Here is a 61,134-nt window from a genome sequence, read left to right as displayed (position 1 = left end):
TATCATGGTGTATAGAAAAAAAGTATTTACTAAAAAAATTAACAGAAAATACAATCAATGTCGTTAGATACAGAGTTTAAGTTCTATTAATTATCATATAATTAAGAATATCCTGATAAAAATAATTAAAAAGTTAGTAGAAAATATACAAGTATTATTATTTATTTGGAATTTTTTTAAATTTGTTGATCTCTTACAGCCTTAGACAATACAGATGTGTATGAGAGTTGGCAATTGTTAATAAATATTATTAAAAAATTATAAAGAAATTAAAACAATTTATCCTGGCATTACGTACTATCGTAGATGTAATTAAAGAAAAGGGCATACCCCAAGATAGCTTACTAAACAAATTTGTCGAGCTCTACTGTGAATTTTTCTGAGACTGCAAATTTAGTTTTTATCCAAATTTTAAATTTATTGGTTTTTGATTTTTTTTTACCAAAAATTAAATTGAAAGTTCTACAAGGGTGTTTAATTAAATAAAGGCAATTCATTGCACTTTTTTCTCGGGTCTCCCCAAAAATGAATAGTTCAGGAGCTATAATTTGACAAAAACCGTATAATTGAAAAGAAAGAAAGAAAAAAAATGAATATCTCTGAAAGGTTTGAAAATTGGAACTGTGGTTCATACGACCTTTTCTGTCATTCTGGACGTGTGAAATTCACCGGGATAGTTTGTGACGTAGGTAGCCTGACTGTATTTGGAATACTTTGCTCTGGTCTTAACGGCTTCAAGGACTCGTTCCTCGTTGTCCAAATATTTTCAAAAACTACCATGCTTTCAAGATTAAAATGTAATGGTAAAAAAAAAAAAAAAAATCGGATTCAGTATGTTTTACCTTAAAATGATGAGCGCCTTGTCAACACTTAAACTGTAGCGGCCACTGACGTCCCCCCTATTTTTATGTGTAAGTGTATGTGTGTAGATAACATTTTAAAAGATGGTTGAAGGAATATTCGAAGGTAATTAATAAAGAAAATAAATTAAAATGCAAAATTTAATTTTCAATAATTATATGGAATTAAACATTAAATGACGTATTTATAGGAACAGTAACTGAATAATAAATAACTAAAACAACAGGACTTAAAATCCTCCTTCTGTACACTTATAAATGTACGAAAAGAAAAAAAAAAATGAAAGAAATAAAATAACATTTTATGTTTAATTAAAAAAGCACAATAATTGTGACGATTAAAATAATTATTTAAGCAACTGTCAATAAAAAAATAAAGCATTTGTAACATTAATACACAAATTTATGAAAAGTACTTCAAGTTTCCAATTACACAGCCATTCATTCTTTGGAAGGTCGAAATACATCGTCCTTTGAAGTTTCGAAACTTCCTTCAGGCAGGATGGAATTTTCGAAATAGTTGGTCGGATCGTTTCCTTCAAATTTGATGTTGTGCTCTTTACAGCCGTCGCGCGTCCATTGGGTGATTTTAACCTTGTACTTGTCGAACATGTCCCGGGCCGCTTGGTTGGCGTCTTCCGGCCAGACTGTATCGCCATTTTTCCTGTTGAGACTCACCTCTACACATTGGGGCGGTACGTTGACCAATTCCTTGGGAAGCTGGCGGACATCTGTGACGTCCAAGGTGTTACCGTAATCGACGAATAAGACTTTCTGAATTGGTTCCACTTCAATAACGCGGCTCCTGTACCATACACCGTCTTCAGGGAAATTCGCCGCTATCAAATCGCCTATTTTTATAACGTTCTGCTCTTCCAATTCCCTCGAATTAAGAATATCAGACATCCTGTCGATTTCGTCAGTATTTTCTTGTATGAAAAACTTGTTTAAAGTTTCAAAATACGAGACAAACCCTTCGACGACTCTCACATTCTTTATGTCTGTTTGTTTATTTTGATCATTAATTTTATCTTCATTTATGAACTTTTCCCCTCCTGTGTATAGTTGGATTATTTTTTTATCGTGAGACTCCCCGATGATTGTGTATTCTATTTTTTCTAGATCACCGGCTAGTTGGACTAGTCTTTCTCCTAACTCCCCTTCTAAAGTCTTATCGTTGAAATTTAGAGAGCAGTGGAGAGCGAGCGGAGGAAGATTCTTTATATCGTCTGGCATTTTAAAAGCCTTCTCTACTATATCTATATTTCCGCAATCTACGCTGTACACTTTTAATGGATTCACATCTAAAACCTTCGCCCTGTAAAAACTTTCAGGTTCTTCAAAAGGGCAAACTATGAAGTCGCCTATTTTAACGTCCTTCAAATCAATCGGCGTAAGCTGGTTTTGCATAGCGGACTCGATTATCATCAACTCAGGACTGTTGATGTTCTGTATGTAAAAGTCGTTTAATGTGTTAAAATGCGTCAGTATGCACTGTTTCAATTCTTGTTGGTTCTGTTCGCAAAGTTTCCCGAGTTCATCAGACAGGCTTTTCCCGCTTACATAAAGATCGACCATTTTCTCATCTCCGTCTTGAAAGACGTAGACGTCGAAATAAATCTCTAGGTTGATCATCGATTTGAATTTATCCACAGCGCTCTCGCTCCACGTTTCGACGCCTTCTGGCTTCACAAGAGAACATTTGTAGACTAGCTGAGGCGAATCCATAGTTTCGGGTAGTTTCTTGAATTCTTCGACTTTGCTTTCATTCCCGTAATCAATGAATAACACCGTGTTCGGCAGTTCTATAACGACGGCCCTGTACCAAGCGTTGTCTTCTGGAAATCGCGCTAACACTTTATCGCCGAGTTTCAAGGGTGAACTTACATCGGGGAAATTATCAGCATCGGCAAGTTTCTCGTTTAGCTCTTCGACTTGAGTCGAGTGCTCAGGAGTTTGGGTGTAAAAAAGAGACGGTGATTTGAAATAAGCGATCAAGCAGGATTTGAAACACTCGAGGTGTTCCGGCTTCTCTGGCGATAGTTTGGATTGTATTTTTGTACTTTCTTCTTTCTCATCATCTAATTTAACGGTTTCCTTAGGCGGACTTAAATTTTCTTGTGATTTCTTTATAATACTGTCGTTTGATGGTAAGATGTCGTTTAAAATGTCATCTCCTTCGAAGTGTTTTAAAGTGACTATATTCGGATCCCCTCTTGTGGTATATACGACTTCAAAAGGCGCATCTCCAGATTTATGGAGTTGGTAGAATTTCTCGTTGAGGTCTTCGGTCTCGTCGATGTTCAGACTGCATGGTATGGCGTACTGGGGCAAACCGAACATCTCTTCGGGTAATTTCCTCACCTCTGATATGTAAGACGTATTGCCATAGTCTACGAAGACAGCTTTCAAAGGGTCTTTCGAAAGAACCCTTGCTCTATACCATAAATCGTCTTCGGGGAATTGAGCGGCGACCAAATCGCCTACTTCAAAATCAGTGAGTTTTTCGAATGTATTCGCTTCTAAAAGGCTGCCTAAAAGATTTTCCAATTCTTTCGACTGGGATTCGTACTGGATTGAAAAATTATTCACAGAATTGAGGTAACAGATGTAAACTTTCTGCACACCTGGTAAATCTGTATTTGGGTTTTGAGGAAGCGGTCTGCTAAAATGCTTATTTTGCGTTACATTGCTTTTGTTCGTAGTTTCTGGCATTGCTTCTGAAACAAACTGCGGAGTATGGTCTGTAAATGTGCCGTGATTTCCTTTTATAAGTAGATCCGAAAGAGAAGTACCCTCACTGATCAGATCGACGACAATTTTATAACTGAGAGATATGATTTTCGCTTCTAACTCTCTTTCGATGAAATCTTCAAATATTTTATTGGCATCTTCAGACCAGTCGTTTCCAATGGGCTTGACACAGAGGAAAAATTGCAGAGCGTAACCACTTTCCGGCTTCATGAATTCTTCAGGGATTGGACGTCTCTCTAGAGCAATGTCTGTATTTCCGTAATCGATAAATCTGACTTCGTCGTTTTTGGTTTTTATAGCTCGATACCATATGCTGTCTTGTTGGTAGAGTGCAGCAAATACTTGCCCTTCCTTGCCCGGTTTCAAAGCGTCGGTGAGAGCTTCTTGCACGGCTTCAATCCTGTCTATGTCCCTCGTCAGCTGGACCCAAAACATTGTAGGGGAATCCACATGCGATACCACAACGCTGAACTTCATCCCGATTCTGAAATCCCAGTCGACGGGAAGGTTTTCAGGAGCGAACAGGGAATTCGGTTTCAATGTCGCTTGTCCGTTATTAACAAGTTTATCGGAGAGCCTCTCTCCTGTGGACATAAACACCAAATCGCCCACCCACTTTCCTAAGTTGTTTTTCAAAAGTGAGACTTTAAATTCGAACATCCCAACCAAATCTTCAAAAGGGACTTCATTCTGTTTCAACTCGACTGGAAGAACGACGGGAAAACAGAATTCTGGATCGTTTGTAAATTTCTTGTCTAATTTCCTTAGCTGGTCGAGACCGACTTTTTCCGTGTTGCCATAATCGATGTACTTGATCATCATATCAGGACCATTGATGACTTTAGCTCTGTACCAATTACCATCGGCGGACTTGGCACAACATAGCATTCCTGGCTCCCAGTCTACTTTTTGGACAGGGGTATTTTCATAAAATTCAAACAGTTCCTCGAGCATCTCACTGTTTTTACCAGCGTCTTTACTTTTCTGCAGATATAAAATAGCACCTTCATAATGACACAAGTAAAAGTAATCCACTCTGTTTACAACAGGAAAAGGACAGACTGGACAAATTGTCAAAGAAATATCACTTCCTTCCCCGCAATCGTCACCATCAAGATTATAAAAGTCGACAAACAACCTAAAAAAAAAAAAAAATTAAAATGTTTAAAAATAAACAAAATATTTTCAAGTTAAAACAGCTCACCTGTCTTCTCCAATTTTCATGACATTAATTATGTGCCTTTCTGGAATTTCTTGAGTTAATTTTTTCCCGGGGAGAACCTCCGCCATCACCTCGACGTTGGCAGCTTCGATGTTCACCAAATAAAGATTTTCTTTGAGCTTCGCTATCTTTTTCGAATATAAGAACTGGTCCAAGAGTAAATCCAATTTCTCGGCCCAAACATCTAAGAAAATCAAACCTAAGATAAACGACATACTTGACCATAAGGTGGTAGAAAATTATACGGCATAGCCAGGTCGGGGATAATCTGTGACGATCGAACTGCGGACAAATTCCATTTACAAATTCTCGACAATTAAAAATTTACTGATATTAAAATGTTACAAAAAGAAACAAAGACACAAATATATCTTAAATTCAATTAAAGACTTACATTCGTGTTATAAACAAAAATTACTTCAGCCGAGGCTCAATTATTCAATTTTACACACACTGAAACTACCAAATAATTTAAAATTATTTTACTTTATCTTCTGTTAACTCGTGCAAAGTTCAACTTGTTACCCAACAAAAGGGTCTTTGGGATTAAGCTTGGAAATAATTAAAAAAAAAAGGTTTTCATTACACATAAGTTCAGGACACGCTTTGTCATTTGTTAAGCCTTCATAGTGATTATTAATAAATAGTAATTAATTGTTTTTGTGTATTAAGAAGCCACTCTTTCATTTAATAAGCTTTCTTATGGTGTCCAAAAAGTCAAGCCTTCAAAGGTAAAATCAACCTGGAATGTTAAAAAAAAGTGGTGCATACATGGAACTTGAAACCACACAGTAGAGAAGTCTGAAATCTGTGCAATTTCAAAAATTTATATTTAATAATATAATGTTATATGTGTATAAGTGTGTATATATTATTTTTTTCCAAGGATTTTTTTTTTAAGACTTTGTTGTTTGTTGAAGGTGGATTTTAATGAAGTTAATTCAAAAACACCGGCACCCCCAAGGGTTCATATAATCTCATAGTTGAAATACCCTCCTAAAAAAATTAAAAAAATAGTAATAATAAAATTATTATGAAATTTTTTTTTCATCTATAAAGACAGGAAGAAGAAGGACAACAATTTTTTTTAAATATATTTTTTTACACTGCATATTACTATTTACGAGTTTTAAAGCTTCAATAAAAACATTGTCTGGCCTTCTCCACATTAAGTGTCTTTTGGGTTTTGTAACTTTTTATATATTTATGCTAATAAGAAAGCTCTAATGTGTAATATTTTTTGACCTAGAGGGGGAGGGAAGGCAAGTCATGTTCCAGCTTTTTCATAACTGCTCTGGCCGCACACTTGTATCCTGCTTCGATAAAACAACCCTCTAGGCTTAACACTATATAGAAAATTGTCAATAACAATGGCCCACCAACCCAAGAACACAAGGGTGGAAAACATTTTATAATTTTTAGAACATCAAGGCTTAACAGTTTCAATTATAATTCGTATTAAAAAATATAAAATACATGCCTGGTACGTGTTCATTTTCTGGTTTTTCAACACTCTGCACATTCTCATTTGGAACACTGGTCTGTTTCACTGGAGAGGCTGAAAATTAGTTGTTTTTCTAACTACTGTCTTGCATTTGTTGTAAATGATAAAACATACCTTCTTCTGAACCTCTTTCAAACTGAGAAACCAGACTCTCGGATGCAATGGCGTTTGCAACCATCTCGCCGTCGACTATTTTCACCTTGGTTATATTAACCGTAATAGGGCCAAAGTTTTCGTACATCGTCTGGTATCGGGTCAGTTCAGAAGGCCAGCCGTTTTCCGGCGGTTTCAGGTTGTTCAGAACAACCCTCAGGGCCTGGATAGGAGTAGAGGCTAACTCTTTTGTGATGGTGAAAATATCAAAAGAGGAAACTGTTGCCAGATTCCCATAATCAACATACATGACACTTACTGGAATAAAAAATTTTAAAAAAATTAATTAATTATTTTTTGTTTAAATACAGAAAATTATCAAAAAACCTTTATCGCTTGGTTTGAATATTTCCCTAACAATGGCCCTATATAGCAAACCGTCGTCGGGATATCTCGCCAAGACTGGCATTGCTCTAACCATGTCAGAACAGGCGATAGACCCCGATGACGAATTGCTATGGGCGCTAATAGCTTCTCTTATTTTCACTAAAGTCGTTTCGCTCTCGGTCAACTGCACGTATATGTCATTGGGGGCGTTCATGAAACAGAAGTGTGCCGTTATCTCCTGGCCCTCAGAGATGTCCAGCTGGCTGAAACTGCTCACTATTTGACTCTGAAACAAACCGATGTTGTAATACTGCAATTTTTTTCCCTCCAAAGGGTTTTCCAAATCGCTTACTGCTGGAACAACACTGGCTTCTTCATCCCAGGATTCATTTTGCAATTCTAAAAATAATTAAATATTTAAAAAAAAATTATATACAGATGGATACATTTACTGGGTGATTCACAGACTATCCACAAAACTAAAGGAGATTATTCTTAAACTTATTTGCAACAAGAAATATTCTATACATTTTTTAAAAATTCTCAATAGTTTCGGAGATATTTATAAATTAATTTCCTTTCTCCAAAACGCTGTTTTTTAGGTTAAAACCGTCATAACTTTTTTGCTTTTGAAGGTATATCAAATGTGATAGCACCATTAGAAAGAGGGATAAATTTTTCATTAGATAGTGATATATCCAAGTAAGAAATATTTCATATAATAAGTTTGAAAACCATGTGCTTTTTCCCTAGGATAAATTATCATTAGTGTAAAACTAGGGTTTAAATAAGAAAATCATGCTCAAAAGTTGGTGAATGCTTTTCTTTTTCTTTATTCATATTGCTAATCAAATAAAAAATAATTACTTATAAAAATAAAATAACGTCCCGTTTTTAAGAAAAAGCAAAATTAGTGGAATCTACTTCGGTAATCATTCACCATGGTTTATACTAACGAGTATGTTGACATATTTGCCGCTCGGGGTAATGCAGCGGTGCAGGAGTACTGAGACCAAGGTGAACGATTACCGAAGTAGAACTTATAAGAACTCTGCTTAGAAGTAAATTATTAGATAGTAACAACTAATGGAAATGATTGTAATAATTATGTAAACAAGTTCTCTTGTGCACACACCAGCCACATCAAATCAGGGGTTTAAAGCGGATTTTCTCATTCTTGTCAATTTTTTCCGCTAATTTTGTATTTTTCTTAAAAACGGGACATTATTTTATTTTTAAAAGTAATTATTTATTTTATTATCAACATGAATAAAGAAAAAGGAAAAGAATCTGCCATCTTTTGAGCACAATTTTCTTATTTAAACCCCGTTTTTCTACTAATGATCGTTCTATCCTAGGAAAAAAGCACATGGTTTTCAAGCCTATTATATGAAAAATTGTTTTTACTTGGGTAGCCCATTGTTGCTTGGGTTTTAATGCAGATTAAAATTCTAGTTGAAATGACAAAAATTGGATTGTTTCATGATTAAATACAAAATGAAATGCTTAAAGGAATCATTTTAAAAACTTATTTATCACTACCTAATTCTATTCGCGCTGTCGGATTTGCTATACCTTAGCGTTTCGGAGAAAATAAATAAATTTATAAATATCTCCGAAACTATTTGGGAATGTTTAAAAAATTTACAGAATATTTTTTGTTGCAAATAAGCTGAAGAATCATCTCCTTGAGTTTCGCGCATAGTTTGTCAATCAACCCTGTATACAGTGCTCTCTCAATAATTCAAACTAATTTTTCTACAGGGGGGGGTGGATATGTTGTGTGGTGTTAAAAAAATACATATGTACAAAAAAACTATTATTACTGCATATAGAAAACCTATTAAAATCATATTTATTCATTTGTATATACATTATATTCATTTTTCTTTAATATTTCATTACATTAAAAAAAATTATGCTTAAAAATAAGCATTTAAAATTTGAAAGGTATTATTGAACGTTGTAGAAACCAACACTTTCGCGATGGATGTTGTGCGCATTGCATAACTGGGATTTACAGGTAGAAATTATGAATGATGGAGTGACTGTGGAGTTCAATTCTTTTTTAAAAAGATGGGATTTATAAGTGTTATTCAGAGGAGGTAAATTTACCTCCAACCAACTTTGTTGGTCTTTCGAAATTTCAATGACAAATATGATGTTTAAATGCCTAAATAATTGTTATCATTTACTAAAAAAATATGTTTAACAAACATATCCCATAACGAGGGATTTCAGAAAAAACAGACCCGTGTTGAATGTGTTTAAGGAGGGAGCACTGTATTTCAAAATAAGTGTAATTACCTTTTACATTTACAACCGGCTCAAAGTTTTTATTGGTTTCTTCTCCAAAACTGGAAAAAAATAATACAATAAATAAAAATGTCACTTGGGTAAATACAGTCGAATCTTGGTAATTCTCTCAACTCAAAAGAACACAAAAATAATTCAAATTATCAAGAGGTAAGAAAAAAAACTTGTTAAGAGTTGATATGCATTTTCTAAGATATTAATTAATTTGTAATTATATAAAACATAGTAAAAATAATGAAAAATGGAAATAGATCAACTGTAAAATTGAACACTGTTATGCATTATTAAAAAAAAAGTTTTTGTTTTAATGTCGCCTTTTTTAAAATGATTTTCTTAAGTGACCAGTGCTAAGAACTCATTAAACAAAACATTGACTGCAGAACATAATAAACTAGAGAATATTCGAAGAAACTTTAGGCTGTAAGAAAGTAAACAATACGTGGAAGTTAGAGGAATATAGAATGTGTGTCGTGTGCAAAGAAAATGTGATAAGTATAAAGATAGGAAGTGGCCCCATTTCAATTAAAAGCATACTTTTTCTCCCGCTGCTATGAAAAATATTTTGTATTTTTGTGTGTATCAAAAATGCACAAAATTTTTTCGATTTACTTAAGTGACCTGCTGAAGAGTTCTTATTACCAAGAATTTCAAATTATCAAGTTTCAAATTAACAAGAGTCGACTGTATATTTCACATAGGATAATAGTAAAAGTATCTTTTATAGGTCAAATTTTTTTTTTACGCATTGGCTAAGATGCACAAAAATGGCCATCCTCATTTTTATAGTAAATATTTGCAACAGTTATAACCTTTATTTTTTGTCGCTTACCGGATATTTTTAAAGAAAAATATAAGTGCTATGGATTATTTTCATACTCCGCCAACAGTGCCATTCTTAATTTAAAAAACATTGTTTGGCAATGCTAGCTGAATCTGAACTCAAATAAATTGTAAACTTAATTTTTTTTTTTTATTCACTAATTTTGTGGTCTACTTGACCAATTAATATATTACAATTAATTAAGGTTTTTAGTTGAGATAAAAAAGTCAATGGCACGAGCGGGATTCGAAACCACGATCTTCGGCTAGATACGCCGCTGCTCTACCACTTGAGCTATCGTGACCTCAATCCACTCGGACACTAACTTCCCATCTCAACCCCACCTTTTGAATTTCCCTCCTTTTTGCCATTTTTCAAATGTCGTGTAATCAGATTGGATTCTCGGTGACAAATTTTTATCTCAACTAAAAACCTTAATTAATTGTAATATATTAATTGGTCAAGCGGACGATACGCCGCTGCTCTACCACTTGAGCTATCGTGACCTCGATCCACTCGGACACCAACTTCCCATCTCAACCGCACCTTTTGAATTTTCCCTCATTTTTGCCATTTCTCTTAATGAATTAATTGTAATATATTAATTGGTCAAGCGGACCACGAAATGAGTGAATTTAATGATTTAAAATGAAGTACACTTCACTAAAGCTCTCCGTGGCCATTTCATTTGTCGTCGAGAATCCAATCCGATTACATGATTTGAAAAATGGCAAAAAGGAGGGAAAATTCAAAAGGTGTGGTTGAGATGGGAAGTTGGTGTCCGAGTGGATCGAGGTCACGATAGCTCAAGTGGTAGAGCAGCGGCGTATCTAGCCGAAGATCGTGGGTTCGAATCCCGCTCGTGCCATTGACTTTTTTATCTCAACTAAAAACCTTAATTAATTGTAATATATTAATTGGTCAAGCGGACCACGAAATTAGTGAATTTAGGGATTTAAAAAATTTATTTACAGAATCCAACTATAAACATAAATGGAATATTTTATCTGTCTTATTTACCTATAATCTTTTAAAACGGACTATAATCAATGGAGGATTGACTAAGAAATAATTAAAAATATTATGGGTGGCCACTTTATTTTATCTCTCAATGTAATATGTTGTACTAAAGGATTAATTATTTTACAGACATAAATAATCAAATAAATGTTTATAAAATTTACCTTTTATTACTTCCGAAGTCTCTGTTGAACCTTGGAGGCCTGTCGTTTTTATCAAACCGCTTCCGTTCTCCACCCTGTTCCCTGTTGAAACTATTGTTTCCATCCCTGTTGAAACTATTATTTCCATCCCTGTTGAACCTATTGTTTCCATCCCTGTTGAATCTGTTGCTCCCGTCCTTGTTGAACCTGTTGTCGCCATCTTTGTTTGTTCTGTCATTTTTATCATATCTGTTACTCCTGTCTGTTTTATCACTGAATTTGTCATTTTCGGAGTAGTCGCTTCTTGCTTTGTTGTTATAACGGTCCCTCCTGTCAGGCCGGTCATCTTGAAAGCTGCGATCACTGTATCGATTCAGCCGGTCTTCCTGTGAACTTCGGTCGTGTCTGTTCGGCCTGTCTTCTTGAAAGTTGCGGTCGTTGAATCTGTTCGACCTGTCTTCTTGAAAGTTTCTGTCGTGGAATCGGTTCGGTCGGTCTTCTTGGAAGCTTCGATCGCTGAACCTGTTTTGCCTGTCTTTATCGCCCTTGTACTTATTATTATCCCTGTCTACAAATTTTTCTCTTCTTTCGCCGAATTTATCTCCTCGGCCTTCTTTAACATTTCCACGTTCTCCGAATCTGTTGTTCTCGTGATCCTCGTACCTGTTTTTCCTATCAAACTTGTTTGAGTCTTTATCAGTCCGGTCAGTGTACTTCCTCTCATAAAAGTTATCCGTTTTCTTATCAGCCTTCCAGCTATTCTCCGAAGATTCTGTTTCTCTCAAGTCATTCCCTACAATAAAATATTTATTATCGGTTATTTATTATAAGATAATTTTGTCAGTTGTATATAAAAACTCTCATACCATCATTCATCTTTGTGAGAACTGATGATTTTGACTTAGGGTCTCCGCCCTCGGCCCTACCCCGATTTTGCTTGTAATCATCGCATCTATCATCATGTTGGTTGTGAGGAGGCCTGATGAATCTGTTGTTTTCAGAGTCTCTGTCGCCACTTGACTTCCTTCCTGCATTCCACCTATTCCCGCCAGAATCACTGAAATGATTTTTTTTTTTTTAATAGTGTACTATAATATTAAGAGTTTAATGGATTAATTTTTTTCTTTTTTTGCTTGTTTTAATTTACCAGAATAGAGGCATGGCCTGCCTTTCAGATCAAGTAATTTTCTTCCTCCATGGAAGAGTCCTTTTTTATTTTTTAAATGGAAGGCATTGGATAAAATAAAATAACTTTTTTGTTTATAAAATGTTATTTAATAAAATCAGAGATGTTAAAAATACAATAAAAACAAATAAATAATTACCCAAGATTGACAGCTTGTGGAGATTGGTATTCCTTTTTGTTCAGGTTTGTTTTTGGTATTGAGATGCTTAATTTTGAGAGCTCTAGTGCTTAAAAATAATTAAAAATGAACGTATTGAAGATTAAAATTGTAAATTAAAGCATGATACCTCTTGCTTCTGCTTTTTCTTCGATCATCTTGTTTATATTCTGCCCTTTATCATTTATAAGCTCTACACTGAGCCTGTTTCCGTTAAGCATGGAACGCAGCTTAAGGGTGAATCTCAGGCCCAAAGTTAGTTCCTCCATTAGACTTGCGAGTATAGGATCAGGTGTGGCGTTTTCGAAACCGCTTAGACAACACTCAACCGCCTGGCTCCTCCACTTCTTCACAAGACTTCGACTTATGTTGCACAGCTGGTTGACGCTGACATTGTCCCGATTGCCGTAGTCAACGAAAAAGACGTTGATTTTATCGCTGTCAACGCCGATGACGAGTCCCCGGTACCAGAGGTTATCCTGGGAGAAAAGACATGCGACCGGGGAACCAATATTTATCGAATCCAAGTTCTGAAACGATACAATTTAACAATTTATAATTTGATTTGTAGAAATTTTATTCAAGTTAGGACCTGTAATCGTGGTTGTGTAGGGCCGTATAATCTCATAGATTCTAGTATTTGCCCGAGCACCGATATCTCACTGGAGTATTGTACAAAAAATTGAGTCGGGCTGTCAACATAACTCACAACAACTGACATCTCTCGACCTCTTTAAGAAAAAACAATATTAATCGAACAAATCAAATTTAAAAACTGGAAAAAATACCTTGGAGGGAATTGATTTGTGTATTCCAAAGGTGAATTCAAGTTCACCAACAATTCTTTGATGTTTTGCCCCTCGAAATGCATGTCACAGTAGTGGTACAACGGACCCTCTCTTTCTGTCACTCTGATGTGTACTTGCCGGTTGAGAAGCTTTGAAAAGAATTCCTTTGAGAGTGTCGTAATGTTCACATCTTCAAGCTCGGCGAGGCAAAAACGCAAAGCTTGCGGAGGCGCAATATCTATAGCCCTGTTTAGCAAATAATAAACAATAAAATATATGCAATAAAAATGTTATAAAAAAAAATTACGCTGTAGGCAGTTGGTAAATTTCTGAATAAGGGAGCTCCTCCAAACTACCGTAATCGATGTAATACACAACACAAGAATTAGTATAAACGTTCATAACAAAACAACGTCTATATTCCAAATCAGTTTTGCTTCTTCCCATAACGGTAGTTCCTGAAACAACAAAAAATATAAAACAACATTCCGTATAAATTTGTATTATAAACAATTAACCTGGTAGTATAGGAGATGATATAAGAGATGGTGTATACTGGTTTAAAACGTTTTTGATATGCGGGAGAACCTCTTCAATAGCAGACTAAAAATATTATTTTTTTTTAAAGTTAAATTGCCCAGAAAAATAAATTATTATTTAAATAGATAACCTTGAGTTGAATTGAGAATGAGTAAGGACCGTCTTCGATATGGCTGATGATTGCGAGATGGGATGATCCGACCGAAAGAGTCGGCGATGTTGTAAACACACGATCTATGAACTGGTTGTTTTTTTCATAAACGGGCGGCGGTGTGCACATCTGCCCCTGGATGTGCTGGTAATTGAGCATGTTCTGCATCTGGGCGTTTTGACCCTGGTTCATCGGGTAATGTTGCGGCGAATAGACGCCCGGCTGGCTCGGTTGTGCCTGCGCCTGTGGGCTCTGGCCGCTGTGACTCTGCTGTTGGTACTTCATAAGCCTTTGCGACACACTGCTCTGCGGCATTGTTTGCCTCCCGACCTGCTGAGGGTGCTCCTCACCCCTGGAACGCATTTATATTTCAACATTCAAAATGTAAAACAGAAATAAAAGGAATTATCCACCACCAATGTTACTGTAAAAATCATGCACACAATATTGTAAGGCTAAATGTTTTTTTCTTATTTGTAAATAAGGAATTTTAATAAAAGTTGCAAAAAAAAAAAAATACAATAGATAAATGAAACTACCGTATCTATCAAGGATTTATTAATTTTAGTTGTATTTTTCACACAACATTTAACACTATCAGTTTAACAGTAGACTATTGATACTATAGTGGCATCCGGTGAGTTAAATGGCCTGCCTACAAAACACCAATTGGTGTCTAATAGTGATAATGATGAGGGAATTGAAGAAAAAGAAGAAAGTACTGACCCAGAGCAAAGTAGATAACTCTGCCTGACCTAAAGCCTAAAAATGACAACTAAAATCAAAGAAACTTTAGACCTATAACGCCACCAGTCCTACCAAGCATACCTAACAAATACCCATCTTGCAGACAACTCTGTTTGGAAGCTAACTCTGACACTTAACAGTTGACAAAATTTAGTGATGAGGCTTCCAGAAGAAGTCGGGCCGGGTAGCCTATTTGTTATTTTTAGTCGCAGATATGTAATTTTGCATGAATCTGTAAATGCATGACAGCGACCCAAATGTAAGACCTTTATCAGCAATAATGTTGCGATTATTATTCTACAATGATAAAAAAAAGTTTTGAATTTAAAGGGATGAATTTGGAATAAAGGTTAGCGACTTGGGGTGGCTCTTGGCAAGCACTAAATAAATAAAATGGGTGGGAATTTGGATGCTAACACAGAGTATGAGCCAGGCGAGTAATAAAAACAATGGGAGAGGTGATTCGGACATCGGGTTGTTGATCCCAATAACAGTAGCATTAAATGTGGAATGTAAAGATTCGAACTGAGTCGTCAATTTACAATTAAACCAAATTCAAAAAAGGACAAGAACTTTCAATGTCGTAATTACCTCGAACCTTATTCTACAAGGTGTACTAACAAAGTTTTGAATTTAGAAAGGGGTAAGTGAATTCGGAGGAAAGATTGGAGACTTAGGGCGAATGTTTGGTGGAAAAAGCTTGAAGAAAATTGTCTTACCCTACCACCAGAGCCATGTGAGAAGGTTAGTGAGAAAAACAATGAAATAAGTGATTTTGATGCTGGAATGCTTAAAGAGAAAAAAAGTAAAATGCCTGCTGACTTGCAGACTGTATTCCAGATACACCAGCTAGTTTTCCACTGTGGATGCGAACAAAGGAAAATTACTCTAAAGAGGATCATTATGGACTGAGGAAAATGTCCCAAACTGTTTTATTAGCCTTATAGTATTTTAATTCAATTACTACTGTCTTTATTCTTTAATATATATGCAAAATTTACAATTCGGCAAAATATATTACAAAACAAGAAAGAGGTTCCTCACGGTTTAAAACCATCTGATGGAGTCTAGCATGTAAACTTAAATAACTAAAATCTCTTTTGAGTATTTACAAGTTATATATAATTAGTATTTACAAAAAGAATATATATACATTCTTCTAAAATTTCAGTCTTGTAATAATAGAACATAATTGAATAATAATAGCTGAAATATAATAGCAAATATATACATCACTTATTTACGATTACCTACAATGCACATAACTCAATCAATAAAATAAACCAAAATAAAGTAAATGTTAATAATAAAAGTAAAAATAAATAATAATGAAGCACATTATATACTACAAGAGATAGTACTAAAAAACAAAACAAATAATAAATGTTTATGGTAATTATTATAATTAGGCTAAAGAAAAAAGGGCAGTGATACTAATGGAACAAAGGTGGCCAGTAAGAACAGATACATTACTACATTTAGATACGACTTAGCTGTCCCCGCCAATGGTTCTTCACAACACATGCAAAATATTTAAGTTGAGGATGAGCTTTTTCTCTATTCAGAGGAATACGCCAAGAGGAGCCACTTCCACCCTCACCAAATGCCCTCTGATTCTGGTTCTAAGAGAATAAGCCTCTTTGCAGAAATTGACTAACACCAATCCTTGCCATTAATATATTCTAATAGAATCTCACTGGACTATAATTCAATTAAAATACCAAGCACACTTCCAAAATATCATCGAACATCATCCTTAAACGAGATTTGCTGACTAGTTTTTCGTGGATGCAAACGAAGGAAAATTACTAGAAAAAGGATTGTAACGGATGGAGGAGAATGTCCTAAACTGTTTTATTAGCCTTACAATATTATAATTCAATTAAAACACCATGCAAACTTCCAATATAACATCAAACATCATCCTTAAAGGAGATACGCCAGCTAGTTTTCCACTGTGAATGTGAAAGTTGGAAAATGACTTGAAAGATGATCTGAAGTACCAAGGAGAATGTCACAAGGAGATTCGCTGACTAGTTTTCCATTGTGGATGCTAATTCAATTAAAACACAATCCAAACTTTAAATATCCAATCAAACGTCATCCTTAAATAAGACACGCCAGCTAGTTTTCCACTGTTAACACAAACAAAGGGAAATTACTTGAAAGATGATTGTTACAGACTGAGGAGAATGGTGCAAACTGTTTCATTAGCCTTATATTATAATGCTATTAAAACACCATGCAAACTTCAAATATTTCATCAAACTTCATCCTTAAATTAAATACGCCAGCTAATTTTCTGCTGCGGTTGTGAATGAAGGGAAATTACTAGAAAGAGGATACAGACCGATGTAACAAACTGTTTTATTAGCTTTTAATATTATAATTCAATGAAAACACCATGCAAACTTTTAATATATCATCAAACATCATCTTTAAAGATACACCAGCTAGTTCTCTACAAGTGAAACAAACAAAGGAAAATTACTCGACAGATGATCATTACAGACTGAAGAATGTCCTAAACTGTTTATTAGCCTTTCAATATTATAATCCAATTAAAACACCATGTAAACATCCAACATTACATCGAACATCATCCTTAAATGAGAAAAATGTACAGTAAAAGTTAAAAACGGTTCAACCAAAGGTTTTAAACCAATGGATTAACATTCAAAAATTTACAATTCAACCGAATTCAACAAAGGACTTATTATATTTAAAAAACAGGACAAAAAAGTTTTAGGTTGTTAAAACAGATATCAGAAATTGTAAGCTCAGTAAGTTTAATAGAACCAGGTAGCATTCTTACAACATAGATTGTTAATCGAATACAACAAAACGCATGCATGTTACAACATAACCAAACATTGTCATCTCTTTGTTAGAACAATTTTCTTACCAGGATGTGTCAAAATTGCGGTTAAAATAGTTATAAGCCATTGTCAACGATTATTCGCTTCGTAAATAGTCAAGATTTCATACAGAGTTGAAACCTAAGCCCTGCAAGTTTCAACACGTTTGAATAAACGGGGATAATTTGATTAAGAATCGACCAGTGCAATGCTTTTTTGTTTGTTAATATAAAGCAGTTAATCGAGTATATTATTATTTTTTTAGATGAAACTTACTTCTTATCCGAGAATCGAAGCATTCTCCCGTTGGAACAAGTATCCTGCGATACAAAACTCGTCGTTTAACCTCAAACTCAAAAATTTGATTTTTCGACAGGTTCGTTGTTGTTTTTTGTTTTTTTTTTACGTTGCAAATTTGAAAAATCTGAAAAACCAGATCAGCACTTGATACGCCCCGGCAGGGCCCCGTAAAGGGTAAATCGGCCCCGTGTAGATAAAAAAAAAAAGCGGTTTAGATTCAATTCGACTGTCAGGGCAAATTAAATCCCATATTCGAAGAGTTCTCACTTCTCAGTACGGCACACGTCGAACATAATCGCCTTCTCGAGTAGGTTTTCATTAGAAGAAAAAAAAAAGGCGGAAGGGTAAACTGGAAAACATGGAAAATGGACTTTGGACTGTTTTTGAAGGGCGATCACGTACCGGGGTAAATGAGAACGTTTATATTCAAATAGGCTCTTTCTGGAAAATTCCTCTTGACGCAATTTAAATGAAAAATTTTCAAATTTGAAAAACGATTCAGATCTCGACGGCCGTGATTTAAAAAAAGGGGAGGGGATTTGAACTATTTTCCTGTGGAGACCTCTTATCAAAATCCGCTTATCACTTCGCTGAACTGCTCAAAAATTTACTTTCCCTATCACTTTGATTAAAAATTGCATAAAAATTGATTAGAAATTAAATTTTTTACTGCCCTTTAATTAAGGGATTTTGAAAAATAAAATAAAAAGTTAATAACAAAATAATAATAATAATAATCTTTATTCACGGCTTTAGCCATTGTACATCCAATAAAATTACATACCATGCAATACATGTTGGAGCAACACTCAAAGCGGATGTAATTTTATTTTTAAAGTTTTGTAAGCTATTACAGAATTCTACCTCTACTGAATTCATGAGCCTACTGATGATATGTGCTGAGAATAAATAGAATTACAAATTAATACTACAATCATAAATTAGATAGAAAAAATATTTTTAAGTCTAGTTAATCTAAATGGAACATTTAAATAAACTCGTTGCGGAAGAGTAGGTCTTTCTGTAATAAAATTTAACAATTTATTTAAAAATATAACAACATAAATATCTCTTCTTATTTTAAGGGGAATAATTTCCATCACAGTTCTTAGTTCATCACAATTTATATAGTGTAAGTTTAAGTATAATTTATACGGTAAGAATCTTAAAAACCTATTTTGAACTTTTTCATGTTTATTGATGTATTTGAGATAACTTGGAGACCAAACTGGAGAGTTGAATTCAAGAAGAGAGCGAATAATTGAAAAGTATAGTTTTTATACAATTTATATTGTTGAAATCCTTTTGAGAATTCTAGCAGTTTTAAGGCTTTATTTACAATTGCATCTATATGATCAGTAAAAGATATACTTTGAAAAACACTTGACAATGTCGTGATGAAAATGTTGAAGAGAAGAGGTGAAAGATGGCCACCCTGAGATACCCTAGAAGTTACACTGATGGCCATTGACTGAATACCATTCAACCACCTGTATTCTGCCAGATAAATAGTCAATGAACCAATGTAAGAAATTGCCACCTATAAATAATAAAGCATTACCATTCCTAGACTTGAGAAAAATGAGAAATTCAGAACAAAAATTACCCTTTAATGTGTATAAAACACCTGAATGTTCTTATAGCATATTAAATTTTTACTCAATACATCCAATGACGCAAAAAATTAACAGTCATTAACATATGGTCAAAAAAATGCTTGAGCTATGTGATATACCTTTTCACAAGTGCAATTTGAAAACAATTAAAAAGCTCTTCAGAATAAACAATTACCCTAAAAAATATAATTAACAGAAAAACAAAAGATAGCGTATTACAATATTGTATAACAACTAACAAAAATAACAAACAAAAGATAAAAATGAAATAAATAATACAGTACCAGAATATATTTAGATTGTTTTATGTAGAAGTCCTAACTGAAAAATTAATAAAAGCATGCAAAAGAGAAAATATATTAAAAAAAAAATTTCTACATGTACATTAGTGAAAAAGTACATAACATTTTACCCTCTATAAAAGAGACAGTAACAAAATTAAAACAGAAAAATTTCGTTGATGTTACGATTCTAGGTAAAGAAAAGAATGAAGCCTAGCTAATAGAACTAGAAAATTATATAAATTTAGAAGACAATAATATTAACATACAAAAAGACAAAAATAAAATATGTAAACTATATAAAAACATTTTTTAAATGTATAAAAAACAACAATAAGACAATTTTAAATAGTTAGGTAAATTAAATGTGAAAAATAACAGTTTTATGAAAAATAATAATAATTAACTTAATAATGTAATTGGATAAAAGTTTTTTGAAAATGTGTAAATATAAAAGTAATTATGGTAAAATTAGTTATAATAAAAGAACGTGTACATTAACAGTGCAACACGTGGAATTGAAAGAATATTTCATAACTCAAATAATAAGGCTAATCAGTATAATGGTATACAACATATTTTACATAAAATAGCATAAGAACCTTTAAGTTTATGCAGTTCTAAAATTGAAACCAGGTAGTTGTCTGTTTAAGCATCTTAATCATGTAACTGTTTTATAAAAAATTATATGGAAAAAATTGTTCATATGTAACTGTGTCAATTTTACTATGTAGACTGATGAGGGGAGGCTGGTGCCCCCAAAGTTGATATGGATATAAAAAAAATATATTTTGAAATGGTTGTAAGTTCCTGAAAGAAACAACTAAAAAGATCTTAAAATAAAAGGTTTAATTCCATAATTTTGTTTATTGGATACAATAATTTTTTTTTTAAACAATTACTACCAATGTGCACTTGTTAGGCATACTGTTAATAAGGTTGTCACTAATTTCATAAGGAATTTCTCTCTATATATGTCGCAAAGCTGCACTCAGTTTTCATAAAATTTCGACGATTTGCCACCAATGCCAAAGTGGTGTCTTTTCCGACAGAAATATGTGATTAACTGTGCCGAGCGCCCTAGGTAGATCACAGTGTCATTATTATGAATGTTTTTTTTCTGTAACATTAAATATTATTTTTATAACAAAATTTATCAAAGAAATGGTTCCTAGTCCAGTTCTGTCAATATTGTGATTAAAAGAACATTAAATTTCTCTGACTTTTTAAAACAAACAGAAGATACTTTACATAGCTTAAGTTTACAGGGAAAACTTGCCATCTATAAAAGCTTGAGATGACCTATTATCCCACCTTCGAGAAGGAAAAATCATAAGTTATAAAAGCTAAGTTAATTAAATAATTGAGCGGATCACAGATTACCTCATTTACATGTTAACATATAACGTGATCAGCTTTTTTACCTACAAATTATATTTTTAACTTTAAATTGTCCAGAACCATAATTTTTTTTTTAAGGAGAAATTTTGAATTTGTACCAGCTTCTCTCTAATCACGAGGATGAGGTTATTTTGTGGTTATAGTTGTCAACACGTGGTGCTGTGGGTTGGTTATCCTCGTTCTCATCGTCGCATGAACCTCAGGTCGTATTTCGTATGCATCCAGCATAAAAATGACAACGAACGTCCACACGACACGATTTTATAATTTAGAGACGAATGGAATCAAGTGTATGGCCTTCGATGATTTCTCTGATCTGTTGGCTGTAGCTAGGTAAGCAGTAAAACATTTTTTCAGGGGAAACACCATTTATGGCATGTTATACTTATAACTTGGTTATTTTGGACGTATTCATTCAGGTTGTCATATTTGAAGTAAAATAATATTCAGACTTCAAAGAGGTTTGAGGTAACAGAAAAATATGCAACGTTACTTCATATGCGGCCCTTACACGATCAATAATATTGACAATACAGTATATATTGATTATGTAAGGTGAAAAGAAGAGTATTGACGGTCGATATTGATCAAATCCAGATTTTCTGATCTAAGGGCGTCAATATTTAAAAGTGAAGGGGATATTGTCAATATTATTGAGTACCACGGGCATATTCAATAATATGGCCAATACTCCGCGCTTTCATAGGAACGAAAGTGATTTTTGTGCAAATTATTCTGGATTGTACGAGTGACCTTGAGATGTCTGAAGAATTTGAAGCGGCAAGTGAGTCAGTTGGAAGAAATAATGTACGCTACGAGTGGACTGTACGCCCGGAAGACGAACATTTATTGAGCAATTTGAACTACCTCCCGAACTGTGGAATTGTACAAACTGTAAATGCAGTAATAAAACGACATAAAAAGTCCATAAAAATAAACGAAGTGTGCCGAAGTCCAAGCCCACTAAGTACCAAGTCGTGTGGTATCCAAATTTAGTTACTCTTCTCCTACTCACCATGATAACCCATCATAATTGTTCATTGGTGATAACCCGCCACAACTATTAACAACCAACATCAGGATTTATCAGCAGCGACATTTTTCAACACGTTCACAGATTGAGGATTTTTATTGACTTATTTCTTTGCTTAAAATAATTTTTTTTTGCTGTTTAGTCTACATAATATTACTATCATCTTTTACTTTAAATTATTCAGTGTTTCCCTACTTCTACTGCCATGCTAACTACTTTCATATAGTTAGTGAAGGGTTTTGTGCAGTCTGATGTACTTAGGTAAGTAGGAAGATATCTGGAAAATACATTTAAAATACTTACATTCATGTAGTCTCATAGTATATGAACAAGAGTTTTTCACGTTACAATTATATCTTTCGCTGATAGTTGCGTGATGACAGAGAACTTCAAATCTTCAAAATATCTTCCTGTAGCTAAGTACCTCTGGGCTAAGGCTAAACTCTCATTAACAGGGATGCATTCTCTCATGTTTGTTTTCTGCCTTCTTGAGAGTGGTTCCTCCATCTTTAATAATTTTATGAACGTACTTTCTTCCATTCGGAAATAATTGTGAAATTCTTCCGCATCTATGAATCTGATTTCCCTCAGCAGCCTCATATGAGAATATTCTTCACGTTTCTTCAACCACTCTTTCATCTATCGATTTCGCCGAACACGACGAATACTTCCCATAGGCATAATTATGGCTACACAACCTTTTTTCAAAACACACGACGCCATGAAAATTCACTTGGAAAGACACATTTTCACTTGTCCTTATGGTGGAAACAAACGTACTGAGCACATTTATTGGTACAATTGTTGACAATAATATTGACCGCGTAGGGTTTTGCAATATTGAGAGTGGAACCCTCAAAGAGATCCTGATAGTGTCAGTAATATTGATCATAACGTCCCCTAAATAACTTACATTGCCCTCTGGTACTATAAACTGTCCCGTATTACATTAAAAAACTGTGACAATATCTCAGCTTCAAACAACACGCAAATAAAATTTGTGTTTACCCCTTAGGTCAGATGATACAGTCGAATTGTGGAACTTGTCACATTCGCCACACATACAGCAGACAATCCTCGAGACTTTCGGGACGATTGAAGGGCTCGCCTGGTACGAAGGGAGGCTGTTCAGCGTCGGACTCCAGGGCTCAGTAATCGAGTATGATCTCTTCACACAACAGCCGAAGGTAATTGAATTTTTAAAAAAACGTAATTTCCATTAATTTTGTTTCCCACTTTCAGTCAATGCATCCATTGACTTCTGGATCAAGTTGGTGCATCGGGATTTGTAAAGAAAATAAAAAATTAGCAGTGAGTTTTTTCCCATTTTGGTTTTGTTAGAACAACGTATTGAGTTTTTATTTTTTATTTTTAAGGCTGGTACAGAAGATGGGTTTATAAACATATTTGATTTAAGTGATGAACTGATATACAATAAACTGCTAGATAAACAAGAAGGTAAATTTTCAAGTAATCACACTTTATAAAAAATAATTTATCGCATGTGTTTAGCGGTCATAATTGATCGTGTTAATTATTTCAATTATTCTTTTTATTTAAGTTCTTGGTTGAGATGAAAAATTTAGTATCATGAGCGGGATTTGAACCCATGACCTTCGCCTAATATGGCTAAACAACGGCTGAAGGTCGTGGGTTTGAATAACTTTTTCATATCAACCAAGACAGATAAAAAGAAAAATTAATCAAATTAATTTAACATTCATACTTTTAGGAAGAATTATATGCTTAGTTTGGGATAAAAAGGGTGAACATATAATCACCGGATCCGTAGATACAGTGCGTATATGGAACGTATCGACGGGTCATGCGATACAAAGGATGGTTACGGGCCGGGCGATGAATAACAAAGAAACGATAGTCTGGTCTGTTGCCATCACAGAAGATTTCACGGTCATCTCAGGCGACTCGAGGTATTTTAAATCGTAATTTGAAGAAGAAAAAAATAAAAAATAAATTATTTCAGGGGCAAATTGTGTTTTTGGGATGGTAACACGGGTATAAGCATTACGAGTTATCAAAGCCATAAGGCTGACGTTTTGTCCCTTTGTCTTTCCAAGGATGAAAACACTGTCTACTGCGCCGGTGAGCTTTTTTACAATTAATTACAAAAAAACAAACAAAAAAAAAAACGATAAATATTAACACTTTCAGGTGTGGATCCGCTAATCGCCTCATATGAAAGGGTCAAAGTGAGGGATTCAGACGAAAGAGGAAAGTGGGTCAAATCAATCCAGAGGGTCATCCATGACCATGACGTCAAGTGTTTGGTTATATGCGATGATAAACTGTTTTCTGCAGGTATGATTGTATTAAAATTTGTGCATTAATCTCTTTAAGAAAAATCCACTTAATTAAATAATCATATTTTATGTTTATTTATGTATTTTTAAGCCCAGGCTAAGTATTTTGTGAAATTTCATTTTCAGGGGTTGATGGTTATTTAGCGATGAGCAGCTATCCTCCTAAGTTTCTTGTTAAATATCCTCCTTTATTACAGGTATTTTTTTAAAAAGTATTTTAATTATTAAATACATTTATAAATATATACTTTTTATAATTTATTTAAAGCCACCTGCTGTGTGTATCGCTCCGAAGTCGCGAAGCATGCTTTTGCGTTATCCAACAAGCCTGCTGATCTGGAAGTTTGAAAATCCCAACCCTGTCAAAATGCTCGAGTGGAAGACGTCAAACGAGGCTAAAATCAAGTGTGCCTCTTTGTCGAGCGATGGCGCCTGGCTCGCTTGCTCATCCCTCGGCAGGTTTCGCCTTTTCAATATTAAATATGTAAGCGATCTGTCTTTAGATGTATTAAATTTTTGTAAAAAATTTATTTAAAAATATTTCTTTTGCCTCAGGAATCGAATGTAGCGAGGCTGAACAGGGTTAAAGTACAGACGAAAAAGAACTTGATGTCAAACTGCCTGGCTTTTTCAGATGACTCGATGAAATTAGCGGTTGCAACCGTCGAGGCGCACATTCACATCGTTGGTTTATCGACGACAAATATATTGGAATCTTATTATCCTCTTAAAGAAAAATGTAATTTGACCTTGCATTTAAATAAAAATAATTATAAACAAAATTTGTAACGTATATTTCAGCTTTTACAAGTACTGTTGGATTCATCCTCTTCTCGCCAGATGGAGATTTTCTAGTTGCTGCCGATCTTCATAGTAATATTTTGGTCTGGAAAGAAGGAAAGGTATCAATTGAAAGTCCTACATTACTTAATTAAAAAATTTGTACTTTTTTTATACTTTTATATCTGACTTTCTCTCTCTTAAACGTTCAAAGTCTACTTTCTCCCTCTAACTCATCACTCAATTTTAGTTACTCGTATGACTAAGCACAGTAACTTAAGACCTAATTCTGAGTGGCTAAATAAAACGCTATCAATCAATCTCTCTTACTTGTTCAAAATCTTCTCTTTTGTTTTGTTTTTTTCTCTCACTAATGTGTTCAAAATCTACTCTTTTATTTGTTCTTTCTCATTTGTTTAAAACATTTTCCTTTGTTTCTCTCTCTCACTCTATGTATCCATTCATCCGTCTCTTTCTTCCCTTTCTTTTTCTTTATCTAACTTTTCTCTGTCTCTCTCTCCCTGCACTCTGTCTCTTCCTAACTTTTTCACCATCTCTTTCTCTCTCTTCCCTCAATCTCTATCTATCTCTTTCTCCTTTTCATCTCTCAATCTCTATCTATCCAACCAATTCTTTTTTTATCTCTCCCCCCATTCTATCGCTACCCATCTTTTTTCTCTTTTTCTATTTCTTTCTCCCTCTTCTTATCTATATTTTTCTTTCTCTGTCTCAATATCTCTTTCTCTCTCCTTCACTCCTCAATCTCTGTCTATCCGACTCTTCCTTCCTTTTCTCTCTATCCATCCAACCATCTCTTTCTATATCCTTTCCTCTCACTCTCTATCAATCCATCTCTTTATTTTTTTCTGTCGCTCCATCTCTCTATTTCTGTATTTTTCTTTCCCTCAAACGCTCTCCCCTCTCTCTTTATCTATCTAGCTATCCATCCATTGCTTTTCCTCTATCTAACCATCTCTTTCTCTTTATCTCTCATTCCCCCACATTATCTCTTTATCTATCTAACCATCTCTTCTCTTCTTTTTCTCTCTCTCCTTCAATTGATACCCCCTCTCTCAACTGCAGACTTCGGAGGCATATATATAGGCTTGAAGTGACAGGATTGCCAAGAAGAAGAAATAGCGGAACACGTCTTCTGTTAGTCTATTTAGGTTGAGATTCCTAATCTGATGAAGAGGAAAAGTCAGGGCCTGAAGGATACACACGATAGCCCTCGAAAAAGCTTTGGGGGCTGGTAAAATCCCTCGAGCTCAATGAGGATCTCTAGATAAAAAATGGAGATGACCAATACTGGTCGCGGTGCACAAGTCGTAAAGAGGCCGGCTCCTGTATAATCTAATCCCCTCTCTCTATCTATACATTCATCCAACTCTGCTTTATCACCCCTCCTCCCGATCTCTTTCTTTCTCTCCCTTATTGAAAACATATCGTTTTCTCCCTCTCTCTTTGTTAAAAAGTTTCCCTTTTGTTTCTTTCTTTTTCAATTGTTTTTTTCAAAATGTTATCTTGTTTCACTTCCTCTCTCTCACCTCCCTTGTTCAAAATCTCTTCTTTTTCTTTTCTCTGTTACTTCTTCAAAGTTTTTCTGGCTCTTCTCATTCATAGCGGTCCATCTCTTTTCCTCATCCTTATACCAAATCTTACTAACAAGTCTCTCTTTCCCTTTCTCAAAAATACCTTTATTTAAATGAATAACTGAACGAGTGAACATTTACATCTAAAAAAAAAAATTGAATTATACACAATAGCTTTTTTAATATTAGCTGTAGAAATAAGTCAAACATATTTTGTTTTTATTGAGAAATAAATTTATGTTTAATATAAGACTTTTATATTTCTAACAATTAGGAATAAAAAAAGAGTGGCACACAATAAAAAAAAAGGCCTATTTAAAGTTTTTTATCATTTTTATTAGGTTCATGCTAAACTGCCGAGATACGCTTGTTCGATTACAGCTCTGGCAATTCAGCCCGAAACCGATCTTCTAGTTGCTGTCTATGCAGATCATAAGGTAGCAAAAAACTTGTTTATAAGTTATTAAATTTTTTGTTTACTCCAAATTTGCATAACAGATTTTGATAAGGGTTTAATTTTTTGGTTTCAGCTTGTTGAATATTCCCTGCATAAAAAGAAATACACAGGATTCTCTCGGAAACTGCAGGACCAGCACCCGAAGCAATGGCTCTCGCGTAATTTCCCTGTGCACAGCATAGCCTTCGATCCGAAAAACAAAGACATCATAATGTTGAATGATGATTCAACAATACTCATCATCAATAAACAGAAGGTAAATTTAATTAAAAAAAAAAAAAAATCACATCTGACTTAATTTTAAATAAAGGAGATACCAAAAACAGAGGCAAAAATCCCTCGGCTGAGCTCCGGAGGTAGCGATGTCTCGACTGACATTTTAGAAAATAGCAATCAACACCCTCTCAACAACAGCCCTAAACAGGCGTTCCACGTTATCAAGAAATACAAGGTAAAAGATGTTAAAAAAAAACAAAAACTGTTAATACATTACAATGTATTTTTCAGCATCTTGTCTTCTTTGGTATGCTTGGTGAAGATGAAATGATCGCAGTCGAAATCAGCCCTGTGACACTTAAAGAAAAACTGCCGACCAACTTCAAACAAAAGCGCTTCGGGAGAATGTAGTTTATTTTTTTAAAAGGGTCGGGTGAAAAAGAAATTGTACATAATTGTATAGAAAATTTATATTTGATTTCATGTTTTTTAATTAATAATAATAATTATAATTTAAAAAAATCATTTTGTAAAATTCTCTGGTTTTCATTCCCGTTGCACAATTCTAGCTATAAAAATGGTCAAATTGTTGGTTTATTTTTACATTACATAATTGCAAGACTAGATATTAGTTTTTTATTTATTTATTTTTAAACAACTTTGTGCTCTGCTTTATGTTTTCCGAACATTATATATATATATATATACAAAAAATCTACAATAAATGAAAGGTTCACAAAGAAAAAAAATGAAAGGTGGAAATAAAATGAACAAAATCCATCTGAACAAACAATTTATATAATTTTTTATATCATATCAGAGATAATATAATGTTTATATTAAAAAAAAAATAATGTACACTGTTCTAAATGTTCTGATAAGTTCTCTACCGGGCCTGTTTTCGCGATAACTTCTTTTCAATAAGTAACAACCGCTCGCTTTGACGTGTACTCAACTATCCCCGATATTACATACCTGCATACAATCGAAAAAAACAAACAAACAAAAGAAGAAGACAAATAAAAAACAGATAAAACAATTTTTTTGAAATATACGTATTGGTGGATTCAAACGATGTAGTTGAGCTTCGTACCTTGGGTCAGATCATCTTCGGTCGTTCCGCATGCCTTTTTGACGTACTGGGGGTTCACGAGTATCTCTTCCTCCATCTTTTGAATCCTCTTGTCTAAATCCGTGCACAACGTCATCTATAAAAATGAAATGTATAAGTGTTTCGATTTGATTTTGTGTAGAAAAATTCCTCGTACCTCATCCTCGAGTTTACAAAGCATCCCAGGGCTGTTGTACTTCTCGGGATCGTCGTGAAATATAACCATGCCGTCTTTCTGATTGATAGTCGCGAATATTTCCCGCTCATCGATCTGGGGGGGAAAAAATCATATCGTTAGACTTAAGAGAATTTACTCTTTACTTAGGAAATATTTTGATTCAAACTGGACACCATGGCTGAATCGGTACGATACCATGTTCAGGATGTATCTTTCAGCTTCACTCGGCCCGTTCAGTTGCACTCTGCTTGCAACGTCCGAGAGGGAAAGCGTTAAAAACGTTTTCGTCAACCTTTGAATGTTTTTCTTGTACAATGAGAAGACCACCTGCTTCGTTAAACCCATATTGTTATCACTAAAAAAAAATTATGAGGTAGAGCGAGGGGGTTAGCTATGTGATCTGAGAGTGAACTGACATTCAGATCGTGACGGGGGGGTAAAAATTGTAAAACAAAATTTGGGTCTCACCGTGTGATCGTTTCTGCGTATTTGCTCACTGCTAATTTTAATTCTTCAGTGTTATTTGTAGCGTAGACGACTGCGAGGTCATGATAAGCCTGACTAAGCGGTTTCATGAACCTTCCGACGATTTGTGATGTGTATTTCGGCATTGGCAAAACCTTTAAAAAAAAAAAAAAATTAATAACACCTCAACATAACATCATAACTACCTACTTTCCCATGAAGTATGAGCGAAACCAATATGTATTTTTTATAAGCTTCTAGCATAATGTGAGACACGGCCATCGCCGGTGTCGAGATCACGACTTCGAACATGTACAGCGCCCTATCATAATTTTTCATAGCGGTGTATATCATTCCACCGTAATAATAATACAAAAGGAAATATTTTGATTCAAACTGGACACCCTGTAATTTTTAAAATAATAAAAAAATCCTTTTTTTAATTTTATTATTATTATTATTTTAAAAATAAATCTGTTACCTCATCTGTGGTTGAAATAGAAGTGATATCTTGATTAAGCACTTTTAAAGCTGGTTTAAAACATTTGGCCAAAAGGCAAAGTTGACAAAGATCGGCATGTATTAATGTTAATTCGGATGGGTGGGTCTGAAGTTTTCTAATCGCCGTCGATAATAACTCTATGCCTCTTATAGGTGACTTAGCTTCGATTAATTGTCTAGTGATAATATGACACAATTCAGCATCTATGAAACATAAAACAATTAATATAGACAATTTAATTTTTCAAATTTCAAATTGCTTACATGAACCGGGCGAAAATCTAATCTGCTGGGCCACACAGCCGTTTATGAACTCCTGAACCTGGGTGAAGAGGATCTCTTGGTAATCGGCTGCTTGGGTTTGAGAGCCTGACGGCGGTACGGACTGTGGTGGGTAGGATAACTTGACGCCAAGAACCTAAACATAAACACGTAAAAAAATCAAAAAATGGAATAAAAGCTAAAAATAAATAATAAAAACCTCGAGCATAGCGAGGGAGTGACATTGGAGGTCGAAAGTTTCCAAAACGGTATCCAAGTGCTGGGCATTCTTGATGAGCAGCTCGGTAGAAGTTGATTTGTGAAGGAGGTCGACAAGCTCTCTGAAATTACCTGTTGAATAGAATAAATGAAATTTATAAACATATTAGCAAGAGACAGGTTCGAAGGAGAATGAAATACTTTAAGCCCAATTCTCCACATGGATTTGCAAATATATACACAAGAGCGTAGAGCAGATCACCCACCCTGGCTAGCAGTACAAAGTCAAGGTGGTGGAGTACTCAATGTTCTTCCATTACCCTCTAGTATTATATAACTAATCTAATCGAGGGTCAATGGGGTCCTAAATATTCCGCCATAATCCCCTCTCATGCTATACTTTCACACTAATAAATACATTCAGTCTCAACATACACAAGTAAAGTATTATATACAATAAAAAAGCCAACTTTCTCGGGAGATACTCACTGATGTGCTCAAGATCAATTCTCAAATCGGTTAGTGTTCCTACACGCTCTCTACAAGGAGCCAGGGAATTGTACCCTCCAATTATGTGGGACTGAGTTGAGCAACCTTTCTCTTACATTCTGGACAGGTGGGCTTTGGCCCAGGAGTAAGTAATCTGTGTGTCAACATCTTATGGCTTATTCTTAAGTGGGTGATCTTTGAGGGCCACCCATCGACAATTGAAACATGAGAGCTTTTTTTTCGACCCCGGCACATCGATGCTGCCACTTTTTAAAAATCATGTTTATTAATGCATTTTTAGTGTCAGAAGGCTGGACATCCACCTTTTTGTCCATCCTCAAGACATATGTCTGGCACCCATATGCAACTATTTGCTTAATAATCAGAGTCAATTTATTAACATACAAAAGTTATATTGCAAGAACTCTGAATTTGAGCTTATAACATCAAAGAACAAAGATCTTATGATCAGTGCAAATTATACATAATTTGGATTGGGCCTAATTGTTCAGTACGTACTTTTGATGACCAGTATTAGCCTACCTTAATCTTTTTAAAAAGATAGTACCTACTCACAGTAAGTTAATTTACAACAAAGATTTAAAAGTTCTTGTTTACTTGTTGAATTTAAGTAATGGGAGCAGTATTATTAATTGTGTTATAATCCATTACTGCTCTGACTAGCAAATTAATAGAAACAACAGACTCACTACACCATTCATAATTTGTATTAGCCTAATGTGCAATTTACTTGTTTAAAGATTAAGCTTTTTATCAAATCACAAAGCTTTATTAAGGGTGTGTGTATTCTTCAGGCTTTTTCTTCTTCCAGGAGTAAGAATTTCAGCTTGTACAGGACTTCAGATCAACAAAAGATGCAGCTTCTTTTTTTTCTTGGAAGTTTCTGTTCAGACAGGCTTGTCTCTGCTGGTTCTCTCTATGCCATTAAAGTTCACCAGGGATGAACAACGAGAGGCTGATCGGCCTCTATGAACTACACATTTGAGTCTTTGTCTATTTTTGGCAAATTAGACCCAGACCTTTCCTACATGTTGTGGGTTTCTCTAAGGAGAATCGGAAGATTCTTACCCGAGGAGGCATTAGCAATTCTTGCCCTTTCTGTAGCCGTATAGGTCATATCTAGCCTATCTATAAAGCCTGCTAGCACTCCTCTTTAAAAGGCCTGTACCACCGAACTTCCAAACTTGTAGGCAGCTCCTCTCCCGTATTTTTACGACGCCTGGGAACTGATTGCAAATTAACACTTGAGTTATCTGAATCTAGTATTTCCTCTGTACCATCTTCGGCCAATATCCTGTGAGCAGAGTCTGGTCTTTTCAACCCCTTGATTAGACATTTTATCATGCGAGAAAACGAAGAAGACCAAAAACTAAGGTGAATGAATTGTGTAAGCGGTTCTGTCAGAACTCAGTGTTTTCAAAACGCTCGAGACAGGGAGCAACAGAGAAAAAAATTATTGAGGCAGCCAGGACCCAGTAACAAATTGTAGCACTAATGATGAATAAGATTAGCATGCTCTCAGGTAAGCCTGTTCATTTCCTTCTTGTGCTAACTTTAGTCATTTTTCCTAGGGCTATTAGAAAATTTAGGCATTCTCAGACTGGTTTGGAGCTTTATAGCTGTCTAACTGTTTGAGAGTATGTGCACATTTCATATTTTTTCTGTTAGCTCCTGTGAACAGTTATATTGCATGGTCCTGAGCTTTGAAGATAGTATAAACAACCCGAAGGGTTTTGCTAAGGTACAGTTCGCCCCTTTTACCCCTACAATTACCTTGTCTTCTTTGATCTATCACTACCATATGAAGATTCCTAATTTGGGGTTGCTTTTCTCCCAAAGATCTCTGTTATCTATGACCCCTTCAATCTGACACAGACGATTTCCCCTCATTTTGTCTAGCACCATTATAGTCATCTTGTGTATTTTAATTCTCTCCAAAATTTTTAACAGCTTCTCCTTAGATCTGGTTTTATTTCTTTGCATCTCCAGAATCTGATTCTCATTTTGTACACAATAAAAGTGGGAGATCTTGTGTGTTTTCTCTGGAGGCAAGAATTGCTCCTGCTATATGTTTGAGTCTCCTTGTGCAGCGTTTTTGGTTTTTTATTCCATCCATAAAATTTTCAAATACTGAGGTCTGCGAATTTAATCGTAATTGATCAGAAACATTTCTGCAATTTGCTATTTCAGTGATCAGTCTTAAACAGTTTGAAAGTAATTTTGTAAGTATTTAATTTGGCAAATGAACCAATGAGGAAAGAGGGAATGCAAATGAGTCTGACAGACAAAACCAGGGAGAAATGAAGATCATGGATAATTTTATTATTTACTTATTTTATTTTTTGTCAAGCATTTTGTTATTTATTTTTTCAATTTACTCTTTGTTTTAAGGAAGCACACTCATATGGTAAAATTATATTTTCCTAAATACAATCATACTTAAAAAACACCAGGTTTACACTTTTGTTGTTTAATTAATGATTATTCATGATTTAGATTCCTAATAGTTAGTCGATTAATATATATTTTTGACTATCTCCTTTGTCAGAGCATTTGTTTGAAATTCGACATGCCAGACTCAGTTATATCTTGTGGAAGCAGTAGGCTTAGCGTGAGCAGTCGGCCAAGCAGTCAGAGCGGTGAGTAAAAAAATCTTTTGATGTGTTGTCTTCTTAAAATTGTCATCCATTTTTTTTTTTTAAATTTAGGGAGTGTAGCAAGTTTTAACACAAACTGGTCAACGTGCAGCAGTTTTTCCGACAAATACGAGTATGCCTGTAAAGTGCACCACACAGAACCGCTGCGGAATATCAAAGTACATCTGCCTCGTAATGTCCTTTCATTCGTCGGGGATAGGATCAAGTGCCACGACTGGATTCCGTTGATAAAGGCTATTAGCGGAGACAAGTTCCTCCATTTCATCGGGATAAGAAGTCGTCTGTATTCGACGTGTGGTGAGTCGGACCAGGTTTGTAATTAAATTCATTTGCACTAATACCTGAAACTGTTTCAGTCATGGCTGACAAAATAAACTGCGAGAGAAAAGCGAGGGACTTTACCAAAGGTCCTGCCATCTTCACTAAGTACATATTAATTAAGCTAATGAACGCTTTGTCCGAATGTTTATCCCAGTCGCGGGCGCTTATGTGCCTTCAGTTGCAAACGCTACCATTGCAAGGAGAACCAATTGAAATTTTGAGTGGGGTAAGCCAATATCGATATTTCACTAATTTATCCTTTTTAACATATGACTTTTCATACAAAATAAAGACAAATGTTATCTGCACAAATTGATTTTTTTCATTTTATGGCAAATGGGAAAAATCTTAGAAGTTCCAAACTAGTAGAGGCAATAGAATGAAAAGCAAAGCAATGAACTTTGATTACTCAGGCTTGATATTTTGTTTAGTAAAAGCTCCCAAGGCAGAATATCTTCCTTGGGCCTCTGCTACTAGGAATACCAAAATCTTTCTTCATACAATTCTCAAAATGGAACTTATTAATTTTAATTTGTAGGCGTTGGAGTACACTAGGTCACTTCAACATCTGTCCTTGTCCTCTTGCAAAATCGGAGATGATTACTGTGAAATTCTATGCAGGTGTATAAAGAACACGACATCCCTCTTGTCCCTTGACTTGTCGAACAACAACCTTTCTGAAAAAGGAGCTGCGAGCATTGCACAGCTATTAAAGGTAAATGACAGTTGCTTTTTGAGACAAATGACATCTCAAACAAACATGCAAAAGTTTGACGATTGTACAAATAAAAAAAGAAAAATTATTGGCTAGTAAATTACCAAATTAAAATTTACTTTATCCCCATTTAATTTTCAGGCCCAAGAGATCGCCAGATATGGTGAGTGTTGGAAGCACTCTTTGAGGTACAGAGAGGTGCCTAATGAATTAATACCCGGCCTACGAAGAGTAACGATCAACAATAACCCTGAAATCGGAGACAAAGGCCTGCAAGACATTATAGACGTTCTTTTCGATGATTACTGGATCAAAGGTATTGAGTTTTGTTCTTTAAAAGAAATAAGTTAAAACAAAAAAATCAAACAGCTATTGACATGCAAAACTGCGGTATAACTGACTGGGGATGCACCCTGATTCAAAAATTGTTGAACATTGATACTGAAATCGTTATTTTTGATGTGAGGAAAAATCCTATTAACGATATCAACATGATAGCCAACATTGTACAAACTTTGGCGATAAATTCAACCGAAGATGACAAAGGAAAGGTGAGATTGAAATTAACCGGATGCTTTTTTTTGTTTTGTTTTTTTACTTGAAATTTTTAGTATGGATGGCTTGACAATCCTACTGGGAACTACACATCGGCAGGTGACTCTGTTTCATCAATTTACAGCTTGAAAACGTCGTCCGTTATCAACTTGAGTACTACAAAGAGTAAAAAGTAAGGATCTATAACCATCGACGACTGATGTAATAAAGTTGAATAAAATTTTCAGCGGAAGCCAATTCAGTGGGTCATTAGTTAAAAGTTTCAGCACACCGTCAGTACCAAGATGTCCCAAAATATTAGCCGAAAAATTACCCATGATGAAGTAAGACAATTTTTAAATTCATAAAATTCTATGGTTCTTTTTTTTAACATAATTTTTCCCCTTTTCATAAAGAAAGCAGCAACTGGAAATACTGAAAAGAATGCCTAAACTAACGTAATATAATTTTGTTTGTTAAAACATGAAAAAAATAGCAATTTAATCTTTTATTTTTACAGCACTCAAGGAATTATGAAGAACATAGAAAAAATAAGCTCAATTACATTTCAAGATTACTCGTTAAGATCAAATACTTCAAAGATAGTGCAAAAAGGTCCACTGAAAGCCGTGTCACAATCTATCGTCAAGTGCACCGGGTAATTATAATATTTATAAATTATTTTTATTAAAATTTTCCACAATTCTCAAATGTATTTTCAGGTATAACAATGCAACCAAGAACGTCCCAAGGAATAAAAGTTTGCCGCAGCTTCATACAAAGTGTCAAAGTGTGTTCAAAACGAGTCAAGGAATTAATCAACCCAACGAACAGACTGAGTATGTCTTGACAGCGAACCAATTGTCAAATATTCAGAGCAGGTTGAAAAAGTTCAAAACTATAAAGGCCGAAGTTTGCAACGAGGAAAACCAAGTGAAACAGTGCAAGAAAACGGCGAAACAATACAAAGACAACGGTTCGTCTAAAGAAAACAGTCAGACCAACATTGTAAATGTTTCCAAGCAGTCGTCAGTCGCATTGAACAAAATTTCCACTATTTCGAGTGAAAAGCCCGAGGAGAAAGTTTCCTGTATACCTCATCGGTATAAGACACCTTGTGTTTATAAATCAACAAAATTAAAAACAGACAAAATCTTTTTTAAGGCCAAATTCTGATGACAGTGATCAAGAACAGGATATCTGTGAAAAAAGCAGGATCTCCCATATACGGGACACATTTAAGAAATTTCTCAAACTGCAGGAGAATAATAGCACAGATTTGTATGTTTATTTTATTTTTTTAGTGTAAAATATTGTTAAATCCATGATATTTAGTGGTATATTGACCAAATTATTTCTTTCAATTAATTAATCTGTTTATGTAAGGTTTTGGTTGAAATGAAAACAGTTAGTGTCACGAGCGGGATTAGCATTAGGAGGGAAAATTAAAGGTTGTAGGTTGAGATAGGGGAGTTGGTGTCCAAATGGATCAAAGTCACGATAGCTCAAGTGGTTAGAGCAGCGGCGTATTGAGCCGAAGGTTGTGGGTTCGTATCCCGCTCGTGACGCTAACTTTTCATTTCAACAAAAACCTTACATAAAAAGAGTAAGAAAAATGTTATGTTGAACTAATTTCTCTCTCTTCAAATTCCAGGTGAAACCCGAACGAGAAAGCCAATGGTGTTCATGAATTGAGAAATGAATCATAATTTTATCATGCACGATTTAAAAACGAAGTCTGACAGGACGAAAAAAACAAAAACAATTTCGACATAAAAACCTTTTTGTTTACGCTAAATAGTTATCTCAATAAATAAATTGATATAATAATCATTTTGAGAGAATAATTTCAATCATGCAAAAATAATTTTTGAAACACCATTTTTTTAAGCAGTTTTAACCATACCATATGCAAATTTTGCAAACTGTAATAAAAATCAACGTACAAAAACATATGAATAAACTGTTGGATATTTTGTATAAATGCAATTAAATAAATATTCTACCATCCTCAGTGATGGCTCAATTTGTAAAAATATATGAAATGACCAGTATAGCCAAGAATAATCAAACTGTAGAGAAAAAAGTAATTTAAGTAGTATAAATTCACTTTTTTTCACATTGTACATGTATTTCTATAATTTAAACAATGTTTATAAATCCCAGGCCCTGAAGATGATCTCAATAAAGATCAAAACGTTGGCACGATAAAGAAAATTTTGTTTTTCTAAACCTGCGTCACACCAGACCGGATCTCATGATAATAAACGTTAATTATTAATGTATTATAATCATGCTTTCATTTCCTTATTGTAATTATTAGTCTTTCTCTTCTCTTTTTTTTATCTTTCTATTTTGTTAGCATTCCTATTTCTTCGATTTTCTTCTCTAGTAATGCTTTATTTTTTATTTTATTCATTTATTTTTTGTTTAATTTAATTTCAGTAGTTTATAACAGTGTCGCACATGTTGGAGGGGTGTCGCAGCGTGGCCCCGTATAGGAACTGAAATGGAATACCACTGGACTATAAGAGAATGCTTGATCATGGCAGCAAGTTTAAAGAAAAACTTTCTAGGTTTTTGAGAGATATTGGGATTATGGGTTATATATAGTGGGGTATTTATTTTATAGGTTAAAGTTTAAGTTAGAATAGGGGTATGCTGGGTGGCATATCATCTCAAGGCTCCACCGTTGCTCCGCCAAGCCGGGTCGGGTCGGAATAATGAGTAACCTCCGACCCGGATTTTAGACAGAGGATATGAAGTGTGATTGGGTTTGTATAAAGTAGTATGTATGTATTTATTGTGTGAGTGAATGTGAGAATGAATAGTTTTAGGGAACGGAAGAGCACCGGAATTACCAAAGAGGTCGATGGCGCCCGATCAGAGCCCAACCTCGGAGTCACTCAAGCACCAAGGTGGGTGACTCCCTTTGATCCATCCTAGGAGGCTTCGTAAACCTAATTCTATTCTATTCAGTAGTTTATAGTATTTTTATAGATTATTATTTCATGTATTCTTTTTTTATTATTATTTCTGTTTGCTCACATCAACTCCGGCTGACGGACTGTTGTCCATGCCATAAAGTATTTCGTAAAATATTTTGAGTTTGTTGGAATTCTATGTAAATAATTACTATTATTTCTTCATTCAATTATACTGGGAACGAAGAAAATACGTCAAAATTGTATTTTAGATCGGATCTGTTTAAAAGAAAACATAGTTTTTGTCTTTTCAGTACAAAAAAAAAATATACCTTGGGATGAAAGGGTCCGAACGCTGTGGACGAACTGCTCTAGAGGTGTTGCCATTGTTCACGTGTCTTTCAACGGCAAAGGGCGAACTACAGGATAAATTCAGCAATATTTTTAAAATTACCGGGGGTGAAAAAAAAACGACAAAAACTCGCGTTACCGAATGATTAACACCCGGACAGACATCGAATAATGAGTTTTTGAGTACACTACGATGAGCAAGGTTTCACAAAATAGTCCTGTTAGGAGAAAGCAAGGTTAGTATCGGCCCGGTTCAACGTTTATAACAACCAATTTAAAAAAAAATCGCAAAAATATTTTCTAATTAGTTTTTGCAACCTAAAATAATTCTGTCTTGGGAGAAAAACCAAAATAATTTTATTTTATAAAAAGGGTTGTGTATAAAAAGAGAAAGAAAACACTTGAGGCTGACATCTATCGGTGGATTGACAGTACCGGAAGGTGGAAAGACACGCTTGTAACAGTTGTTAAACACCGCTCAGTCGTTTTAGTGCGTCGTAAACGTTCTGGTCACGTTTTGAACTGTCTTTTAAATTTGTTAAAAAAAGAAAAAAAAATTAAAATAGGATTTTAAATTTGAACGTTTTATAAGCGTTCTGTTTTAAGTTTTCATCGCGTGGGAGAAAGAGAAACAAATCCACCTTTCAAAATGGTAAGCGCCGGTGACCACGTGCTTTTTGTCAAATCGAAGCTTTTTCGTAGAATCTGACTTTTGGGCTTTTTTTTAGAATGAAGAAGTCAACCCAAAAGCGTACCCGTTGGCCGACGCAGCCCTCACGGCGAAAATACTCAATCTGGTACAGCAAGCCTTAAACTACAAACAACTCAGAAAAGGTGCCAATGAAGGTAATAAAACGACAAAAAAAAAGGTTAAAAAAAATCAACAACAAATTTGTTCTTTTCTAATTTCAGCTACTAAAACTTTAAGCAGAGGATTGTCTGAGTTTATTGTAATGGCTGCGGACGCGGAGCCGCTGCAGATTTTACTTCACCTCCCCCTTCTATGCGAAGACAAAAACGTACCCTATGTATTCGTCCGGTCCAAACAAGGTACTATTTTACATACGACCTGGTCTTTTGAAAATTATTAAATTTTTCTATTTACAGCCTTAGGGCGTGCTTGCGGTGTGTCGAGGCCTGTCGTCGCCTGTGCCGTGACGATCAACGAGGGTTCTCAGATCAAAGCGCAGATAACAAAAATCCAACAGGACATTGAAAGATTACTTGTTTAGAGAAAATAATTTGAGTTTATTTTATAACCTTTTTTTGAATTAATGACTTTTTTGTAAATACATTTTCTTTTACATACAATGGTTTTTTGTTGTTTTTTGTGAGCGGTGTTGACACGATGACTTTTGCTAAAGTGAGACATTTACTTTATCATAAGTCAAACTTGACTGTTTATTCCCAACACGAATTTACGTATTTTTTCGACATTTTTCAGCGTCTGACTGCCTTTCCAGGCCTCTAGTTGTACTCATGGCTTTTGAGTTTTTTCTTAAATCTGTTACCTTTTTGTGGATAGGAGTGCGCTTACATTTAAACTCATCTATCTTGTTTTCAATAAAAATTCTTTCAATACTAAAATACTTATTTACATATTCTTGCTCTACAGTTGTTACAGAAGGGGGGGGTCTTGAGGTTTTTTGAGGTGCGCTCAGGGTTTAGACAGGGATGTAACTTGAGTCCATTTCATTTGACACTACCTGGTCTCAACTCTGTCAGTCAACTGCTTGGTCTCAAGTCTACTCACCTGTTAACTCTCCACATCTTGGACACTAATCGTGCCTCTGCAATCATTGTGTTTCTTCTTATTCTCAAATGTGCTTGTCAGTACACTTTACTCAAGGCTTTCCATTTGATTTGACACTCCCAGGTCACAACTCTACGCGTTAGTCAACTGCTTGGTCTCGTCTACTCACCTCTTAACTCTGCAGGACTCGGGACACAACTTGTACCATTGCATTCATTGCGACTAATCTTATTCTCAAATGTGCTTGTCAGTCCACTTTACTCAAGGCTCTCTATTTGATTTGACTTGACACTCCCAGGACACAACTCTACTCGTCAGTCGACGCTTGGTTTCGTCTACTCACCTGTTAATTCTCCACATCTCGGGACACTAATTGTGCCTCTGCAATCATTGACTCTTCTTATTCTCAACTGTATTTGTCAGTCCACACTAATAAAGGCTCTGCTCTCGATTCAACTCCCCTGGCCTTGTGGCTTTGCACTCGATTCGACTCCCCTGGCCTTAACTAACCTAACACAAGGTTCGCCAATCTTTGGCCTTAACTCTAATCGTCCGTTAATACTTGTGGCTCTGCATTTCATTCGACTCCCTGGTCTCAACTCTATTCGTCACTTTCCTCTCCTAGCCTCGGGACTTTACTTGTCTTTCCAATCTATTTGTGACAGCACTTGATTCGATTCCCCCTGGTCTCTGATTTGTTTTTCCATTATTATCCTTTTAGATTGGCCTTCAAAACAAGTGAGGAGGGAAGGAAAAGCAAATTCTCAAGACTGGACAGTCAAAGCCACCCCTTTTGGAAAGGGTTATTCATGAAGTAAGGCCGCCTGCTTAATACAACATCCAACAATTCCTGGAAGTTTCAGTTATGCAGTGCCATTGATTTTTTTTTTTTTTAACAAAAACAATTTAAACAATGGTTCGAGCTACAATGAGTACTAGAGGAATAGTTGTGCAGTTAAAGTAATAAAAACACTTAAGGTTTTGTTTCTGAAACGTTTCTGACAGATCAAAGGAGGGAGGAGGATAGGAAGACAAAAATAACATAACTACCAAACTACAGGTCACCTGGAGAAATTCACATTAAAAAAAATATATACCAGATTAAAAGTGATTTTTACTTTAAATCGAGTATTCCACGTTTTTCTATTGGATAAAAACATTAAATAATAAGTAAAAATCTTATTAATTTTTCACTAAAATTATTTATTAATAGCCTGTTGACATAGAATCATTCATCTCATAAAAAAAAAATCAAAAAGAAAAAAAAATCAAATAAACATTTTATATTTACAAAGTTGCAATGTTCACTGTTTAAATTCATCTCTTAAACTGATGTACACAAAAAGAAAAAAAAAATTAAAACAAACAACCATTTGTTTTTATAGAAGTCCCTCCATTTCACGCATAAATTGAGAATATGCGTCGTCCTTCGTAGCCTGCGGTTTTGGAATGTCCACTTTGAGAGACTGCTCTGGTTTCCTGAGAGGTTTGTCGTCATTACGCTTCACGCGAAGCGCAGTGGGTACGAACCTCGTCACGTCTGCCGTAAGATTCCTAGGGAAGAAAGGAAGGCATTATAATCATAACTTTGAATTTTTTTTCTTTTTTAAATACCTTATCTGAGCCTTGGCCTCTATGGTCGGGCCTTTCATTTGACCATCTTTTCTAATGAGCTGCGGTGCAGCACTCAGGACGTTCGGCGTCGGTATAGAACTGGGCAGTCTGGGTGGCATCATCCTCGGCGGCAGTCCTGAAAATATTACATTATAATTTCTATGTATCTCTTTTATTTATCGATGTACAGACGTAAAAACATGAAAAAATTATGAGTACCTGGTGGTGGTCCTGGTGGTAATCTTATTCCCATGAGACGAGGTGGCAAGCCAGGAGGAGGACCAGGAGGTCGTATTCCAACAATGAGATTTCCAAGTGGTGGCGGAGCTAAAATAGACGATAAAAAATATAAAAGCTTGAACACAAAACTTTAATAGATTAAAAGATCCAGTTTAGGTCTTCAACTATAATAAAATAAAATTCTAGGCACTACCTTGTAGTGTGATAGGTATGCTAGGTCTAGATTTGAAATCTTTGAAGGAGAGGACATCACTAAATCACTCCCCGAGATTAAATGGTCCAAAATCTTGGGGTTTGTGAATAGGTCCATTGAGGTGAATGGTCCAAGAGATTTATGCAGGACACGTGAGCCGACCAAGTCCCGGACCTTTTAGGGAAGGGGTACGAGTCTACCCAGGCATTTAACCCCTCGGGTCTTGGTCGCCCACCCTGCATAATATATATATAAAGTTTAATCACCTGGTGGTAGCCCGATTGGTAACTGGCCTGAGGGTGCTGGAACAGGTATGGTACTCTCATTGTTCTTCTTCCCTTCCTGGGGGGAAAAAAAAGGTAATTTTATAATAGAATTTTAAAGTTTCAAATTTTTCTGACTTACATCATGCCTCTTAGAAATGTCTTCTCCGTCTGAATCATCCTTATCGGCAAACCTGATCATCCTAGGTCTTACTTTCTCCTCAGTCCCTGGTGCAACTGTTATAAAACAAAGCTAAATTAATAATTTATAATATAAAAATAATGCCATGGTGATAATTACCATCTTCATCTTCATCGCTGCTAAGCTCAGGTGGGGGTCCTGGAGGGACTCCTGGTGGGGCTTTCGTTCTTGGAGGGCTGAAAAAACAATTTATTAAAAAATAATAATAACATGTCATTTTCCCCCCTCAAAATACAGACCTATATGCGGATCTTTTTCTAAGGATGCTCGTCGGAGGTAAAAGCAGGCTCATGGGCATATCTGGCAATGGAATTTGTGATGTGAGGCCGAGAGCCATCATGTTCTCAGGATGGAGTTGTGCCAACGGTAATGGAATGTCGTCGACTTGTACCTTTTAATAAATGTTGTTAACATATTAATTAATTTTCCTTTTTTGTAAGGTCTTGGTTGAGATGAAAAGTTAGTGTCACTAGCGGGATTCGAACACACGACCTTTGGCTCAATATACCGCTGTTCTAACCACTTGAGCTATCGTGACTTCGATCCCCTCAGACACCAACTCATCTCAACCTACAACTGTCGAATTTTTCCCCTTTTTGCCATATTTTGAAATGTCGTGCAATCAGGATTCGATTCTCAGCGACTCCCGGCCATGAGGAGCTGTTAGTGAAGGAATTACTAATTTTAATTATTAAATTATTCCATATTTGCTTAGTGGTCATAATTGACCGTATTAATTATTCTTTTTATCTAAGATATTTGGTTGAAATGAAAAATTAGTGTAACGAGCGGAATTCTGAGGAGCTCGAAGTCACAATAGCACAAGTGGTTAGAGCAGTGGTAACATTAATTTTTCTTCTCAACCAAAAACCTCAGATAAAATGAATAATCACCTAGGAATAATTATTATGGTCAATTATGACCACTAAGCAAATATGGATTAAATTAATAATTATCTTTATCAGTTAAGTTTTGTTTGTATTCCATAAATTTTGTCAACTGCATATATTTAAAGCTATGTTTTATTTAATAATTCATACTTCCAATTATCTTTTACTGTATTGTAATAATTCAGTTCTTTCTTTAATTAACTATTGAATAAATATATTTGATATCCTAGGTAATGTCGTTTTTGCCCATGTCAATAATTGTTTGTCATTTATCTTGTGTACTTCAAAGTTGTGGCAAAAAGATTTTAATATTAGAATGACTTTTTTACTTGTAAATATTTAAATCTTAAATTTTTTTTGCAATTTATGGTGAAATGGCCAGCCAAATATCAGAAGAGGTACATATCCAGCAATGTATGCTTTTTGAGTTTCATAATGGTAGTAACACAACAGTTTTTACCGAAAAAATTTGCAATGTTTATCCAAATGTTAAAGATGTTCGTAAATGCCAAAGGTGATTTTTTAAGTTCAAATCCAGGAATTTTGGTCTTTCCGACTTATATTGATCAGGAAGACCAACAACTTTAGACAATGACGTGCCAGACAATTGAGAAACTGTCAAACACTCTTAACCAACCTTGGTCGACTATCCAAGAACATTTGCAGCAAATTCGTAAAGTAAAAAGACCAAGTGTTTGGGTCCTGCATAATTAGTCCGAAGAAAACAGCTCACCGGTCTACCATTATTGCTTCAGTGACACAATACGGAAGCATTTTTTGATCTCTTGATCACTGGAGATGAAAAATGGGGCATCTATGATAATCCAAAATGCAAAAGGCAGTGACTCTCTGAATGAATCGCCACAAAGTACAGCTAAGCCAGTTTTACACCCCCGCCACAAAGTACAGCTAAGCCAGTTTTACACCCCGAAAAGGTGCTTTTGTGTGTTTGGTGGAGTAATTTTGAAGTGCCGAAACATGGACAAACTGTGAAAGCAGACCTTTACTGTGAATAATTAGATCGAGTAAATCAATCGTTAATTGAAAAGTGCCCGGCGATTGTGAACAGAAAAGGCGTTATACTGCAACAAGATAATGCATTGCGCAAGACAAACCCTGGAAAAAATTAATGAATTTGGGAAGGAGATATTGCCTCACCCTCCGTACTCGCCCAATATTGGGCCAACTTATTTCTATTTATTCTGATTGCTACGTCAATTTCTAAGTGGCAAAAAATTTGAAAATTTGGATTATGTCCAAAATGCCATCTCTAGATATTTTGCTCAAAAACCAATTGATTTTCATCGATCCTGATTTGAACATTTGCACACTATGGCAAAAGGTTGTTGATAACGAGGGTGATTACATCAATGATTAAAAATAAAAACTTGTTAAAAATTTATCTGTTTGAATTTAATGGAAAAAAAATGACATTACCTTCTGATCCCCTTAATATATTTGTAACTATTGTATAATTTTAATAGGCTTTACTTGTAAAATAAATACTAATAAAACACTTACTTGTTGGGCATGTCTGACAGCTTCAGAATATGTGGCCATCGTCATCCTCCGCTTCTCATACTCCGCTTCTGCTCTTTTGAGCTCCTCCCATTTTTCAGGATCCTCCTTTATCTAAAAGAAAATTGTTTATATTAATTAAATCTCGGAGACTGTTTGAAAATACAGTGCTCTCTCCCTAATGCGAAGACAGAGGGAGAGCTAAACCAACTAAGCTAAACATCTCAAAGGTGCAACATAATAGTTCTTTTAGGCAGCTCTAAAGGCTCTCCAAGACTGCAAGATCACCTCAAAAATTGTCTGGAACTTCCCAAATTCCTTGAAAAAACTGGGATCTTCATACCGTCTAATGCTAATGCTAAAGGACCCCAGGTCATGAGGGAATTATTTATAATTATTAGATAAGAAATGTGATAAGTCCGAAATGTTTCGACTTTCTACAATGCTGTAAGAAGAAGGCTCAATGAAAATAGCCTCAGGACCCGGCACACGGCTCTTGGACCTCTTCGAACCACAGTTCAGAAAATGGCCAGGCTTCTATTTGTACGGTAACGTGTTAATTAAACATTAGAAGACTAGGGACGAATTCTCTTTACAGTTGGTGAGAGTTGGCCTCAAATATTCAGATGGGCATAATTTCATATGGAGGACGCTCAGAAGAAAGGTTGCTGATGGTTCCTCAAGTGGCATTCCCTGGTGGGTCACTGATGTTCTGTGGTATCATTTCCTTGGAAGCCTGCACCAAATATGTTGTGGTGTGAGCAAGATATCTAACTACATGGAGGTACTTACAAGAAATAATCGAAGAACATGTAGTGCTATTTATTATGAATGTCCAGATTTGAACAACCCAATCGATATGTTTAGGACCAACTTAAGCGACGAGTACAAATTATTTGTTTTTAAATTTTGTTTTTTACTCAGATTGTTATTTTTTTTATTTAATTTATTTACTTTTTTAGAATTTGGTAATAAACATTTTCTTTTTAAATGTCTTATTTTTACATTTAAACCAATTTTTGGTATGCAAAAATGAATAAACCTAAATACATTAAAATTTAAGGGTGGTGTGTTTATTTTGTTCATTAGTGTATTTTCTGTTTTATGAATGTCCAGATTTGAACCCAATCAAACACATTTGGGACCAAATTATGTGACGAGTGCAAATTATTTGTTTTTGTTTTATTTTTTATTCATTTTGTTTTCTTTGTACAGAATTAGACAATAAACATTTTCTTTATAAATGTTTTATTTTTACAACCAAACCTATTTTTGGTCTGCAAAATATGAATAAACTTTTTTTTTTTTTTTTAAAGGCTACAACCTTTGGGTTATTTTTGCCTTGAGTCTTTCACATGGGGAATCACATGTTCAAGAAGTACAATTTATATTTCACTAATTAAGCCTGCCTCTGACAGGAAATCAAAGACAGCGTCTAAATATGGGGATTGATCACTCAATAATTCGGATATTTTGTTTGGGAAGTGGTGTGACGTGCGGAGAGGAGCATAACGTCGATAGTTCAGTAGGATATGTTTAATTGTGACTGGTGTTTGACAGATGTAGCACATTGGTGTATTTTTATGTTCGAGTAGGTAGCCGTGGGTAAGGCGGGTGGGTCCGATCCTTAGTCTGGTTAGAACTGTTTGTTGTTTCCTAGTGGTTCGAATTGAGGATTGCCAATGTTTAACTTCTTTTTTAATTTGGAAAAGTTTATTTGTAGTGTGTTGTCTATTCCACTCACACTCTCATTCTTTCCAAATGATGTTTTTTACGTGTGTGCAGAAATCCTTGTAGGGAACTTTTGTATAGGGAATTCCACACGAAATTGATTCTTTAGCTAACTGATCGGCTTTTTCGTTCCCTTGGATGCCAACGTGACTTGGGATGTTTGAGTAATTCAACAAACTAACCCTATGCCAGTTCAGCATAAACAGATATCGCTTTTATATATACTTCACTGATTAGATCTCAGAAATTAACTTTTACTTACATACATCTTTAACACCCTGTCTAGCGTCTCTCTAAGCTTCCGTCTTTTATCCTTGAGCACTTTTTCATTCAACGGTGATGGCTGGAGAACGTTGTACTCTGAAAAAAGAAAGTATAGTTTTATACAAGCTAATCCAAACAAGAAAATAGTACATACCCATATTGTCTATTTTCTCCATTTCTCCAATGAGCAAGAATGGATCTTTACCCTTGAGTACAGCAGCCCTTACGAGCTGCCTCTGTTTCTTGTTCTTTTTCAGCTCTTTTTTACGCGCTTCCTTCCCTGAAAAATTATTGTCCCGTTAAGTGTTTTCATTTGGAAACTGGCGAAAAATGAAAACTTACTGGCTTGATCTGTTGGATTCATGTATTTTCCACTCTTGGTGGTGTTTATGGATCTTCGGCCCATTTTGTCCTAGGCTTTTTTTCTATATTTCTGCGTGAAGATTTTTCTTAAATTAATAACGGCCTTTTACGAAAAGAACATCGTGCACTTTTAAGTTTAAAAAAAGGAAAGAAAAAAGTCACTTTTACAATCTTGGTCGGAACAATAATAATAAAATGAAACAAAACCTTCCTTGAGTTTCACTCGAAACAGGCTAGCCAACCCATGAAATTCGATTTATTTGACAATCCCACGTCTTCACAAACTAGTTTCACACATTTTTTTAATTACTCACTAAAACCACTAAATTAATTAAGAAATTTTATAAAAAGACAAAAAGAAAATATAATACTACATTTTTTATTTTTCTTTATTTATTTTAATGGTACAAATAGGTCTTTAAGCCCCCTTACATGTACATACATTAGAAATAAATTTACTTTTATAAATATAGTAAAATAATAATAAAAACAATTAAAACATATAATAAAATATACAAACAATAATGACAATGATATATTCTTTAAAACGTTAATTATTTATAATCGAATGATGAAACCACATGACGAAAGAAAAGTGCAAAGAGAGAAAAAAAGGAAACGGGACAAAGAAAAGGAAGAGGAAAGAAAAGGAGATGATTCATGTCATTTTTAAAAACTCAGATGCCATGGACCTGAAACAAGCCAGTGGCCAGTGAGGAAGCAGAACGTACTTCCTTAGGAAGCAAATTCCATAGTCTTTACCCTGCATTCTGAAGGATAAGGCTAAATGTTAGAGGAGTGTTGAAGGCTTGGGATATGGTTGGTCAGTTTGGATAAGGAATGAAGCTAAAAAGTTGATAGATATTGAGGACATTTATTTGATATACTTTTAAATATATAAATTAAAATTCTAAGTTTACAGGTGCTTAGTATGTTAAAATTGCTGAAGACATTAATACAGGAAGAAATATGATCCCTTGGTTTAAGATCTTAACAGCATCTAATGCAGAACTGATAATCAATTTGAAGGCGATGAGCAGATTGAGAGTTTAAGCAAAATGAAAAAATAGGGCTACAGTTAGAAATAAAGAAATTATTAGGGATTTAATAAGAAGAATTCTAGTTTTCTTTGGAGAAAAAAAGCTAAGGCGTCAAAGAGATTGGAGGCTTCAATGGTCATGCCATGTAAGCTTGGAGTTAAAAATAACGCCAAAATTTTCAACTTTTGGACAAGAATAGGGGAGCCATTGATATGAATAGGAAATATGAAATCTATACTAACAGGTTTTTTTTTAAAATTAATAAGGACTGGGATTTGTCAGGGTTTAAAAGAATGCCGTTATTTCTTGACCATTGGTTGAGAGAATGAAGATCATGCTTCAGTGATAGTGCTTGTACGACATTGAAATTAAAGCTGAATGTCATCGACATAAAGATAAAATTGGGAGAAATTGAGTATTAATAGAAGAACATTTAGAAACATGGAAAAGAGTAAAGGTCCAAGAATAGAGCCTTGGGGTACACCAGCTGAAATTGAGAAAAGAGAGGAGATAGAATTTGAAGCTTAACTCTCTGAGATCTGTTAGACAGACAGGAGGAAATGAGATTAGTAGCAGTAGAAGAAAAACCAATTTTACTCCAGTTTTGTATTTTATTGTCATGTAATAAAACCATTTTTGTAAAAACTATGGAAAAACCGTCAGTACAGTACAATTTTCTGGTTCGTGTCATACGAACTTTACTGATTCATCAGTCAGAAAATTGTGAATCAGGTTTATCGGGAGCATCAAACTCAAGATCATCGGACAACTCACATGGAGATCTTTGTAGTATTAAAATTGTAAGTTGCTTTCAAAACTTCCAAATATAATTAAACAAATCTAGAAGAAATCGAAATTTAACGAAATAAAATAAATATAAAAGTATTTTCATTAAACAAATAATAATATTAATATACTGCACTTTGCGGGCTTTGGTCCAAAAGCAGGTGCCTCTTAACCTGCTAGAAAGGTTGCTTGATGTGTCCCACATAATAGTGCCTTGGCTCAATTCAGGGAGCATGTAGGCATGCCAGAGCAGATTAGTTCTCGAGCACAGCATTCTGGGTCCCTGTTCCGTTTTTAAAGGACCTGGGATGTATTTCACTGCATAGTTATATTCTATATTGTATTTATTAGCGTGAGTGGAGGGGGGTGATGGTGAAATATAGCGTCGATCGCGGAATTTTTATAAAAGTACCTCGTCGACACTAATTAATACAGATGGAAGAATATCCAGTATTCCACCAACTATCAGAATGAAATGCAGTTCGACTGATTTATCTAGTTTAAATAGTATTAGGCTAGATAATCGTTTGCAGGCGTTTTTGGATTGAAATGACCTAGCTGTTGATAGACTAATATCGTTGGTAGTGGGCATTTGACTTAAGGGGGACCCAGTCATATAATGGGGTGGGTGAACTCCTGATGTATAGACACTAAGGTCAGCACATCGGGATGACAACCCTTTGGGGTGAAAATCCGAATAATAATAATTTCTTTCAATTAACTAATCTTTATGTAAGGCACTAATTAAAATGAAAAAGCTAGTGTCACAAGCGGGATTCGAACCTACGACCTTTGGCTTAATACGCAGTTGCTCGAACCACTTGAGCTATCGTGACTTCGATCCACTCGGACACCAACTCCCCATCTCGACCTACCTTTCGAATTTTCCTTCCTTTTTGCCACTTTTTGAAAACAGGTTTGTAAAAAATAAGTAGCATATCTTGGCCATTTTGTAACACCAGAAAGTATTTAATCTAATCCACAAAAAAATTGAAGCAATACAAAAATTTCCTCTTCCAAAAATCTAAAAAGGAAGTTCATTGATTCCTAGATCGGTTATTATAGAAAATTCATAAAAAATTGTATATTTAACAAATCCTTTAATAAAAAATTTAAGAAAAGATCAAAAATTAGGGATGAACGATTCTGAATGTAGAATGTTTAAAAAAATGTAAATAAGTTTTATGTAATGGTCCAATATTGTGGTATCCTGATTTTTCAAAAGAATTCCATCTTACTACAGATGCAAGCTCTGCGAGGAGCTGTTTTAAGCCAAAATTTTGATCATGCTGATTTACCTATTGCTTAAAAGCTCGTACCTTGAACAAAGGCGAATCGTTAAGCTTGGTATTGAACTTTTTTCCTTGACAAATTCCATTTTTAAAACCCCTGTCCAAATCTCAATGGCAAAGAAGTAATGTCAGTTTTTTTTAAATTTTTCGTCTTAGGTCCACTAAATTGCTTATAAACTTCAGAATTACCGACTGTAAAAAAATCTGGCTTGTGCCAACTGAAAGAATGTTAAATTTGCTATAAGGAAACCTACTTACATTGCAGAATTGATGGAAAAATTCAGAAAAACAAAAATGTTGAAATTTGGAATTTTTTAAAAATGTAGGATTGATAATTGTTAATAACTACAAACCCCTGGAGCTTTGCAAATTTCCTCAAAAGTTCTCCATTCAATTAGCTTCCAGCAGTATACCAACGTTTTTGGATTGTGCTTCTGGAAGGCCCAAAAATTTTACATTTTGTTGAAAAAACTGGGAGGGAATTTGCAAAGCTACAGGAGTTTGTAGTTATTAATAGTTACCAATCCATCATTTAAAAAAATTCCAAATATCAACATTTTTGTTTTTCTGAATTTTTCTTGCAGAATTTTTTCATCAATTCTGCAATGTAAATAGGTTTCCGTACAGCAAATTTAATGTTCTTTCAGGTGGCACAAACAAGATTTTTCTACAGTCAGTAATTCTGAAGTTTATAAGCAATTTAGTGAATCTAAGTCTAAAAAAAAAAAATGTTGAAATTAGGACAGGGGTTTATAGGAAGTTTTTTGTTGCATATGGTGAGTAGAAACACTTCCTGAATTTTTCGACACTTGTCACCAATCACCCTGTTTAAAATTCCAGCTCAGAGCTTTTCTCCTCCTGAATGTCTACTACAAATAAAATTATACGGGGCGGGTATGCTTTAAAACAAAATATCTCGACAACTTTATGAAACAACAAATAAGACAATTTATTTTATATTGTAATACAATTAAACATAAATCACAGGATTTTTCAGACATGCAATAATCCTAAGTAAAAAAAATCCATTTTCCAACATTTTTTAAAACAAACTTAATACATTTAGATAGATATAAAGTTAATATAATATACAATATAATTTTTTTAGTTGAAGATAGGCCGTTTGGATAATTGTAACCCTCTTTATTGATTCATTAAATTACATTATAGTACTTAACAATAGGATAGGGGATTTTATTTATTTTTTTATCAAAGGATAATCCTTGTTACATAATACTAGGTATCACACAAAAGGAGATTTCATTCAACCGTATAAGCGTTTTTGCTTGACTAGCCTCTTCGCTCTGTTAATACAAAACCGATTGCGCTTATGGTACTTAACATTAATAATATCGTAAAATTAAAATTTGATAAAAAGGTATTTTTAAAAGATTGTCATTTCATGTCTTACCTGCTAAAATATAAAACCCCGAACGAGATATTTTCCCCTAACACCTTGACATCGTGTATTTTCTTTGGTGTTTCATGTACAAGTGGTGTTATTCATTTTGACAATCAAATCAAAGCTCATATACATTTTTTTTCTTAATTAAAATTGTCTGTTTTATACACTTCCAATCAGTTCGGGATCTTTTTTCTATTCTCGATGAAACAAATTAAAAACCTAGACCTATTTATTTAATGCCATCATGGCACTATAGTTGTAAAGAGTAGCGCGCATTTTTATTAGCACCTTAACTTTATTTTTACATTGATCTTTAAAACTACATTATTTTATTTATATGTTTGTTTATATATATTTCTTTTCATAAATAATCTATAATATTTTTTAACTCTACTTAACAAAAAACTGAAGTATAGAAAATTAAGAGAACAAATTTTCTTGTTATCACAACACTGATTTGTCTTGTTTCCATTGATAATGAATATATATATTTTTTTTTTCAGTATATTTATTATAGATATGGTAAGATTCTACTATTAATAAAATTTCAATAGTTCAATAACATTCACAATATACTTTTTATCTTGTTTTTACCATAATTTTTTTTAATTTATTAAATTTTAACAAATTATATACACAGTTGGCATTTTTTTTTTGAAGACATACAAGACAAGAGATTATCACAACATATAGTTTTATTTACATATGTTATTATATAATATAATCATGAAACTTTTTTTTTTAAATAGGTTTTTCCTTCTATTGACTTAACAGTTGGTGTCAAATGTTGCTGTTAATTTATTTTTATTGCATTGTCCTTTTATCGAGAAAAAACGAGCGCGTATTTTTAGAAGATTGCTGTATCGTTAAGTCGTCACATTTCTCGACCCGCACACCAAATGACAACAAACATTCAGATAAAAATAATTGTATAAACTATCTCTTTTATCAATATAAATCAATCTAAAATAATCAAAAATATTTAAACGTATCCACCCCCCAGGTGGATTGGGCCGGACTGTCCTAGTTTGGTTTAGATTTCAATTTGAATTCAAATTTACACAAACCTTTTCAAATTTTCAGTATGTTGGTGTCAGGTATACAAGGAAGCACAATATGTTATTTAAAAAAAAAGAAATTGGTCGTATTATAATTTCAAATGCACTGTGAATATACGTTTAGACACACTACGAACACCTATTATATTTAGAATTTTTCTTTCATTATAAATACCAACTTCCTGTCAAAAACATAGCAACACTTTTAAATTTAGATTTTTTTAAATTTAATTTTTGATCTTAACCCAGGTTTTGCTTATACTTTATGTTTATTTGATTATTATTTATCTCATGAGAGATGTTGGGACAATCACTATGAACAATGAGCAAAGGATGAAAATTTTTCTTGGCTCATTTCGATGAATGTTTCAGTCGGTTGTTACCTTTTGCTAGCCCTGGGTAGCATTTTAGTTTATTTTCTTGTGACATAGTCGTTTAAGCTAAGATGAATCGGTTAGAATCATCAGTCTCCCTTAGGAAGAGATATTGTGCTCAATTATTCAACTATTATCGTCAGTTTCAAGAACTATTAAAAGGTGAAGGTAATAAACTCAGGCCGTTCCAGAATCACCAATCCAAGGAAGTGCAAGTCTTCATCACCGGTCTCCCCGTGTGGGGTATCAGGTTCAGGCTGAAATCCCTATAACCCATGTTGAGGCCATGGACGTTGCTGTGGCACCCAAGATCGGTTGGTGGACGGGAAAGTGGCGAAGGACAGGGTATAACAAGAGACCTTCATGGCTGCATACCAGAAGCCTTATTTAGGGTGTTAGCTGTTGTCATGGGAGATATGCCTTAGCGTATCAGGATGCTCAGGTCATTGGGTTACAACAGCTCCCCAAGATGTGATGTATCCTATCCTTAATATCCCTCCATTCGCTTGGGATAGCTCTCCCACATGGATTGGGATCCCATAAGCCAAATGACTAACAATATCCGCCCCTAGGGGTTAGAATTCGATCATAAGAAGGAGGAGGAAATGGATGCACAATTGATCTGATGCACCCTAGACCAGGTGGCGGACGGGAATGTGGCGAAGTACGGGGTATACACGGGAGATATGCCTTAGTATATCAAGACGCTCAGGTCATTGGGTTAAACAGCTCCCCAAGATGTGATATATCCTGTCCTTAATATCCCTCCATTTGCTTGGGATAGCTCTCCCAGATTGGGATCCCATAAGCCAAATGACTAACAACATCTGTCTCTAGGGTTTAGAATTTGACCATAAGAAGGAAGAGGAAACAGATGAACTATTGACCTGATGCACCCAAGACCTGGAAAGTGGCGAAGTACAGGGTATAACAAGAGACCTTCATGGCTGCATACCAGAAGCCTTGTTGAGGGTGTTAGATGTTGTCATGGGAGATATGCCTTTGTGTATCAAGACACTCAGGTCATTGGGTTAAACAGCTCCCCAAGATGTGATGTATCCTGTCCTTAATATCCCTCCATTTGCTTGGGATAGCTCTCCCACATGGATTGGGATCCCTTAAGCCATCTGACTAACAATATCTGGAATTCCGAGGAGGAAACAGACACACGATTGACCTGATCGGCAAAATTAGGGACGGGAGACCCACACCAGCTTGGATTTCAAGGGTACCGGGCTATTCCCGAAAAGAGATTATTTAGTTAATTGGAAAAAAAAGAAAAACTTTTAAAAAGTACAGTGAACCTTGGAACACTCGACACTAACAAATTCAGACCAGAAACAATAAAGCGCAATTCAGCAGCTTCTGCCATTAAAAATTTTATTGCTGGATATCATTCTGGAGTATATTGTTCGAAGAAGTTTCTAAGAGTCAAATCTTATATCAAGAAGGTACTTGAAAGACCTCCTTCTCACCATAGAACACCGTAGAAAAAGGCTAAGATTACAAGAAAATCTTTTAATTGAAAATTTTTATAAAATACCCAAAATATGTCAGGGTGTTGGGATTTTTTTGACAAGGAGTTTATATTCCCATGAAGGTTTTTACTTATTAAGCATATACTACACACCTAACAATTCTTTTTGTATCCTTTACACTTATAAACATCTATTTTATTATTATTAAAAGACATGGTCTTTTAATTTATTGAATACTTGTGTTTATTTTGAATAATTTTCAATTTTGGTTTTCATCTTAAACTGGTATGAAATGGCAGAAATTAGTAAATTAAAAAACAAGAAAAGAAAACATGAAATTGTCTATCTAAAATAAAACGTAAATATTTGTTTTTGCATTTATTAAAAATATTGAGCAAGGCTGGATGCAAGGAGAAAAAGTTATTAATTAAAATTTAAGGATTTCATGGAAACTAAAAGAAAATAAACTTTCACAGCCTTAATTAAAAAATTATTCTTAAAAAAAGTCAGTTTGAATGAGATATTTTTTAAGGAGAGTCGTTCGAATCGGATCCTAGTGTGTGGATCGGGAAAAGTGGGTACCACCCGATTGTGAGCTGGGTAAGCGGGAGCTGCGAGAGGCAAAGCTCAGCCCCTCCGAGTCCGAGATTATGCTCGAATCCTTTCTGATGCTCCCAGAGCATGACGACGAGCGAACGCGACTCTATGTCACACGCAGCATAGCGCAGTGTCTGCCTGAACTGAGGTTCGTTCGACCTGCGTACGACTTTCGTCTTGCGCTTCTGAAGCCAGCGATCACCCTCTCTCAAATACATCTTGACATATGTGTCTAAAAAATCAAAAACAATACTAAAAAATCCCTGCCAAAAAAAAAAATCATAAAGTAAAAAAATACCAGGAGGCTCTCCTTTAATCCCTCTTGCACCGATCACTTCAACTTCAAGCTGTCCCTTCGTCATCAGCAGGCTCAGTTTTATCTCAACGCATCCCCCTATTGCAACAAAAATTAATTAACAAAAATAATACAAAACAATACTGAATTTTTATTTACCAATTTTTAATTGATATCCTCTTGGTTGAACTTGTCCTGGCCCAAGTGGTTTCGGCTCAGATTTTGTACTGGTATAAACAAGTTATTACGATTTATCAATACTATTGCATAAATTTTCTTTTAAAGAAAACTACGTTTAAAGACTCATAAATATATACAATTTGATGTTTCTGTTGCAAGCTTTGCTCACTATACACTTACACCTCCTTTTGGTAAATTGAAGAGTGCTAAAAGTTTTAGTAATGAATGGTAATTGAAAATATTTAGTTTTGTCATGTTTAAGGGTTTTGGCCATGCCAGCAATTCAGCAGTTCCACGTCAAACAAGGGAATCCAATTTCAACACTCAGTTAAGCAGAACTTTATGTATAGCTACGTTGGTAACTTTGGTTCTGCAGATACGTAGGCCTCCTAGATTTTTCCTGCCAGGATTTAAGCAACTTCTCTACAAGCAATCCAATTTCAACTTGAATGATATCCAGGCTATTTTGTGAATCGGATTAAAGATAAAAATATTTATTGGTTTAAAGAATATAGTAAATTGGCCAATTTGGAATAAAAGCAATAGAGATGACATGTTTCATCATGCTTGGCAGTATGTATTGGTTAAACTGTCTTAAGATAAAACTATACAACTGTATATAACAAAAACACAACATTAACACGTAGTTAACAAAAGTAACAAGAATTGAAACATCGCTGAGGGACACGGGTTACTGGGCTGGCGAACTTTTGCTGAAGGAGGGGACAGAGGGACCTCAGGGCCAAAGCCCCGGACCTCCTGAGGATGTGGACTATTGGTTTAGTTTTAAATGGTTTTTATCAACACCCAAGAGGGGCTCTGTATAGTCAGTTATATGAAAATGTAAAGCTAAAGAAGGAGGAACCCTTGAGTCCTCCCTGTGTTGGCTGGTTACGCGCGTTCCTCAGAGTTGACACACACACACACACACACACACACACACACGCACACACACACGCACGCACGCACGCACGCACGCACGCACGCACGCACGCACGCACGCACGCACGCACGCACGCACGCACGCNCACACACACACACACACACACACACACACACACACACACACACACACACACACACACACACACACACACACACACACACACACACACACACACACACACACACACACACACACACACACACACACACACACACACACACACACACGTACTGATCGAAGAAATGGGTAAAAAGCACAAGATAATGGAAGGCTGTGAATAATGATATTGAAAATTGATACACCTACAAAACTAGATGTGTACTGGTTCCTGAAATTAAATAAGCGGAAATTTTAAATTGCCCAAAATTCAGGCTATCCATCAATTCAGATGGTAGTAAGATGAATGAAAAATTTGGGTGTGCCTTTGTGGCTTATTGGGATGATGAGACACTTCTGGAGCGACAGTTTCGTCTTGAAGAACATTGTTTAAACAACCAAGCTGAACTTTTGGCTATATCGAAATGATTGGCTTATAGATGATCCTTTAGATTGGAAAAATGTAACTGTAGTGACTGATAGTGATATCTGTCGTCATGATCGCCAATACTAACAACCACATGTCCTTGGTGGATAGAATTCGGCTAGCCTTATTGAGTCTTAATCAGCGGAAATGAAATGTAGTATTCAGTAAGGTCCAGGTTCATACTGGTGAAGTAGGTACGAAAGAGCTGATTTATTGGCGAAACAAGCATCGGAAGATGAGAATTTGCAGGTATCCTTCAAATTTGTCCCGAAAACTTATGTAGAACGCATAAGAAAGCAGAGAAGCAAAAGTGGGAATGAATTTGGCAGACAACAGGGAAAGGCATGCTCACTAAAGAAATTTTTCCATCTATAGGGGCAATAGTCAAGTGTGACATTGCTATAAGCTACAAGGTGACTCAAGTGTTGTCAGGTCATGGAAAAAAAACAGAGAATATCTTCATCGTTTCACAAGTTGCCCTTGTGATCCAACAACCTCGCAGTCATCGGTCCATATTATCTTCCATTGCAGACTTTTTTGAAGCGGAAATAGCGTCTCTGATAAGGCAACCAGAGGGCTTAAGTGGCCTCCCGAAAAACTTCTTGTGAGTGACAGTGAAATTTGTGTAATATTTGTGCATTTTATTAAGAGCTTGGACTATGAAAATTTTTAAATTGTTTAAAAATTAATATTAATCTTTTTGTGCAAGGTTTTGGTTGAAATGAAAAAGTTAGTGTCACGAGCGGGATTCGAACCCATGACCTTTGGCTCAATACGCCGCTGCTCTAACCACTTGAGCTATTGTGACTTCGATCCATTCGGACACCAACTCGATCGAAGTCACATTAGCTCAAGTGGTTATTGAGCCGAAGGTTGTGGGTTCGAATCCCACTCGCGACACTAATTTTTTTATTTCAACCAAAACCTTACATAAAAAGGTTAATTAATTGGAATAATAATTATTATGGTCAATAGACCACTAAATATAATGGATTAAGATTAATTGTATGATCTAATTTAATGTAAATTTTTGTTAAGTGTAATGTAATATTTGTACGTGGTACATACAGAATTAAAAAATAAATAAAAAGAAAAAACACGCACTGTTTCATAAAGGCAATGATAGCCCTCGTTGGATTTTCACCAAAAAATCTTTTTTTCGATATGGCCACTGAACAAGGCAATTTCTCGTTTTAGCACCTTTGATAGTTCATCTTGGAATGCCTCTTATTTGAATCGTCTGATCGTTTTATGATGCTTCATTTGTTTTGGACTTATAAATAGATATTGATTTTGACTACCGAAATTATTAATAAATTAACCAGAAATATCCAATGAACTTCGCTGAAGGAAATAATTTTTTCAAATTTAGAATTTTCTTGGATTACCTCCATTTGTCTTCTTCATCACTGGGGCTTGATTGGTTAACCGTCGGTTCTAACAATTCCGGCACTGACTCCTTCCGTCGCAGCTCTCCACCCACCAAGCTCCCCGAACCTATTTTACAATTTCATCTATTAATTTTTGTTAATTAAAAAAAAAATTAAATCTGTCACAAATTCTATGTATTTACAACTGTTGTATATGTCCTTTCATATAACAACAAATCATGCTGAGCGATTTATGATCAAAGCCCACTTAATAAACAAAGAGCCTTTCGCGAAAAAGCACAGGATGTTTATGTACTTGATAATGAAGCAAAATAAATAGCAATAAAATGTACTTCTACAGGAACAGATTTATAGCTATTTTACGCAATTATTTTTCTGGAACAAAAACATTCCTGTTCCTGTAGCTATACAAGCTAAATCAGCTCTAACGATCCAAATCTAAAACAGCTATTATAATTATAATTTATATTTATACTATATTTTCAATTGTTAAAACACTAAAACAACATTGAACAAATATTTTAACATATAAATGTACAGGTATGTACAGGATAACATAAGAGAATACATAATACACACATAGATATGTAACAGTTTCATATTCTAGGATGCAAAGGGCATAGTGCTTTGTTACGGTGTTCAGTTTAGTTTTATGGTATGTTACAAGTATCGGTGATTAAACATTGTCTTTAAGACTATAGACTGTCTTGCAAAGCTGTCGTAATTAAAAAAAATCTATATTTTGTTTTTATTTATTTGTTAGTTAAAAAATGCTTAATCAGTGATTTATATTGTTTTAACTTATGATGTTTGTTGATTGACCTGCAGATAATCTATGTAGGGTTCCAATCTTCGAAGAGGTCATTAGACAGGTAAATAAAGAATATAATATCAATAAAATAGAATATAAATAAAAAATAAATAGAATATAAATAATAGAATAGTATATATATGTATAAAAAAAACTATAATTTATAATAAAGTAAAACAATACCTTGCTAAAAATCCATATGACTAGAGGTCCAACAATTTTTGTTCTGACTAGCAATTTCTTGCAGGTAACATTTGAGATCACAGAAAATAATTCAAAACTAAAATTACAGCTATTTACAGGAACTATGCACAAAGGATTAAAATTAATGAGAGAGGTTAATAATAATTACATATAATTATACATAGATGTCTATTTTCACCGTCAAAAATGTAGTATGCTGGCCATGTGCTCCATAACCTTAAACCCAAAACGCTTTTACAATTGTTTTCCATGTTAATCGTTTTTCTTCATTCTTGGGAAAGTATGTACAGCATGTATATCAAATTAATTTTTAATTGTATGTTGGTATGGTATGGTATGGTTACTGTGTATTTATTTTAATTTGTAATAAAATAGGCCCTGATGATGGCACTGTAATGTGCCGAAAGCTCAGTAAACCCAGGAATTAGGCTTCTTTTTTCACCTGTTTAATGACCTCTACGAAGATTGGAACCCTACAAAGTTTTAACTTGTTAATAAAATACACTTTGCAGCAATAGTTTTTTTTAACAAAAAGGATTATCTTTTGGGTAGTCCTGGTAAAGAAGAGGAAAAGGACCTTTTTGCTCAATTTGGTCGAAGGCACATCTTTTTTTAAATTTGTTTATGGCAGGGAGATATAACAGATTTTTTTTTTTTTAAATTTTTAATTCACTTATTTTAAAAGGTTATTGTTTTAATTTATTTTATTAAATTCGTTGGGTTTTGGCACAAATATTTGTTCAGACTCGTGAGTGACACGAGTTGCTCAATATGAAGGGAATCTGCACAAATGTCGTGATAACTTTCCATCAAAAATATCGCAACAGCCTTATATTGTTGTATTTTTTGATTTTATTGGGTTAAGGTCTGGACTCTCGACATCTTGATGGCCACTCAAGAGCATGACGACTGTGGTGTTCAGGTACTCAGAAACACACATTGTTTTATGGTGCTGAACATATAGGGTGTTCGGCTACTCGTGTTACAAACTTTGCCAGTAGATTGTACATTCTAAAAGGAACCAAAAAGTCCTAATTAACTATGGCCCGAATCTCGAGAGTTTCGGAGTTATGCCCCAGTTATTTCATCAGTGTTGGTGTGCCATATCCTGAGACTTACAAAAAACTTTGGTAATGATACAAAGTATAGAGCAAGATGGTTTCATTCAGTCCTGTTAGTAGAATTATTTAGTTAGTTATACTTATTTTAAATTTGAAAAAACACTTTAACGCTCTAAATTAAAAAAACCTCACATTCCGTAATCAAATATTTATTTTGAATAATGGTTTATTAGCATCTTATTTATTATAAAATATGTATGTAATATTATTTTGTGTATATTTTATAATAAATAAGGAGAGTGCCAGACTCTCAACACAACACGCAAAAATGTCACTCTTATGCAGAAAACAAACACTTTGAGTGAGTAGAAA

At 34.7% G+C, this 61,134-nt stretch overlaps 7 protein-coding genes across 16 annotated transcripts in view; 3 read left to right on the top strand and 4 right to left on the bottom strand.

Moving 5' to 3' along the window:
- Positions 1-1,245: 1,245 nt before the first annotated feature.
- LOC106663031 (maternal protein tudor) lies at positions 1,246-18,102 on the bottom strand. 5 transcript variants are annotated; one of them, XM_014387525.2, is made up of 18 exons: positions 17,823-18,102; positions 17,594-17,694; positions 13,921-14,293; positions 13,769-13,853; positions 13,558-13,708; positions 13,251-13,496; positions 13,055-13,193; positions 12,593-12,992; positions 12,445-12,532; positions 11,986-12,176; positions 11,141-11,912; positions 9,128-9,177; positions 7,173-7,219; positions 6,821-7,106; positions 6,455-6,751; positions 6,317-6,394; positions 4,819-5,035; positions 1,246-4,752 (listed from the first exon to the last, which is right to left on the bottom strand). In XM_014387525.2, exons 2-18 carry the CDS (start codon positions 17,632-17,634, stop codon positions 1,302-1,304), a joined length of 6,912 nt encoding a protein of 2,303 aa, XP_014243011.1. In that variant the 5' UTR covers positions 17,635-17,694; positions 17,823-18,102; the 3' UTR covers positions 1,246-1,301. The 5 variants fall into 5 exon arrangements, with proteins under 5 accessions (XP_014243011.1, XP_014243013.1, XP_014243015.1 ...); XM_014387527.2 differs by having other exon boundaries at positions 4,819-5,020; XM_014387529.2 differs by having other exon boundaries at positions 6,455-6,655.
- LOC106663032 (U3 small nucleolar RNA-associated protein 4 homolog) lies at positions 17,835-28,021 on the top strand. Of its 2 annotated transcripts, none has more exons than XM_024229982.1 (15): positions 17,835-17,922; positions 23,193-23,364; positions 23,420-23,488; positions 23,554-23,635; positions 23,910-24,108; positions 24,162-24,280; positions 24,350-24,496; positions 24,625-24,695; positions 24,767-24,982; positions 25,054-25,237; positions 25,300-25,400; positions 27,212-27,307; positions 27,401-27,583; positions 27,638-27,778; positions 27,835-28,021. In XM_024229982.1, the coding sequence occupies exons 3-15, from the start codon at positions 23,423-23,425 to the stop codon at positions 27,952-27,954; spliced, it is 1,725 nt and encodes a 574-aa protein (XP_024085750.1). In that variant the 5' UTR covers positions 17,835-17,922; positions 23,193-23,364; positions 23,420-23,422; the 3' UTR covers positions 27,955-28,021. The 2 variants fall into 2 exon arrangements, with proteins under 2 accessions (XP_024085750.1, XP_014243016.1); XM_014387530.1 differs by lacking the exon at positions 17,835-17,922 and adding an exon at positions 21,288-21,477.
- LOC106663034 (COP9 signalosome complex subunit 3) lies at positions 25,269-38,528 on the bottom strand. 3 transcript variants are annotated; one of them, XM_014387532.2, is made up of 10 exons: positions 38,272-38,528; positions 30,280-30,410; positions 30,063-30,216; positions 29,779-30,002; positions 29,508-29,702; positions 29,301-29,452; positions 29,028-29,187; positions 28,812-28,925; positions 28,637-28,751; positions 25,269-25,384 (listed from the first exon to the last, which is right to left on the bottom strand). In XM_014387532.2, exons 1-10 carry the CDS (start codon positions 38,324-38,326, stop codon positions 25,350-25,352), a joined length of 1,335 nt encoding a protein of 444 aa, XP_014243018.1. In that variant the 5' UTR covers positions 38,327-38,528; the 3' UTR covers positions 25,269-25,349. The 3 variants fall into 3 exon arrangements, with proteins under 3 accessions (XP_014243018.1, XP_014243020.1, XP_014243021.1); XM_014387534.2 differs by lacking the exon at positions 25,269-25,384 and adding an exon at positions 28,327-28,518 and having other exon boundaries at positions 28,599-28,751; XM_014387535.2 differs by lacking the exon at positions 25,269-25,384 and adding an exon at positions 28,328-28,518.
- On the top strand, positions 33,195-36,836 carry LOC106663033 (centrosomal protein of 78 kDa-like). Its single transcript, XM_014387531.2, has 13 exons — positions 33,195-33,427; positions 33,497-33,742; positions 33,802-33,992; positions 34,305-34,481; positions 34,623-34,797; positions 34,851-35,032; positions 35,093-35,208; positions 35,264-35,359; positions 35,432-35,473; positions 35,536-35,673; positions 35,738-36,118; positions 36,180-36,296; positions 36,670-36,836. The coding sequence occupies exons 1-13, from the start codon at positions 33,358-33,360 to the stop codon at positions 36,671-36,673; spliced, it is 1,935 nt and encodes a 644-aa protein (XP_014243017.1). The 5' UTR covers positions 33,195-33,357; the 3' UTR covers positions 36,674-36,836.
- A 221-nt stretch (positions 38,529-38,749) lies between the features above and the next one.
- Positions 38,750-39,596, top strand: LOC106663036 (NHP2-like protein 1 homolog). The gene is made up of 4 exons (XM_014387536.2): positions 38,750-38,942; positions 39,019-39,136; positions 39,203-39,340; positions 39,398-39,596. Exons 1-4 carry the CDS (start codon positions 38,940-38,942, stop codon positions 39,520-39,522), a joined length of 384 nt encoding a protein of 127 aa, XP_014243022.1. The 5' UTR covers positions 38,750-38,939; the 3' UTR covers positions 39,523-39,596.
- A 1,714-nt stretch (positions 39,597-41,310) lies between these two features.
- LOC106663251 (WW domain-binding protein 11) lies at positions 41,311-47,545 on the bottom strand. Its single transcript, XM_014387944.2, has 11 exons — positions 47,301-47,545; positions 47,113-47,238; positions 46,957-47,054; positions 44,967-45,077; positions 42,795-42,946; positions 42,655-42,731; positions 42,496-42,590; positions 42,357-42,432; positions 41,877-41,984; positions 41,658-41,793; positions 41,311-41,597 (listed from the first exon to the last, which is right to left on the bottom strand). The coding sequence occupies exons 1-11, from the start codon at positions 47,362-47,364 to the stop codon at positions 41,423-41,425; spliced, it is 1,218 nt and encodes a 405-aa protein (XP_014243430.1). The 5' UTR covers positions 47,365-47,545; the 3' UTR covers positions 41,311-41,422.
- Positions 47,546-55,205: 7,660 nt separating this feature from the next.
- Positions 55,206-61,134, bottom strand: part of LOC106663213 (regulating synaptic membrane exocytosis protein 1) — a 189,694-nt gene continuing 183,765 nt past the window's right edge. For all 3 annotated transcript variants that reach the window (XM_024229980.1, XM_014387881.2, XM_024229981.1), the window contains 4 exons: positions 58,684-58,792; positions 55,806-55,873; positions 55,650-55,745; positions 55,206-55,583 (listed from right to left, as the gene is read on the bottom strand). In XM_024229980.1, the coding sequence (XP_024085748.1) occupies positions 55,282-55,583; positions 55,650-55,745; positions 55,806-55,873; positions 58,684-58,792 (575 nt within the window). In that variant the 3' untranslated portion in view covers positions 55,206-55,281. The remainder of the gene's footprint in view (positions 55,584-55,649; positions 55,746-55,805; positions 55,874-58,683; positions 58,793-61,134) is intronic.

This window comes from Cimex lectularius, unplaced genomic scaffold, assembly GCF_000648675.2.
Source record: "Cimex lectularius strain Harlan isolate CLEC.00 unplaced genomic scaffold, Clec_2.1 scaffold320, whole genome shotgun sequence".
Taxonomy (NCBI): domain Eukaryota; kingdom Metazoa; phylum Arthropoda; class Insecta; order Hemiptera; family Cimicidae; genus Cimex; species Cimex lectularius.
Note: the sequence above shows the minus strand (reverse complement) of the source record. Positions and strands in the feature narration are given on the sequence as shown.

What these genes read in the sequence shown, in the direction of transcription:
- LOC106663032 (XM_014387530.1), top strand. Translation starts at nt 21,377, where the DNA reads ATGACAACGAACGTCCACACGACACGATTTTATAATTTAGAGACGAAT. An exon ending in AAACACTGTCTACTGCGCCG is followed by an intron (nt 24,281 to 24,349) that starts GTGAGCTTTTTT and finishes TAACACTTTCAG; the next exon opens with GTGTGGATCCGCTAATCGCC. An exon ending in TGATAAACTGTTTTCTGCAG is followed by an intron (nt 24,497 to 24,624) that starts GTATGATTGTAT and finishes TTTCATTTTCAG; the next exon opens with GGGTTGATGGTTATTTAGCG.
- LOC106663033 (XM_014387531.2), top strand. Translation starts at nt 33,358, where the DNA reads ATGCCAGACTCAGTTATATCTTGTGGAAGCAGTAGGCTTAGCGTGAGC. An exon ending in GAAAAATTACCCATGATGAA is followed by an intron (nt 35,360 to 35,431) that starts GTAAGACAATTT and finishes CTTTTCATAAAG; the next exon opens with AAAGCAGCAACTGGAAATAC. An exon ending in AAAAGAATGCCTAAACTAAC is followed by an intron (nt 35,474 to 35,535) that starts GTAATATAATTT and finishes TTATTTTTACAG; the next exon opens with CACTCAAGGAATTATGAAGA.
- LOC106663031 (XM_014387525.2), bottom strand. Translation starts at nt 17,634, where the DNA reads ATGGCTTATAACTATTTTAACCGCAATTTTGACACATCCTG. An exon ending in GACTTCGGAAGTAATAAAAG is followed by an intron (nt 9,178 to 11,140) that starts GTAAATTTTATA and finishes ATTTTTTTCCAG; the next exon opens with TTTTGGAGAAGAAACCAATA. An exon ending in TGAAAGAGGTTCAGAAGAAG is followed by an intron (nt 6,395 to 6,454) that starts GTATGTTTTATC and finishes ACTAATTTTCAG; the next exon opens with CCTCTCCAGTGAAACAGACC.
- LOC106663251 (XM_014387944.2), bottom strand. Translation starts at nt 47,364, where the DNA reads ATGGGCCGAAGATCCATAAACACCACCAAGAGTGGAAAATACATGAAT. An exon ending in GAATCCAACAGATCAAGCCA is followed by an intron (nt 47,239 to 47,300) that starts GTAAGTTTTCAT and finishes ATAATTTTTCAG; the next exon opens with GGAAGGAAGCGCGTAAAAAA. An exon ending in ACCACCAGGACCACCACCAG is followed by an intron (nt 41,794 to 41,876) that starts GTACTCATAATT and finishes TAATATTTTCAG; the next exon opens with GACTGCCGCCGAGGATGATG.
- LOC106663036 (XM_014387536.2), top strand. An exon ending in CAGAAAAGGTGCCAATGAAG is followed by an intron (nt 39,137 to 39,202) that starts GTAATAAAACGA and finishes TTCTAATTTCAG; the next exon opens with CTACTAAAACTTTAAGCAGA. An exon ending in ATTCGTCCGGTCCAAACAAG is followed by an intron (nt 39,341 to 39,397) that starts GTACTATTTTAC and finishes TTCTATTTACAG; the next exon opens with CCTTAGGGCGTGCTTGCGGT.
- LOC106663034 (XM_014387532.2), bottom strand. Translation starts at nt 38,326, where the DNA reads ATGGCAACACCTCTAGAGCAGTTCGTCCACAGCGTTCGGACCCTTTCA. An exon ending in TCGGACCCTTTCATCCCAAG is followed by an intron (nt 30,411 to 38,271) that starts GTATATTTTTTT and finishes TCTATTCAACAG; the next exon opens with GTAATTTCAGAGAGCTTGTC. An exon ending in CGCTCATACTTCATGGGAAA is followed by an intron (nt 29,453 to 29,507) that starts GTAGGTAGTTAT and finishes TTTTTTTTAAAG; the next exon opens with GTTTTGCCAATGCCGAAATA.